The sequence below is a fragment of the Bactrocera tryoni genome, chromosome 3, assembly GCF_016617805.1.
Source record: "Bactrocera tryoni isolate S06 chromosome 3, CSIRO_BtryS06_freeze2, whole genome shotgun sequence".
Lineage (NCBI taxonomy): Eukaryota > Metazoa > Arthropoda > Insecta > Diptera > Tephritidae > Bactrocera > Bactrocera tryoni.
In genome coordinates, this window is record NC_052501.1 from 12,012,553 (window position 1) to 12,068,224 (window position 55,672).

Below are 55,672 nucleotides of genomic sequence, written 5' to 3' on the forward strand. Positions count from 1 at the left end.
AAAAGGTACGACCTCTCCTCTCTCGAAGATAATTCCGTCTACCTTGGAACCAGTATCAACAGCAACAACAAAATCAGCCTCAAAATACAACGCAGAATAACTATTGCCCGTCTTGCTATATGATGCAGACGATGAGCTGTATGAGATATACGAGGACATTGACATAGTTCAGCAAATGAAAAAACAGAGGCTACGCTGTCTAGGTCATGCCGTCCGAATGGATGAAACCACTCCAGCTCTGAAAGTATTCGACACAGTACTCGCTGGGGGAAGCAGAGGAGGACCTGGCTTCATTTGGAATCTCCAAATGGTGTCAAACAGCGAAAAGGAAGAACGACTGTCGCAGTTGTAAACTCGGCGATAACCGCGTAAGCGGTGTCTAGGCCAATAAAGAAGAAGAAGGCAATCAGTTAAAAAGGCTCTTCAAGTGTCAACGGCCACTCGCATCTACAGCTCTAAAATAATTCAATTAATGTATTTGAAGAGTGCATTGTCCTTTGCCGAATGACTACATTCAATATACGATAAAGACAAATACATACATATTTATATCAAGTGCCCCCTTTGTTGATCCATGTTTTCACTTACTAGCCAATGAAGCTTGCCAAGGTTTCACTAAATACATATTGTATTGCCACTCTTCGCCTCAAGTATGTGTACAAAATTACGTCTGCCACAAAGCCACTATTTCTATATTGAACATCAGGCACGGCAAGGAGCAAAGCTTCAGCCAACAGAATGTGTTACCGTGCAACAATAAGTTAAGTATTACCACACATTGTTGCTTATCTTTTTATAACTAGTTCTCCTTTGCAATCTTCAATGCACTCATAAGCAACAATAAGAACATCCTTTACTCGCACCAGAAGCGCATGTTGCTTTCAACAGCGGCAAAGGGAACATCAGCAACTGCACATGGTGCTTGCAATACAACATTCCAAAGTGATTAATCGTGTTGGTTGTGGTCGATTGGGTTTTGGTTTTGGTTTTCCCTATTATTTATCCATTTTCAATGTTGAATAGGCAAGGAAATCGTTTCGGTTATTGTGCGTGTATTTGCTGCTGTCGAAGACCAGAAGTCGATCATTTCGAAAGAATACCACGAAATAATACGATAATTCTACAATTATATGTACTACTGTTGCATTCTTACTTTGTTGACTTGCTGCTGTTGCATTGGTATTGTCCGTAAGAATTTCGATTTCGAATTTTTAACTTTCTGCTTTCATTTTGTAATTAAAAGATTTTCCAATATTAATCAGCATGTGATGATGATTGCGTTTATTGCCAAGTTCAATGAAGTGGTTATGCAATCAAATTGTTGTGGGCATACCCTTTGATGTTATTAGAGAATGATTTTCGAAATAATTAATAAATAATTATTTTGAATAGATTACTTGTTTTGAGTAAGGATTTAGGTATTTTATTTTTATTATTATTTTTGAAGAATTATTGAATTCACATTTTTCTTCTTTTCTTCTTTATTAAGCGATTATGCCAAATTAACTTAAAAATTTGATTTTAGTGAGAATCGGTTCTGTAGTTCACCATTATATCATGTTTCCATCTGATTTGTATTTTCCTCCCCTTCATTGAATATAAATTTAGCACATCTGTGGTGACTTCTTTCGTACATCTTCCACTTTCACAAATTTTCATTTGAAGACAGAAAGTTTTGGTATCAAACTCTATTAGATCTCATTTTATTAATATTTGTGAGATTGGCTTGACTTTGGTCTTGGCTTAGTCTTCATGATGTTGGCACCCCTTGAACATTTCTACTATGAAATTATTCTGAAATGAAAGAGTTGACATTCTGTGCACAAAGCTTGGTAATCGATCGTCTCGACTATGATAAGTGACCAACTCTATAATGTGTTTAGTGGAATGTTCTTCTGAACGGAGGTCATACGAATAATACATTCGCGATTCAGGGCCATAAGGGCTTGCCTTTTGTGTCTGCCTAAAAAGTCTATCTTTAGGAACATAAAAAGAAAACTTCGTTATGAATTGTTCTAAAATTTTAGGGATATATTTAGACACATTGTCAAAATATACAGTAGTGTTTTTGAAGAGAAGATCATAACCGCACACGATTTCCGTTGACGCTAAAAATAAGAACCTAACCTAAAAAAAAAATTATCGGTTGAAAGATATATAATAGAAAAAGATTCTCTCCAAATTTTTATAGTATATCTCAAGGATTGACCGATATTTTCTATAAAAAGTTCAAAATTTGGAACTTTGACCCATATATTCGGTATCTGGGAACTTACATAGTTTTTGCCAGATTTGGCAAATTTTTGGTCATAAAGTGGCCTACTTTAATATCGTAATAATAATAATCAGTATCAAAATAAGAACTTTTAGTTCCAAAAGTAAAAACTTTTCTATACGTATGTAGATATTCAGTGTACATAGAGAATAATGCATTTCAAAACAAAATTATATACATAAGTATTAACATATTCAAATTCAAATTTGCTTTTCATGGAATATAAATTTCCTTCTATAGCAATTAAGCATTCATATAAACCATATCACTAGCATTTATACTTACCGCCAACATATGCTAAGGTATACTCAGTGCGGTATTATATGCAAATTGCAGCAGGTGTAATAAAGCGAACCATTAGAGAGCACACTGGCACATCCATACGTTAGATAACATCAATGCAGTTTTAATTTACTAACAAAACCATTAAGCATCATTATTGAATGATGGGCGAAAGCAGCCTCAGTCATAAATCTGCTGTGATTGAGTTTGACCAACGCCACGCAACACGCACAAAAGCAAAGCAAAAATGTGTAGAAATTTACCGCAAAATCAGCATAAAACCGCAAGAGTGCTCATGCACACACACTCCTACAAACATTTTCACTTACCGGTTTGAAGACCCGCATTGAAGTGCATAAAAGTCAGTCAGTCAATCAAAGCTACTTCAACGGAGCACTCGTCCATGCAACAAAACCACCAAACAGTTAACTACTGTTGGCTCTTGTGCGTAAAAATATTCATTAAATTCAGCTACGACGCATGCCACACGGTAATGCGGTAACTTTCAACAGGTTGTGGCACTGCTGCATGAGTAGTTTTACGCAGTTCCTACACCGACTTACACAAGGCTTACTCTCTTGCTTACATAGAAACGATGCAGTTGATGGCTCATTGACAGAATGCCAGACCGACTGCATTGTAAAAATGCGTTGGCAGTTGCCGTTGTCATTTCTTTTTTCATTTTGTTTATTTCATACATCTTCTTTTCGCTCGCCTTTTTCCCCATTCATAAAATGCTAATTCATGCAATTTATTTGCCATCTGACGCTTACTCACCCCGGCAATGCACGCTTCCACCACAATCGGTAGTGAATTTCAGGTAAAATGTATATAAAAGTATAGATAACCATATTTATTGCTGTGTAGCATGTACGCATGCGCGTCGAACACTTGTTGTACAACTAAATTTCAAGTGCTCAAAAGTGCCACACACATGCGAGTAGCGTATAATTGTTGGCAGCCAAAGCTATTTGCTTCTTTAATAACATAATTAAATTGTTAAAAGAGGCAATTTACAACAGCCGCCACTACATGCATACGCTCATGCGTACATACACAATAGTCTAAACGTGCTTTAGCTGGCGGCCGAGTAGGCGGGCGCCTCTATTATGAAAATAATCTAACTATGCCATTTAATTTATGATTCATAATAGCTTTTAATGATCGAGTTGGGTGATAGGACCGATCAAAACTAATCAAGATTTAATGGAGCTGTCAAATGACTCTTGAACACAATAATGAACTATGCCTTACAGCGATTGTTGATACTCCATGTGTTGATTACTTTACACCCATATGCTTCTAAATTTGCATAAACATTTGCAAGCTTTATAAATTCGAACCTTGAAGTGCTGTTTCAACTGATTTAGGACGTATATACATTTTACATGAGGCTCTGTCAGCGATGAATTTGAACTTTAGGTCGACTTCGGGAGCAAAATTTACTCATAAATTACAGTGGCTCTAGAATGTCTCTAATAGAGGCATCATTTCACTCTAAAATTGTCTTAGCTAATTTTCTGGACATAAATTTTAACTTCAATAACTAACGTGAGAGGATGGAGTCATGTGTAGAAGTTCACGCAAGCGAGGAAAGTTCTCTGAATGCCATTCACTTGGGAGGAGCCAGAAACGATTTTTTTACATATGGCTTAAGCATCTAACAACTTCCGGTTCTAGACCAAGTAACCTCTGTGTAGCCAAAGAACATCTGTTTGAAAGCGAGGAGGCGAAACATCTCCTCTACTGGGTTGTGCGCTGGGTTTGGGACCCGCTCCTTAAAAACAGCCCACCACGAAAAAGCACAAACTGCCTCGGAAGAGACCCCTTTCTGATGACGACCATAGCAAACGCACTAAGGATAACAAGTTAGAGTGAAGGCTAACATCACCGCCGTCGTGACATTTTCTACATGGGAGAAAGCCTCCGTCGCCGAGTACTGTCATTCAGCCCAGTGAATGAACGTCTAGCCACAATCCGCACCAAAGCGAAGTTCTTCAACATATCGCTGATTTGGGCCCACCAAACAACCAATAGCCACCAACTAAATATATAGATCACGTCTCCAGTGTCTTAGATGTGCGCACGCTCCGAAGTACTAATATCGACTCGGACCACTATCTTGTTGCAGCTAATATACCCACCTGTCTCTGTGCAGCAAAAAACGCACGTCAACAAACAAAAGGAAGGTTCGTCGTCGAGATGCTGCAATCACAACAGATAGCCGATCGATTTTATCCTCGACTTGCACTCCTGCTCTCTGAGAGCACTCGTCAACAACTCGGTATAAGGGAACAGTAGACGACATTTCAAGGTTCTTACGTACAGCTGCAATCGAAACCATTGGTTTTCGGAAAATGCAAAAGAACAGCTGGTACGATGAGGAGTGCCGTGTCGCAGCGGAGAGAGCAGCATACTCTTGTAGAACCCCCAGAGGTGATCTAGTAATCAATGCGCAGAGCATACTAAAATTATGGAGGGAACACTTCTCCAACCAGTTGAATGGCAATGAAAGCATAATGCCAGGATTAGGCGAATAGGTAGAAAATTACCCACTGCCTCTGAAATGTAATTTTACGTACAAACCTTTCCCCCGTTAACTTTATCCGAATATATGTATATGTCGATTAATACGTGAAATTTCTTTATAAAATAAATATAGCTGCCATACAAACTGATCGAGCCAAATCAAGTTTCCTTAAAGGAAACGGATCCACTGTACCATATAACACTGCCATGCAAACTGGCTGAAAACTGAGAAACCGAAATGAACGCATTTTCTTGTTTTCTGGTTTATTTTATGCCATATAGTATGCATCAGAATATCTCAACGAATTAAAGGGAACACAGTTTGATCCCGAAAAAATAACTTAATTGTTAAGACGTTATCCTAACTCTCATATATCAACACATAATAATATTCGAGCTGACTTTATATCATATTTATGAACATTTGTGTTAATTTGTGACTTGTCTTTCTTTGTCTTTTATCTTTCTACGTTTTTTCTCTTTTAACAAATCTATAATAACCAAGGAGTAAATTTATGAACATACATATATACAATTAAGTATTCACTAAAACAACCAAAGATTCGTATGTCAGTTGAATAAAAGAGTAATTATTCCACTTGCCCGAGGAGGTGAGAACGCAACATCGCTGTGCAGTGTACGATTATAGCGAAAGAAGTCCATGCTTGACACAAGAAAACAGCAAACAAAAAACTAATGAAATTGCTTCAAACTATACCACACACACGCATACATGCTTACCTACATACGTATACACATGTGGCACACCGGAGCAATCACGCTGAATAACGAAAACTGCTAGCATCTGCAACCAACAAATAACACATTGCTGGCAATCAAATATTTACTGCGCATGCGCACAAACTGGAGGTAAATTTAATCAACGCAAGACACAGAGCACACTCATATGCATATGTACTATACATAAGTATATGTATGTGGCAGCCTGCGGCTCCACAGCAGACGCAATGAATATGGAAGCCAATACGGGACTCGAAACGCAAAGGCAGAAATAGTCGAGGAAAAAAATGCTACAAGACGACCAATTAGCCACACTATCATGTCATAAATTAGAGTTTTATTTGTTGCCGATTGCAGTCCTGATATCAAGCCAAACCACAGGCGAACATCTCTCCTCTTTTATGTTATTCCTTTTCCTCGTTTTTAATTATATTTGCACATGTGTGCATGTGTACGCGCGCTCTGCTGCCTGTGGGGCACGCAATGCTGTCACGCCACTCGGGAAATTGAGTCATAACCAGTTTTATTATTTAAATATGCGCGATGTGTGCGGAATCCTGGTGGCTGAGTTGTCATTGCATTGACATTTCAGTAAGCAAATAATCAATTAAACGGCAAACATGCAGCAATCACACGGACAAACACGCGCCCATGCATACGTGCCAACAGATTTTCACAGCAATGAAGAGGGAAAGAGAGAGAGCAAGAGAGTTGTAAACATGAAAACCTGCAAATCTGCCAACCTACAAAGTCAACGAAAACTTTCTTGCTGCCAACGCAGGAATCTCTCTGCCACCACAAGCAATCGCGCGAAACAACAAGAACAGCGGCAATAACATCAACAACAACAACAGCAAAAATGAATACCAAACCGCGTAAAAAGCCACGAAAACGTTTTTATTGTCCTCAACTTAAAAATATATGTACTTTTGTCTGTTGTTATTATTGTTTTATTCGCTTTGTTTGCCCACCATTCGCCGGCCGGTGGGTGTTCGCCTGTATGTGCGACTATTTGCGCCACGCCAGCTGCTCGCAGTCAGCCAGCAATTGCTAATAAATAGTGGAAATGGCCCGTACAATACAACTTTTGTTATGAGCCTCGTCCGCGCCCTGTCCGTGCGTTGCACGCTCATTGCATCCGCTCGCCATCCAGTTTCGCCATTGCCAGTGTCGCATCGTCAACCGTTGCGCGCAAATATTTGCCTGCAGTAGCTGCAACGTATCCAATATTATGGGTAATCAGCGTTGGCCACTGCAGCAATGGACCGAGAATATGGTGTGGTTTTTGTTGTTGTAATATTATCATGTGCAATGTTTCCGAATACAGTTGGTGCGTTTATACTCGATTTCGGTCGAAAGTTTGTATAGCGCAGAAACATGGTCGATGACGAATCGAGATAAACAAACATTTAGAACATTCGAGAGCAATTTTCTATGCAAGGTCTGTGGAGCCGTCCGCATGAGACATGATTTTGCATTAATAGTGAATGTTGATGAAGATGGAACTACGAACTGTATGAGCTCTATGCCGACATACATATAGTTAAGTGCATAAAATTCCAACGAAAGCGCCGGTAAGGTCATGCCAGTGAAAAACTCCTTCGATTCGAGATGCATGGGTGGAAAACGGAAACAAGGACGCCTTGGAAGGACCAAATGCGTAGCGACCTGGCAGCACTTGGAGTCTATAACTGACGTAACCACGAATAGGTTAGATGCAACTATTGAAGCTTTGTGTTCTCGGTCCAGACCGGCCCACCGACGTTGTGCCAAAGAAGAAGAAAATAACTAAGTATTTTCTTTTGCCACATTTTATCAACCATCTACAAGTATATCCAACCTAAATTTAGTTACTCAAACTATCAGCTGAGTTTTATATTAATTAAATCAAAACTAAGGCTAGGGGGTCATAGCTCGTCCTCATAAATGTACAGGGTTTGTCCGGAAATTAAGTGGAATGAGTCGATTTAAAAAAATGTATTGAACCAATCATTACAATTCTTTAAAAACTTTCAAAATAAGCTTATTCTGCGTCGATGCAGCACTGCCAGCGCGATTTCCAAGCATTGAAGGCGTCACGAAAGGCATTCTCCGGAATAGCCTTGAGAACCGAAGTGCATGCTGCTTGGATCCCCTCTGTCATCTTAAAATGCTTGCCTTTAATCGGCATTTTCAGGCAAGGAAACAAAAAAGTCCAAAAGGTCACATCTGGCCACAAGAAAGGAGGTGTGAGCCGGGGCGTTGTCGTGGTCCAACTTCCAATGCGATGTTTTGTCGGAGCCGATTGACCCTTCATTTGAGTCTCTTGAGGACTTCCACGTAAAACATGGCGTTGACGGTTTGTCCAGGAGGAACAAATTCATGGGGGGCGATGCCTTTCATGTCAAAAAAGACAATGCTCTGAGGAACCCTGCATTTTCGGCTTGTACTGCTCACAGAAACACGTCGAGCGAAAATGTTTGTCCTGACTCTACAGGTGCTCGGAGACAACTGACCAGCCGCTCGTTCGTTAGCTAGGAACGACTTCTACCGAAAACAGTCGGTGTGCGAATGCTCCGAAGTATAGTCGTAGGCGGAAGAAAATCAGTCCTATTGCTTTGCGGACAAACCCTGTATACAAGTATATACCAAAATACATAGTATTCGCATATTCGCCTACTCCGGCAAGTATTCGTTACATCACTAAGTGCACTCGCACAAACAAATTATCAGGAATCACGCTGCTATTATCCTGTTGTTTTAATTGTTGTTGCAGCATTTATGGCTTTTCACTACTGCTGTGCTGCTGCTGCTGTTGTTGTTGTTGTTTTAGCTACTGCTTTGGTTTTTTGCTGCTCTGTTACAATGTGTAGGTGCATTAACTGTTCACCATGCTGTGGCATGCCGCACCGTTTTGCCGTGCAATCCCGAAAAGGCAATTGCTTTCGAATTGCTACAGCTGAATTTTTGTCTGCATATACGTATGTATGTATGTTATTTATTTCCATTGATATTTTTTACGTTTTTTGTTTCCGTTGCGCCGCTGTTAACTTCCCGCCATTGGCGCTGCGAAAATTAAGTAGCCACTTTTTTGTGCACCTTTCGCTCGTTCATTGGTTCGTTAATTGGCTGACGACGTACGATTTCCAATTATTATGCAAACTCACCGCTGTGCAGTGCGATTTTCTCATTTATCAGCCGACTGAAGTAGCGGTCGAGGCTATCGGCGCGTCGCGTCGCTTGTTAGTTGGTGCAATGAATGTGCTAAAATACATATTCACACATACATGCATACTTACAAATGGATGGCACTTATACTAATGCGCTAGTAACTTTAATGTCATACACATACATACATACATATATATGCGCATATCTATGCAGTGCCTCGGCATTTTATCCGTTGCACTAATCTGTGTGTTGTTTTTCTTTTAGTGGTTTTTAATGAGAATCATTCCTGCGGTGCTTACATTTACTACTCAATACGTTCATGCGGCAATTTTTATGGCTTTGCTAACAGGGGTGAGGCATGTTGCAGAATGGCAGTAAATGTTTTCATATATGATAACACAGAAATTTCTTAAATTCTAATGAAGTGGTTTAAGTGGTCGTACAAATAGTGGTGCTTCAGTTGCTAAACGGAGTTTTTGACTATCAAATGCTAATTTGTTTTAGCGCTAGTTTACTATTATTATCATTTTCTTTTAGTGTCGTTTTTTCTTTCTTTACTTTATTTTTCGAGAAAATCAACTTTTTATTATTTTTTGTTCAATCGCGGACAGATTTTTTTAAACCGATACCAAGGAGTAACGAAAAAGCGTCAAAAGATTTGGATTCAGCATGTCTGTTACTCGATTTAATCCTAGATATGTATGTCTAGTTCTTCGTTAAATTAGATCTAAACGGTACTTGGTATTACAATATGATTCCGTAGGATGATTGAGGGTCTTATTAGTCTAAAGGTGTTATGTCCTCTCGCTATTCAGAAAAAACGCGGTTTTTGTGATTCTATTTAATAAACACAAAATGAAAAGTGTCTTTATAGAATTAAAAGAACTTTAATTATAGAGTATTTATTTAGGAAAATGGGTTTAGCCGTTTCAGGAATATTTTTAACACCGAGAAAACTCGTCTACGTTTTGTGAGCCGATTACATTTTAATTTTCTTCGATTTAACTACGGCTGCACCGAACCTATAATACCCTTCACGGGTACATTTCATATACCATTAAAGGTATAAAAGATCTTTATTTTGATTTTTATCCGTCCCAAAGATTTCTTGACTTCGTTGACTTTGAGAACAATCCGTGCCCAATTTCGTCAAATAAAAAAGTTCAACATTCTGATATACCACGCAAAAAAACACAGAAGCTACAAATTTAAGGGGGAATGTTTGTTATCATTCGAAAGAGCTTACCTTCACATTTATTTTTTAAAAATTATTTCTTTCAAATATTGGTCGCGGCTACGTCTCAGAAGGTCCATCCGTTGAGTCCAATTTTCGATGACTCGTTCGAGCATTTCGACTGTGGGATTGTCCGCATAGACTTTAGACTTTACATATCCCCACAGAAAACGTGAAATATTCTGCTCACTGAAGTGTTCTCTAAATAAATCCAGCTTCTTCAGGTTGGTCTTCGTCCAAATGCGGTAACCTTTGCTTGTTTACATACTCATTGGCCCAAAAATGGATCTTCTTGGGGCCCTTAGAGCGAAGCTATTTCATTTGGGAAAGTCGAGCGGCTTCAGTTAAAATCGTTCCATATGTCAGTCCGAGTTGCTGCAAATGACGCTGAATCGACTCTACAAGGTCATCGCATATACCCTTAGCTACGACCGCTATATTTTCTCTACTGCGTGCTGGACGTAGGCTATATGATCAAATATTATCCAATAATGAATGCTGGCTCTCAAAATGGGTAATGGTATTGTGAAAAGTACGCTCAGTAGTACGATTATGTTGACCACAGAACGTGAATTTTCGTAATAAAGTTGAACGATTTGTAACGTTGTATAGGCGTAAGTCCTTTCATAATAAAATGTCAAACAACACTGAACAAAAATAACATAGTGAGTTTTAATAGATCAGTTAGTTTTGAACTACATATAGTATATGTTATAGAGGTCCGATTTTGACTGTTTCCACCAATGAGCAGAGTCTTTGGGAGAAATGGATCTCTGAAAATTTTCAGATGAATAATTTCAGATCCACTCAGTTCAACATGCCGATCATATGTATATTTATATAACTATTTTATATGTTCTTCAATGCAATGTGTGTAACGTTCGAGACAAACTTTATATATCTTTTTCAGGATATAATTATTGTAAAGATAGTTTTAAAACATCAAAAGCTTTGTTGCAAGGAATTGAAAAACATGTATTATTCAATCCGTATAATTTATTCAGATTTTGGTTCATCAGTTCAAAGGTTTTATGTTTAATCTATTAGAAAAGTATTTTTAGGACTTAGGTATAACGCATCTATGCATCCTATCCAATAGACCCCTACTACCTTCGTATAAGCGAACTGTTGTTTTCTGGTGGGTAAACTAAATGATATCTAGATTCTAACAGTTCAGTTTAAAAAAATTACAGTTCACGTTTAGCTTCTGGTTTCAGTTCATTCTGAAGAATCTTGATTAGAAGTAATAGATTCGAAACAGTGGTTTAAGATCAGTTATAAAAATATCAGCGTTTGTGATATACTCATAAAGAGTACATTATATAAAATAATGGCGTTAGGGAGTGGTATTATTCCTACGATTTTATTCAGAAATAATTTTCTCCATTGAGAGAGCTATGCACCCATTTTTGCAAGAATAACTAAGTAATTGGCAAATTGTTATATACAAAACGTCAATTACTTGCCATATCCTCACATATGAATACATATACGAATATAGGTACTAAAACAATACAAGCTATCAAATATGATTTAGGGGTAAAGAATTGCCTATACAAACTAAATTCAACAAAATCCAAGAAAACATGTCGGCTGTTGCAAGAATTACATTTATATATGCATTTTAAATGACGGTTGTAACAGTTAACTTGCCGCAACGCCGTTTAACTCAACTCCGCTGAACTTGACTGCTAACTGCATAAGTGGCATGCACCTACAGAAATGAGGGCGGAATTTTCATAGCCGAGCAAATTCTTGAAACTTACGAGCTAACTTGCATACTGGCAACTGGCTTATAGTTTTATGAACCGCGTATTAACGTATTACTTTTTAATGCTGAAATAGTGCTGGGTAACGTTCTTTCGGGCGGTAAATAAGTGAGAGGCAAGCTGGAGCAGTAAAAGATTTATGTCCCAACTAAGTTATTTATTAGTTAATGCAGGCAGGGTCGAGCAGATGTAGAGGTTTTGCTTGAATTCTAGATATGTATATATTTTTAAATTTATACTGGTAGACTATGATACATTTTCCTAAAATTAAATATAAAAATAAGATCTAGTAAAAAAAAATTAAATATAATATGCACTATCGCGTTATATGAGTAGAATTAAGTTACTAAAACCACTCCTCTGACCGTATTGGGATTTCTTGACCTGATATTGTTTGAGCACGGGTCAAAGTTTGGACACAAGCAAATAAAAATTACGCCACATTTTCAAGATTTTTTGCGATAAAGTCGAATACGCAAGTCAATCATCTGAAAATGTGAGTAGTGTTTATGGTCCTGATACGATAAAAGTTAAGCACGCTCAAGTCTGATTGCCCTAAACATGGCATAAAGAACCGCTCGGAGAACCACACGAGTCAGCACAACTTACGACAACAAATTAATTGGTGAAATTTTAGTTTGAATGAAAAACTGAAAATTACTATGTTAAATGTATAGGAAACTAAAAAAAATAAGCGATCCCTTAGAGTTAAGCCACAGTGCCTGGCTTGAGGCAGGATTTTTTTGTGCCAATCCCTAACATTTGAGGGGGTAAAAGTTAAAAAAAAATACAAAATAACTACATATGTAGTATATGAGAGTTGCGGGTAGTATAGACCCGATTTTATCTATTTTTGCCAATACTACATAATAATAAAATGTTCCCTGAGGTTTAATAAAGTATCTCTCATACCACCACAAATCATATGGAGTACAGTCACACGGTTGTTCGAAAATTTTGATTTTAATTATATAGTGGCTAGGTCAGGTTGTCGCCCAATTTTATCCGTTATAGGCACAAAGTTACATTGTTATCTGTGAAATACCTTCCCTCATTTTCATAGAGAAAGCTCACACGTTCGCCGAGATATGCGGTATCAAGACACTTGAAAGATCGAAAAAATTTATTGAACCTATCGTTACAATTATTTAAAAACTTTCAAAATAGGCTCCTTCTGTGTCGATGCAGCGCTGCCAGAGCTATTTCCATGCACTGAAGGCGTCAGGGAAGGCATTCTCCGAAATAGCCATGAGAGAGAGGTGTATACTGCTTGGATATCCTGTGCCGGCGTGTACCACTCGGAAGATTGCCTCTTTGTCTCGGGATCATACTCAAAGATCCATGACTCGTCACCTGTGATTACGTTATTCAAAAATTGGTGCCTCTTTCATACATGTTCAAATTTTCTTGGCACTGATGTCACCGAAACACACCACTTCTTGTTAATGCAACATCTGGGTAAGCCTGCTTGAACACACACAAGTCGCGCGAAAATGTTTTTCTAACTCTCCAGGTGTTCGGACACAACTGATCAGTCGCTCGTTCGTTAGCTAGGAACGCCCTCTACCGAATTCCGTCGATGCACAGACTTTCCGGACAAACCCTGTATGAGAGCTAAGGGAAGTAATGGCACGATTCAACCCATTTTTGACACATAGAGACATACCTTAATCAGGAAAAGATTATTTCTGAATTTGAATTATATATCACACACATTGACCGATATTTGAGGTCAAAAGTCAGTAATATATTAGAATTACTGTGACATAAGAGTTTTAGGTACTGAATTTGATTGAAATCGGTAGAGAAAGTCTTGAGGTATGTGATTTTACCTAAAAATGAGGTATATCCAACTATCTATTCTACTCTTAAGCAACACGTTGCAAAAGTATAATAGCAATAATACGGAATATGTACGAGTTGGCTGGCTCTTAATACTAACCACTGTTTCCTAAGCTCCGTTGCGCATTCCAGCAAGCTCACTTATGAAAAATCACAATTATTCAACCCTGCAGCATGCAGTAGTTTCCGCTTGCCACAACAATGGACCAGCATATGTGAGCACAAATGTGCATAGAAAGTTGAGAATAATTGCCTCTAAGTAATCGTAATGATAAACCCCTTTTTGTGTGCGCTTTTCGCCTGCTCCCCGGTAGTAAGAGCTAATAACAAAAAGCGTCGTCAATAGCGGCAAACAGCGAACAGTCAAAGAGAGAGCCATATTAAGGCGAAAAATGTGTTCTCGAGCAGTGTCGGCCGTAGAAGCATGCAACATTCACCGAACCAAAAAACAACGCACTATTTACGGATATGTGCTTATGCAAGTGTGCATGTGTATGTGTGTATATTGTTGGAAGTATGTCGAAGCAATCAAAACTGGCATCTGACCGCGACTTTAATGCCCGTTTGAGCCATATTTTCGAGCAGCGCTACAAGCGTACAAACAATTAAAGTCGGCGGCTGAGCAATGCAGCGCATTCAAAGGAATTTCCACAAACAAAAACTTGCAAACAAAAGCATATATACATACATACACACTCATATACACAGGTTGGCATGCAACTGTGGACTCCGACTGTCGATACAGAAAAGTCTGAGCATGCGAGTCAATTGTTGGACTCCACAGCTACAATCCGTAGCGTTGCAGCGTAGCCCGCACTTTAGAGCAACAACAACAACGCGGCATTCAAAGTCAATGCCATTGTCAATTTGTGTTTTTGTAGATACGTGTAATAGCTATTGTTGGCATTCGTTTGTTGTTGTTGTTGTTGCATTGACTTTAGTGGCCGACATTCATTTGAAATGGAGCAAATATCCAACGAACGCCGCACTCCTGCTCTGCGGCCTTTGCGCCTGCGCGTCACAGCGGTCTTTCAGCTTTTCATCTTAGATCGCCCGATAGCTTATTATGCGGATATAGAATATAGCCGCGCTATTGTTATTATTATCATTATTGCTTTTTTCCACATTCTCTTTATGACTTTTGTTACACATAAGCGCATGTTTCTATACACGGAGATAGGTGTATGTGTGTGTAAATGGGTATGTAGGTGTTTTTGTATTCGTAAATGCATTGCGCCATCAAGCGCTCCACCGCGCGTTGGATTTTTATGTGCAGCGCATGCCAGCGCCGCTTATCTTCTTGTTCTTTCGCTTATTCATTCTTGCTTACTTTTGATTCAAAGCAGAAATTTTATTGTTTGTTGTTTGTGTGCGCGTCTGTGTGTGTGTGTTTATGCGCTGCTTGACTTGAAATTGAAAATTGAAAGCTTCCGCGGGACACAATGCAGCTTCTTAATTTCATTTTATTGCCTTCATTTTGATGGCCATGTACATACATATGTACACACAAGCTTTAAACATGTACATATATGCTTGTATGTTTTGTGCGATCCACCGCAGCGATCAGCCAGCCAACTTCGCTAATGCTTTGATTCATCTTTAAGGGCTCCCCAACGTTGTTGTATATTTTTTTTTTTTTTGTTCCATGTCTTTCTGCATAAATAAAGAATACACAAGCGTGGTTGCCGTAATAAAAGTGCCATTTCTGCGTAAAAAATGCTTTAAGCAAAAACTGTGGCGGCAGCAGAAGAAAATAAACGTTCTTTTGTTGTGTTTTGCTTAAATTTATTCTTTGCTTTGGCTTGCGATCGTAAAATTGCTTAATTTTCCATTGTCATCTGACAGGTGACTTTGTTTAAAATGCTTTTTGGTTGCGAAAATCTCACTCGTAAGTGCTAAGTTATGTTAGTCTTTGGCAGTTCGTGAAATATTTATATTCTTATTTAATAAACAAATTTATGGTGATTTCCCGTGGCGATCGGTAGCGAATTGCGTATGAAACTGATTTATGGAGTCGTTAAAAATGCTTCGCATATACTTTTTTAATGTAAACACATCTGAACGGCAAAGAATCCATCTGTATATTTGCTCAAATCCGCAATTAGACTTTTGGTATCATTTCAAATCTGGTTTCGAGACGTTATTTTCCAAGAAACAAAACCGACAGAGCTGATAAACATTCAGGCAACTTCTCTGCTCTCCTTGAATTTTTGATTCCGAACCTCGATCTATCCTGAAAAGATTTTCTCAAGTTGGAAAACCGATAAGGTGACGTTGAACATTAATTGTTTGTACCATTATATTATAATGGGTGATACAAGTAGAGGTAATTTTTTCAATAACCTTTTTTTGACATATCACGCCTGCGTCGTTTCAAGCTGTCATGTTATTTTGGTTCAGTATTATTTGGAATTCCATCAAGGAAAGACTTACGCATGAACAACGTTTACAAATTGTTTAACTTAATTACGTAAATTCCCGTTCTGTAAAAAATGTGTTTCGAGCGCTTCTCCCAACTTAAGGACAACATAATCGGCCTACTGAGCGTACTATTCGCAACACCATCACCCATCTCGAGCCCCAGCATTCATTATTCGACCGAATAGATAACGACCAGCAGAGAGTACACGAAGAATCGATTCGGCGCCGTTCGCAGCAAATCGGACGTCGAGATCTTAAATTAAAAGCATACAAAATACAGCTGGTGCTCGAATTTCGCCAGCGACATCACTTCGTTCTATTGACTTTTGAAAAGTTCCAAGACTATTCGATGTTTTCGAGCCAAATTTTGTTCATCGATGAAGCCCATTTCTGGCTCAATGGGTATGTAAATAAGCATATTGCCGCATATGGGACGAAGACAGAAAAAACAGTTGGGTTTGGTTTGTGGGCCGGTAGAATCCATATTTCTTCAAAAGACATGCCGATGAGAACGTAACCGTCAATGGCGACCGTTATCGGGTCATGATAACCGACTATTGAAACTCGTGATCTCGGCGACATTTGGTTTCAACAAGATGGCGCCAGAGAACACTTCGGTGAGCAGATAATTTCACGTTTTGGGCCGGTCGATTGGCCACCAAGATCATGTGATATCAAATTGTCAGACTTTTTCATGTGGGGATATGTAAAGTCTTAAGTCTATGCGGACAATCATGAGATTAAAGCTTAAAATTTTTAGTCCTCATTCCAACCAGTTTGAACATTTCCCCGTTTTGCTATTATCGACGTGGCAGAAATAAAAATTATTATCGATTCCTTACGATTACATATGTATACGCGACTGTCATCGGATTGAATAGCATGTTTTGGTAGATTTGGAGAACACTCCACTTGTCTTCCTGCACTTCCGAAATAATTTTGCGAAATTATGTCAAGTTGAACGTCGCTGACTGAATACAAATCCCGGTTTATTCCGATTTCTTCACATTTTCCAACATTTGATGACATCTTCTGATATATCATATACTTTTATTTTAATCTATGTATATGTAAATGTATTTTTCAGCGTCCATCCAAGCCCTATTAATTTCTTAGAGAGTAGGATGCAAGAAAAGTGACATTAATCAGCTGTTCTCGAGAAAAAATATAGTTCTCACTGCATTACATACTCTCTAGACGGAAATCACCAAAACATATTTTAACTTTTTTGGGAAAGATAATTCATTATTTATTGCACTCATTATATTTAATTCCAATTAACATAGATAATTTTCGTAAACACATAAATTAAAATCGACAAAACAAAAGCAGGAACCAACAAAGCGCCAATGACAAATTCGACAAAACAAAATCCATAAATATTTCCACAATCGCCACATGCCACATGCAAACGACTCATCGATCAATGTGTCGGCCGAAAGCAAGAGGCGCATTTCCATTATAGAGATTTATTGACGGAGATCTTCAATATAAGCGGCAGTTTTATTTGCATTTTTCACATATTACACGTAATCGAAAAATTCATGTCAACAAAATGTGTATTTGTATCGTTATATGTGTTTATGTGGCAACATGCCCACTGCGTGCCCTCCGACCGAGTGAGTGACAAATGGAAGCAAGTCAAACCCATCATCACTGAAGATCACGCCATCGCGCTAGCATGTATGTGTTTACGTGTGTGGATGATGAGAAGGAAAATTAGTTTGTAGGAAGTAAGAAAAATATGCAAACGATCTTGCTATGCGCTCTAGTTACTTCCTCATCAGTTCAGCGCAGCGAGTGGCTGCCGCGTGGGTGGATGCCCATCGCGATGGATGGATCTGCAGACGAGCGCATTAGCGCGCCATACACACTCACACACTTAGGCTAATGCACAAGTTGTTATGAGTTGGTGGCCTCACAGTCTTCTTGCTGGCTGATTGTTGGCATGGTTCAGTGAATGAAAAGGCGCTCAGCTCCCTCCAGGCACTTTTATTGTGACAGTCAGGGAAGCTGGCGGACAGACAGGTCGTTAAAATGACACACACGCACGCTTACAAGGCAGCGCTGCGTGCAATGAGGCGATGATAGCGTTTCGTGCTGCTCATAAAATTCACCTCCCCCTCACTGGTACCAGTTTTCATACAACTACGCGTGTCTGTGGTCTAGGTTCGCTGTGAGGCCCATGGCCCATTGTTGTCGGTTGTGCCAGCTCGTCTGTGCGGCAAGCAAATGAAATTTGTTTGCGGGGGTGTCTATTCATTCACTTACTTGTCGTTTGTGCTCGCAGACGATCGCATAGCCGCAACGGAGTTAATTCGTTGACATTCATATTTAATAAATTACTAGAATTCTTTACATTAACAGGCAGTGGCGCGTAGTGGCATGTGGCAACATGTGTGTGCTGTGGGGGCGCGCTGTTCTAAATGGGATGCTGTAGCGTGTCAAACAAACATACTTACGTACATCGATATCTGTGTGTCACATATGGTTTTGCTTAGAATGTTTTGTTAGAGGCAAACATGTAGAGTTCTAAGCGCCGAGACAGCCACTTCCATACCCACATATTCATTGTAAACCGCATCCATATGTATGTAAGTTGATTTTCCAGCAATTTTATTTATAAATCGCTTAATTTGTAATTGTAAATTATCTTTTAAGTGGCTTATTTGTACACCCAATGACATTTCACAGTTGTCGAACTTTTGACTTTTGTTGCTTGGGATCTGTAACAGCGCTCAGACGTATGTATTATGTATGTATGTATTAATATTAACATTGTGCAGACCAAAGCTAAGAGTTGTCTAATTTTATGATTACTCAATTATATTAATTTATTTTGTTTTGAAAACGATATTTTATGGAATATCAGTTTAAAATTTTTTTGTTATCAATGAAAAATTAATTGAAAGTGTTATGGGGAAGCCTATAATCCTTTATATGTAGTTTTTCATTTATCTTGAGGAGCAAATTGTAACAAGAGTAGACGCACTACTATCTAATTTTCACTTCAGTAATCAGTATCATATTTACTGTAGTAGTCTAGAAAACCAAAGCTTCAACTCAGGAAAATCTAAGCAGGTGAGGCGTTAAGTATATTTGAAAAATTATAATTACACTCAGTCCTTTTTTTACACGATCTCTTTTTACGCTATTTCACTTTAACGCGGTTATTTTTGCAGCGCAAATTCCTTTTTTTTACGCGAATTTCTCACTTTAACGCGATTGCTTTTTTTCGTTTTTTGCTTGGTCTAAAACTTTCAGCAGAATTGGAAAATTATTTTGTAGCAAATGATACCGATGCCGAACGTGCACGAATTTTTCAAAAAGAATTGAGTCTCTGCATGTTAAGATATAAAGAACTACATCGGAATTTATTGGGTCCAAAAAGAAGCTTTCAAACAAAATTAACTGAATTTATGGTGCAAACTCAGTCGGAGATGCTAAGTCAATCAGAACATCAATCCATAGTTCTTACTATTGATTCTGATACAAATTCTAGTGATATCAGTGCCGGCCATCAAAATAAGCGGCTAAGAATAATTTCCACTACGGATAATGACAGTGATTTAACGGTATTCAACGGTTTTTTCAATAAATCTACCTATTTTCTATTTTCTTCTCTTTTATATATGGTTTTTGTTTTGTATTTTTTATTTTGTTATGAATGAATAAATCATAAGTCTGAAATTTTAAACTTTTTGTATTGTTTTTGAATATTTTTTTGCGCGTATATTTTGTTATACGCGATATTTTTTATATTCGGAACCAATTTGTCAGTTAATATTGGAAAACTAACCATTTTTACGCGCTTTTTTTTACGCGATTAGTGGCAGAACCAATAATCGCGTAAAAAAAGGACTGAGTGTATATTCGGTATAATTTTAACCTCTAAAAGTCGAAATTACTGAATCGATTTATAGAGAATACAAAACCAAATAGCAAAATTCTCAAAAGTTTTAAGACTTCTGTGAAATAAGATTGGGTCATAAGCGAATTGAAGTGAAAGCTTTAAAATAAAACTACCATAGTAAAATAAGCTTGAGAATAATTTTTCTCTTTCGTGAAAAATTCTGATAAATTAATAATCTCTAGACGGACGGAAATGTAACGGTAAAACTTAGCCTCTCTCTTTATTTACCATATTTATAATGATTTGATTTGGGTCAAATATGCACCGTCTTGCTCGATAACTAATTTGCATGCAATTTCATAATGTCTATCTCATGGTTTTATGAAATATTTTGCCTCCCATCGTGGCAAAATGCCAGGGCAATCGATTTTAAAAAAGTCCTTGAGGCAATTTTCACCAGCAAAATCATTCACCATATACGGAGACTTTTAGTAATCACTTGGTGTCACGTTCACACTATAAGGTGTACACATAAAAACCTTCTAACTAAGCTCCAAAGCTTCTGTTGATTCATTATCTATTGTATGGCCTGCCCTCAAGCAAACATTTCCAATCCTATTGGCCAAAGCTGGTCTCTTCTGGGCGATTATTTATTTAAGACGGTCCAAATACTTTAGACGCCAGGAAACCCCCGCCAAAACCCTATTAAAACTGCAGTAATCTGTAATCTATTTTATTTCAGGCTTTTAAATATTCTTAGAATATACATATGAAGTATTTCCTTAAGGGGGTACTCTCATGTGAACGCATACATATTACCACTTTTTAGGAAAATTTTTTTATGCGACAACAAAATTCAATCATTTTAATTTTTTAATATATTTCTATTTGTATTTTGAAATGTGCAAACAAAATGTTTTTTTTTTTCATTTTTTACATTTTTAATATTTTTTTTTTTTAATCAAAGTTGTCCCCAACAAAAAAAGTAGTTCACTGGTCATGGTGATAGCGGCTGTTCATGTTGTCGTTTTTGAAATAAAAAAATCGAATGGATTATTATTCAAAAATTAAATAAACAATTCTAGTAGGGACGATAACTATAAATGAGTAGAAGAACATATGTAAATTTTAAAGCAATCGGTTGAATACTTTTTTTTTAGGACCGTGACAGTTTCAGAAAATGATGATTCCAGAAAAATTCAGACTAGTCATGGCGCCTGGTAGATAGTTGCTTACGACACGTTGGCGACTACATATGAGCTGTAACTTATCAAATACTATGAAATTCGGTCTGAATTTTTCACAGCATGTTTTCTATAGGTTTTACTGTCAAAATAAAAAAAAATCGATTTTTCGAAGTGATTACATGAGAGTACCCCTTAATACTTTTTGAAACTCGATTTTTCCTATCGCATATGAAGCAAACGAGCAGTGCCTCTTTAACTGTTAAATGAATCAGTGCTCACAAGTTCTTGTAGCAAAGGCACACACCACGTGGCTTACCACAGGGGACTTGAAAATTTAATATTTTTTGAACATTTTATATTCTAAAAATGTATTGCATATAAATGCCCTTACCTTCGTTTGATTGTGCATATATGCCAAGACTTTATATAAAGGTGATTCCTTTTTAAGTCTTAAAATGAGTGAAACTTTATTTATTTGATATAACTTCGAAGATAAAGCGTGTTTTGCTTCTAAAATTGCAAAAGTTAACCTCAAAAACGTCTGCTCTGATACTACCGTGAATGGAAAATTCTGTATTAAGCTAAGACACACATCTCTTATAGACGACATATTCAGCGTGTGTCTTTTTGGCGCCTAAAATTATGCTGCAAGCACATTTTTTATAAGACTAACAACGGCATAAGGAACTCCTCTTCGTTTAAAAAATGTGATATAAAAGTGAATATTAAAAAAAAAATGTATTATATTTTATAATTTTTTTATTGAAAGCAATTTGACTTCAACAAACTTCTTTCTTCGACTTAATTAGTACTTTATAATAATTATAATATTTCATATTGTTAGTTTGTTGCTGTTAAGTGATCGAATATCGATATATGTAATCGCAGTTTTATGTTGTTGCAAAAATACTCTTTTGTATATAGGCTCTTATGTATTACTTATATAAATTGTGAATTTTCAAACTTATAGACTTTTACATACATATACAAATAAAATAGACAAAAATCTGAAAAGTTTAGATGTAAAGAAATAAATTAAAATTACAACAAATATGTATGTATATATGAGTATAGAAATTGTTGAAAGCTAGCAAAAATCCTTCGTTAACATAAATAATTACATGAATGTTTGAGTACAATTGCAAGAGCGGAGGAAGTAGACTATAAAAAAATTAACGATAGTTACAAATACAGATTGTAGATATGTATGTAAATACTGCATTATGCTGGTATATTTGCGGTGTTATATTTGCTTTGTTCCGGACTGTGTTGAAATGAAACTTTGTTGCCGGTTGTTGTTGTTGTAGCTTTATTGTCATTTTCGACGTTGTGTTTTGATTCGTTGTTGTAGTTGTAGCAATGTATTGCTGTTCACTTTTGCTGTTGTTTTTTACTTGCAACAAAATGTTGCAAAGATATGTGGCATGCAACAGGTTGTGGCACAAATGAAAAATTATTATGTACTATATATGTATGCAAGATATGCAGAATTCTTTCGCTGAATTTTCCATATTGCTTTTCATTAATTTTTATACTCTCGCAACATGTTGCAACAGAGTAAAATTTTTTTTTGTGGACACACATATATGTAAATATTGGAACGCAGCTCAACGCGATTTAATCATTACTTTTGTTTTGACACAGATTAATTTCATTTATTTGTGTTGTTTTTGTATATGGTATATTTGTATTTAAGCGTAATCACGTGCACTATCCAGTTTTCTCATCTGTATTTTAAGAAAGGTGAGACACGTTTTAATAGACAAAAATCTATGATATAAATAAATAAGATAAGCGAATTAAGCAAATGAGATCAGCAGTTAAAGGAGTATGCACAAAAGTATGTTTATGTATGTTTGTATGTGTTATGAAGGTGTTATGATTTTGCATTTGTAAGTATTATGTATAATATATATTTACATATTTATGTAGTATGTGATATGTTGCTAGATGCTGTGCTTAGTATTTTGAAGTTTTTATGCGCGTTTTGTGTGGTAGCAGCATATACATAAGCGCTTATAACAGTATAGTAATAAATATATATATATGTATATTTTCGGAATTCCAGCATTCGATTGTTCGGCTCACATTATATATATTATATACATGATGGCATGTTATATAATCTAAGCATGCTTTATATATCATTTCAACCGCCATTAATTAAGCACGCAGCGTTTATTAAATTTTCTACTCAACTCTTCGCTTATCCGCTCAATCAAACACTGGAAATTCATCTTTTATGTTTTTATTTGTATTTTTGGTGATTTGTTTTTTGGTTTTTAGTAGAAATCTGAGTCTTTCCAGGTTTTAACAACGCTCACCTCACGCTCATCAGCGTGTGTCCGATATTTCTCGGACACCTCAATCACTTTAACGCTGGTCTGCAGCAGTGGCTTCTCCAGCACTTGTGTGTAGATGAGCGCAGCCGCGATGCCGCCCAGTATGGGGCCAACCCAGTACACCCAGTGTGCGTCCCAATTGTCGACAGCGAAGGCAGTGCCCAAAGTACGTGCCGGATTCATGCTGGCACCGGTATAACGAATGGTGCCCAAGTGACCGAGTGTCACGGAGAGACCGATAGCGAGTGGGGCGGTGTAGCGGGAGTCTGTAATGCAGAGAATATATGTTATATAACTTAAATTCATTATAGTGCTCAGTAAAAGTTGAGTTATTTTCGTATTTGTTGCCAAAATTGAAAAAATAAAATAAAATATGTATAAAAAAAAGTTAATTTAGGGGAGGTACATCTCAGAAGTATTAACACAGTCGAAGACATGGATTGATTGTTGTACCAAGTATCGAAAGTTGATGAGTATAAGCCCTAACCTCAAATTAAAACAAAAAACTGAATCCACCTCACCTGGCTTATGCGCATCACAAGCGCCAAATACGGTTAGCACCAACACTAGACCCAAAAAGAATTCAATACCGAGACCCTGTAGCTCGGTAATATTTGGGGATAGATGTGTGTGACCCAAGCCATTGTAGTACACCTCATCGATGAGGGTCTGAAAAACAGCGTAAGAATCATTTATAATAAAATTAAGCACATATTTACAAGACATATTTTTGTAGCATCAAAAAACGAAGCAAAATATACTCACACGAATGGCTGCCGTGCCGGCGATGGAGCCCAAACATTGGAATATGATGTAGAGCACGGCACGCAAAACGCTTACACGTCCCGCTACTAGCAAACCAACTGTGACGGCAGGATTTACGTGACCACCGCTGATATTGCCAATAACCTGAAAATATTGAAAATTATAAAGATTTATAATTGAGGGGGTGAATATTTAAATGCTAGTTAGAAGTACTATATACTTTTATAGTAAGAGTGTGCATACTTATTTATAATCAGCACTAATATTTACTAACTGCTAATAATATTAAGTAATTATAGTGCTTGTTCATAGACACGCTTTTACTTTGGTTTTGTAAATAAATAAAGGCACACACATGTACATATAATATTTGTACTTGTGATTTTGCAATTCATATAGTTAAACCTTGCAATTCACTCGTCGCTCATTATCACTTAAATACATTTTAATGTCTAAATTCTACTACTACTACTATTACTACTGCTACTGAAAATCGTGGCATTCTAAGTTCTGATTTATGGGGAAATGCAACAAAATTTATCTGAGAAACTAATTTTCCGCCAAATATATTATTTATAATGTATATATATAAATTTATACTACAGGTATATTCGTATATATTTACTTATTCGCGCAGTAATTTTCGTTGTCGCCGAAATGGACCGCAGCTAATTTTGGCGACCGGCGAAGGGAACAAATTACAACAGACATTGAAAATATGTATATAATATATACATATTTACGTATGTACATACTCGTAGTATATGCAGACTTTATGAGAAACAACGTCAAAATATACAAGTTTTTATTTCAATATTTCTAGTCATCAACACTTGCAAGTAAATTTGCAAGAAAAAAGTTGGAACTAAAAAACAAAATTCCTAAATGTATCTCTCCAACAATTTGCATAAAGTTTGATGCCACTAAAAAAGGAATATAGAAATGTGAATTGTATTTTTGAGCTAGATTTTTCAGCGTGAAATCCGAATTCCTTTGTGATTGGTAGACTAAATAAATTTTTTCGAGAGATGAAGTTAGAATTTAAAGAGTTATTTCTCTGTTTTTCGAATTTCGAAATCGAAATATTTAACCTCAAAGTTCGAAATTAAAGTGTTATTTCTCTATTTTGAGAGTTTCGGAATAGAAATATTTGACTTCGAAGTTCGAAGATCTGTAATATGAGGAATATTCTACCGAAAAATTCAGTAGAAATTGCTTCGTAGTTCAAATTTAAGGAGTTATTTCTAAATTTTCGAATTTCGAAATAGAAAGATTAGACTTCGAAGTTCGAAAATTAGTAAACTGGGGAATACTCAACTTGAAAATTCAGTAAAAATTACGAAATTAAAGAGTTATTTCTCTATTTTTCGAAATCGAAATATATGACTTCGAAGTTCGAAGATCAGTAAAACGAGGAATACTCAATTTGAAAATTCAGAAAAATAGCTTTGAAGTTTGAAATTAAAGAGTTATTTTTCGAATTTCGAAGTCGAAATATTTGATTTCGAAGCTAGAAAAATTCGAAATTCAGAAAAATGAAGAATACTCAACTTTAAAATTCTGAGGAAATTGCTTAGAATTAGGATCTTAACTTGCTTTTCGAAAAAATGTTAGGAAAAGAATGTTTAAGAACTATCAGAGTCACTTTTCGCAGTCTAACCACAAAATATATAAAGCCAAGTATGTATTGTCAGTTTTCGAAGTAAAGTAAACAAAAATTAAGCATTTTTTTCAAATGTAAGTACGTTAAAAAAATTATTTCAAGTGAAAAACTTGCAAAAGATTCCAAAAATAGTCTAACTCTTTTCGGACATATTTAGCCATATTATTGTAGTATGTAAGCCCAAAGCGGTAGCACTAACCAAATAAAATAGTCAATTTCAATTATTTATGCTGCTATTCGTAAAACAGAATTTGGAACAAGGAAAACAAGCAAACAACATAGTGTACTTATTTTTACGATGATATGTACTTGTACATACATATATACATACTAAGTAAGTATGTATAGATGTTTTGCCATACATTACAAATTTACTTTCGAGCATAGCTAGGCAGCAAACCATTTAAGGATATGCAAGTGCTTGTCGGCAAAAAAGTTCAGGCAGACCAAATTTGTACAATGTACATCTACTGTTGTTGATATGTTTTTTAATTTTTTGGATGTTTTTTAAATATTTTTTGGATATTTTTAGGAAAAAATAAAACAAACAATCAGCAGTGTCTCTTTATACGCACACACTCCTTAATATTTGCATTAATTGCCGGTTGATTGTCATCATTATTTCTAGGCTTACCGTAATCGCTATGAAAACCGCCAAGCCAAAAGCGAACGCCTTAAACGTGCCATCCTCGGGTTGGGTACACGCCCCGCATGCAAAGAAGTTCAAGAGGAAATTGCCTAAAAGTTACAAAATTGATTTTTAATGAAAACCAAATAGTGTTTAATAAAAATATAATAATAATAATAATCATATAAAAATATTTTATATGTAGAACCATTTACTTTTAATAAAAAAAATATTTAAAATATAAAATATATATATTTTTTTAATAAATAAAATAAAATAAAATAACTATATTAAAATTAAAAAAATTATATTAAAAAAAATATATTTTTTAATAAATAAAATAAAAAAATAATTGTATTAAAAAAATGTATTTTAATTAAAAATTTTTTTAATACATCAGTGTTGATAAAATATTTTTTTTTATTACATTTTATTATATAAAATTAAAATAATCGCAATTTTTAAGATCTTTAAGCCACATTTACCTAAAAATTCCGCTATGAGCGCCTGCCAAAGGCGATGCGTCTTTGACTTCAGCTCATCTATGCCCAGTGAGTATTCAAATTTAGCTGGCATGGCTGGTTATTCGCTTCAACGAAATGCTATTTTGTAGGTAGTTAACTTCCGGCAGTGATTTTCTCTTACTGTAATTAAAAAAATAAATAGATTATATAAAAATTTATGTAAAAAATAAAAATTGAAAAAAATTAAAAAAATAAACAATTTTACATGTTTATGTATTTGTAAACAATTGTTAAACTGATAATAATGTTCTGCATAAGCGCTTCCTAATGAGTCGTTAATATGCATAACTCAAAAAGCGCTACTTAAAATGGCAAACAAACTAATAAAGAAGTGTTGTTCGGCTGTGCTTTCATTATACACTATACACACATACATGCATACATGCAAATAAAAACACACGTTGAGTTTGTTTATAATTTTCTATGCATTGCCTATCACCAAACTTGTATGCACAAACTTTTATTGCCGTGTTAATTACTAAGACGAGACTATTTGACGCCTTCAATACATATTGACATATCGACAGACGAGCGTTTACGGCAACGCTTATAACCAGGCGTGACTTACATTTTGTGGTTCAGCTACCGATATCTAAATAGGCAACTGCCGATCGGCTGAATATTTTATGCAAAACACTGTCCCTGTCAACAATTCGTAGGCGTGTCAATTTTGTCACTTTGTTGGTCCGCTATGATTTGGCGTAGGACAGTCTGCACGACATAAAATCGCACATAAACACTTTTTCGCCCACTTGCCCATTCATATTTATTGCATTCAACGACTTTTGCGGATGTGTCGTCTTCCAACACTCGTGCCAGTTGTGCGAGTTTAGCTGCAGAAATGCATAAATTTCTTTTTGCTTTTGCAAATGTGTCTAAATTTTACAGTTCACTTTGATTTGCATGCACAATTTTCACTCGACAAGGTTGCTGTTCATTGCAGTTGATCGTCGCACATCAAAAGTACAGTTAATAGTAAGTAGCAAAAGTGAATTTCACTGCATACACTGCACTCAGTAGACTTGAAAAGTGATTTTTCTACGAGTAACAATTTTTATGAGTGGCTCGTAAAAATATTAATTTTAAATTGTAAGCATTTTTTTTTGCACCAAAAATTATACAACTTTTTCAAAAGAGTTTGGTTAGGAATGGGCAGTATTGGCGTTTGGATTTTTTTTAAATCAAATATGATAACCCTACTTCAATATAAAGAAAAATGGAAGTATTGTTTAATATTGAGTTTCTTGATAAGTTTGGTTTCGGATTGAAAAATTGTCTCTTTTAAAGAGTTTTCAACAACCTTTTTTAACCTTAGTATCAGAAAAAGTTTCTACTTACAAAAGTCTGGATTTTATCAGAAAATACGTTTAATTTCCTATTTAACTAGATAACAGTATTTCAAAGCTTCGACAAAGACATTACCCGAAATGCAAATCCTCAATGCGGAATCGGCATCTTTTCCCAAACATAGAAGCATCTTAACTCTTTCTCTCAGGCATATCTGCTAGAATTTATAAAAGTTCCAAAAGCTTTCTAGTGTAACGAAAGAGGGTATGGGTACGAGTAGTTACCGCCTATGCAGATATGTACTCTTATAGCGAAACGCAATGAAAGTATGATGAAGTTCACCTGCTAACCGGCGAAACATGAGTGAATAAAAAATAATTTTCTGATGTTATTGATGGATGAAAATTAATTAATATTTAAACAAGAACCACTTAAGACTACCACTCAGAAGGGTCATTCGTTAATAGTAACAAATTGACTACGAAAGTTGGGTATTATTAATAAACATAGTCAATGGCTTCAAAACGTCTAATTCGGGTGAAGTTACTTTCAATCTTTTCTTTCACTTTCAATCGCATAACAGCAAAACACAAATTATATTTATATATCTCCTAGAGTAAGGTTAGAACTAGGTTAGATTCAATGTCTAATCCTCAAGATTGAAATCATCTTGAACTACTAATAAAGTCCTTTATGAAGCTAAAAATTCTGTCATCAGATATTATAAGTCTAATACAAAACTTCTTATCGGTTTTATTGATCGGAACATGTCTGAAAGTATGTCCCAGAAGCCTTGATTTCTCAAAGTAGAACAATCAAGAAGGCGTGTGTTGAGATGTTTCTACTTCGCCTTCTTCCAAATACCTTCTAAAACTGGCAAACGATAAGACTCTCTAGCTTACCGCATGGGTACCGATAGGTCAATGACCGGTTACAACTCTTACAACTAGGGAAAGGCTAACATTACTGACGTTTAATAGCTTATTGGTGATCTCTTGCGACCAAAGTGATCTAATCCATTACTCGTCACCTATCAAAAATTGGAGGTCACTTTCACACATGTTCAAATTGTCTTGGCAAACTTCCTCTCGCCACAATTTCTGGGCGTCAGTGAGCACTTTTGGGACCATCTTCGCGCACACCTTGCGCATATGCAAGTGCTCTTTCAGAATGTCATGAACCACAGATTTTGTCATATATTTTTTATAGCTGGTAAGTAGTAACGCACAATAAACCCCTGCAAACAAAGTTCACAAAGTCTGTTCATTGAATTGTTGCGACAATTTTCCATAATAAAATTACTAACTTTCGAAATATTTTCATGTAAAATTATTCAAAAACTACATATAAATAAAAAAATGAATTACGTGGATCAAAAATCATTTGAACAAAAAATATTATAGTGAGATATTACAGCTCAAACATCTTAAATCAAAACAACTATGTTAAAAGACATTTTAAATGTTTAAATATGTATGCTAAAATGTTGCCAATGACCCATATAATCGTATATACCCACATTTATGTATCAACATTTACTTTTAGTATGCAATACGTGTGTGGCACAACACACAAGATTTGAGTTAATGATCTCAACTAGATTTGAATGCTGCAACAGAGTGAATTATGTCATATATTTTAATTTAAATCAACACATCAGAGGCAATTTTTCTATTTCCACACAAACTTTTTATAAGGCAGGCAACATTTTAGGCGTTACAACAACGCGGCGTCAAAACAAAACAACTTGAATTAGAAACAGAAAAAATGAAATCATCTCAAGAACATTTCATGAGCAACACAACAAAAGTGAATAACAAGAAAACAAGTTTTCCTCGCCGCAAATGTTTGGGTATTTTTAGTTTTTAACACAACTCTCGGTCAATTCTAATGACTTACAGCTCTTACATACTTACATATAAGTAAAATTAATTAACTTTTGTGTTTGTGGTCCGCATTTATACACATTTTATTTTGGTTTCTAGCTTAAATTTTATTCTTGTTGTTGTTTGTTTTTTTTTGTTGACAAAAATTTATAGGCGCAAATGTCAGCTTTATGCCATTTTTCTTTTATTTATCCGCCTCTCTTACTGTCTACCGCACTTTGGCGGCTGTGTATGTACATATGTATTCAAACTATTTACACTCAAAATTAAGCAATAATAAAAAAATATATATAAATAAACAAAAAAGTTAATTTTATAACATCATCAGCTGGAGCTTACCTCACTCATAAGCTTAATTCATTAAATCAATTTAAAGTGAGTATTTGTTTTTGTTGGCATTTTACTAAGTCATTCGCTGGTTTTTGTTCTTTTTGATATGAATGAAACCGAAACTAAAAGCCATAAAAGCGGTTTGCTGCTGATACGCTTAATATATGGGAGAAGTGGAAGTGGCAGTTGTTGTTTTGTTTACACAAATGTTGCTGACACACATCCACCGCATTTGGCGCTATTGTTTTGGGGCGCGCGTACGCATGCGCCAAAAAGGCTATTTTCCCATTTAGGCGTCAAATAAGAATGTTGAGCCAAACTTGTTAAGAGATAATAAAAATAAAATGACTATTATTCTTAATTTATAGGTTGACTAAATTTTGAGCGATCATTTCAATAAAAATAGAACTATTGGTCATAAAGTGTGGTCATTGTGGTTCAATTTGACAATTACATTAAGTCACTGTTTATGACATTAACAAATTATAAAATTATATTATATTAAGCCAGTGTTTATGATATTAACAAATAATTAAAGTAATAAGAATTTTTCGAACCAGTGGATGTAGATTGCCTTTTATATTTCAGATTTAGAGAAGAAAAAAATTTTAATCATCAAATTATCCATCGAAAAAGTTAAAAAAGAACTGTTTGAGAATCATTGTGGTGGCATCAGAGAGATAGTAGAGGATCTCTCTCTTATGGTTCGACTCAACACATTTTGGATAATTTTGGTATAAAGCGGTATGCTAGACTCATACCAAAGAAGACCTTGAAGACCCTTGAGGAGCCTACATTCACTAAGCACATCATTAATGGTAAAAAGCCGTGGATTTATGAATATGACGTTAAAACTGTCCAACAGTCTAGGTAACGGTGCTCCAAAGAGCTACTCATTTTACCAATTTATTGTGAATATACGTTATTCATCCCAAAGAGTTCTAAGGAAAAAATCGTTTGCTAACTAATTTGAAAGTTACTTTTGATTCATTTTGTTATTTAGATGATGATGGTTCTTGGATTGAAATAAAACTGAGTTATTATTCTCGTTATGAAAATGGTTAATAGTCACACTTTAAGTAAAATAATTTATTTGTTGTTGAAAATTATGATTTGTAGCTGCAGATGAAACAAATTGCTGACCTTGACTTAATAAGATAATTAGAACGAACAATTACCTCCACATATGTATGTACAAATTTTTATTATTATTCTTTCTTAGAATGGCGCAAGCTTTTGCGTTTTTACACATGATGTCATGGAATTAAATAAAGTAAGATTCAATTTGTGGGAATTTTAATCTATTAAAGAAACAAAAAATATTATTTATACATATATTGTTACGACTCCAGTTATGTCATTTGGTTCGCGTGAGTAATAGTATGGATATCCAATACAAAGTTAAGGCTATATAGAACTTTGTGTAAAAATTGGGATTGCTAGTTCATTTCCACTATAATAGTTATTTATCGCAGAGAATTTTTCCTGTTTATTGTAGTTATAGTTAACATTTCAATATTGGTCTCAAATTTGTTGAAATTTTCCAAATTCACTGACGATATTTATCGGCGAGTAAATTTCTACAAATATAGATATGTATGTATTAACTAGTATTTCCAATTAAAACAACGCTGAGGTATTCTCAAGTATCACCGACATTTTTACATGATTCATATTGCATTAGAGTAATTGTATTATCATCGATTAAATTATAGTTTCTCACCACTGCAAAGGTGGCAGAGCAAAGTGGAAATGCCATTCAAATATCTCACGTAGACAGTCAATAAAGTAAAAATATGGCAAAAATCCGAGGGTGCATACATATGTCAGATCAAATTTACATTGTTTCACCTTTTCATTGAGTCAGGCTGTCAAAGCGCGCGTAATTGTTGTAATGATCGCAATTACCACTCGTGATTAATTAGCTTCAGCGGAGGCAATACTATAAACTATGAATGAATGCACTCGAGAAAAACACTTTGCGCCGAGGCTCTAAGTGTTATAATTAAGTATATGAGGGTTTATTAAATAAAGTGGTTATTACGAAAAAATTGTAATAAGAAATTCGCGATATCGAATGAATGTGCTAAAAGCGTGTCCATTAGTGGTGTGAAGTTCATGCAGTATTACAGAGAGTCAATATTGCGGATTTTTAGCATTTTTAATTGGTGCGGAAATGTAGTTCAAACGGAAATGAGTGTACATGTTTGTACATAATTATTGTTTATTTACGGAAATTACTTTTAAAATGAAATTAAATAGTTAACATAATTAAATTTAAATATTATGGAAATTAAAAAATAAATTAAATAAATATATTTATAATATAATTATGCGAATAGTAATTAAAATTGTAATTAAGAAATGTTTAAATTGAAAGTAAAATTGAAATAAAAAACTTAAAAGTGATGTGAAAATTAAATTAAAATAAAATTTCTAATTACAACTAGAATTAATATTGTAAGACAAATAAAAATGGAAATTATGTTTAAATATAATGTTAAATTAAAATCAAAATTTTTAGATAAATTAAAAAAAAAAATAATTTAATTTGAAATTTAAACTAAAATTAAAATTATATTTAATTAAAATTAATCAATTTTTAGAAAAATTAAAATTAAAAAATAATTTAATTTGAAATTTAAACTAAAAACTAAAATTATATTTAATAAAAATTATATTAAATGTAAATTAAAATTAATATTCAGAAAAAACGATTAAAATCAAAAGTAAATTTTACATAAATAAAAAATTTTTTAATTTAAAATTAATAAATTTCAAATTGAAATGAATTAGTTTTAAATTAAAATTAAAATTAAAATAAATAATTTAATTAAAAATTACAACTAAAAGTAAAATTATATTTAATTAAAATTATATTAAAAAGTAAATTTAAATTAATATTCAGATAAAACGACTGTAATCAAAAGTAAATTTTAAATTAAAAAAATTTTAATTAATTTGAATTTAAAACTAATGCGGAGATAAAATTAAAATCAAAATTAAATTCAAAATTAAAACTAAAATTAAAACTCAAGTTAAGTTAAAAATAACTAAAAAAAGAAATTCAAACAAATTTTAAATCAAAATTAAAAAATAATTAATATTTAATACACTTTTTTTAAGTGAAGTTAAATTAAAATTAGAATACAATTAATGTTAAATTTACAATTTTCCCTAAATTTCAATTAAAATTAAAATTTAATTGTAATTAATATTGCGATTTGATTTTTAGGGCAAGAGCTAAATTCTCTTCAAATCATACTGACTACCAAGATATCGTCAATAAAATTGCAAAATATTATCTATCCCTTTTCATAAGTTTACAGGCGAAGGAAAAACGTTATAATAGAAACCACTCATATTGAAACAAAATTTGAGTTTTGGTTATAAAATGGTTATATATTGGTTACATCTGACAGCGGAAGCCGAAAATTATGATATACTATATGACGCATTGAATCGTAATCAATAAAAAACTCAATTTCCATTTTTTTGTTGTTGCGTTTTTCTGCATTTTAGATGACGTACTACTATTTAGCTACAAAACATCAAAATTTTCACCGTAAAATTAGAAATCACGGAAAATCTGACAAATCCTTATGATACATTCAATCTCAGTATTGAAAAAACACGAAATTAGTCTACTAGAACCCCGAATTAGCTCTTAGTCTTCTACTAATTGACCTTCGTGGCAGAAAAAAGGTCAATAAACTGCTCTATCCGCTTCAAAATGTTGCAATTTGTTTCACTTTCAACCAAGAGCACATTCACTGCCAGTCGTTTAATAAGTTGAAGCAATTATTTTCGCATTCACTTGCATCCACAATTCTTAGCACTGATCTCATGGCAATTATGACTGTGACTAAATATATTTTTAAAGCATTGTCAGTCTAAATTAATATGTAAATCATTCCATTTTTTGTTATTCAAATTGCATTTTAATATACTTGTTGATACTACATACATATCTACATGACCAAGAGCAATAACTTAAAAAAAAATCGTACAAAACAAAGTGAAATTAAAAACATTGAATGTGCTCAAACATGTACTAAATATAGTATGTATGTATGTGTGTACTACGCAATTTGTTTAAAAATTGCAAACACGCGATCGTAACGCACGAGTAAGTAAATTTGCTAATGAAATTTTGTATTGTATTGTTCAAAAAATGTATCGCAGAATGATAAAAATGTTGCCCCCACAAGTTAATTTGTAACAAGCAATGTAATGCTCATAAAAGTTTGTAAATACATATGTATGTGTATGTAAAAGTAAATACAGAGAATGACATATCGAAGGCCAGACTTGTTTGAGTTTCTTGTTCCCCGCTCAACGTTTTTTGTGGATAAATGTTTCAATTTTTATGATCCACAATTGAATTTGCTTTTCAATATCAATGTTTATTACATACGCTCACAAAAGTATATAAACTATGATATATATGTATGTATACATAAATATATGTATATATGGTATAATGTCATATATACATAGATATATGATATCACAGATATAATATATTTGCGAACAAAAGTAAGAGCTAAAGCAAAAATATCTTCTATACATACATATAAGTAGTTATAAATGTATATATGTACATATATACATATTTCTTTATTCTGTTTATCACTTATGAAGTAAAAAAAAGTAAAAGTATCTACTACAAAGTAATTAAGAACTATGAAGCACAACAAAAGACGTAATCGCAATTGACATTTGTGTCGCGCTTTATGAGTTTAGCTCATTGGGAAGCAGTCGCTCATTTCATATCAATTCAAGTGATGGATGTAAAAACATGGTAAATAAAGGCAAAAAAGTCGCTGCAGATAAATATTTGTTGCTTGAAGCGTAACACAGCAGTTAGATTGAGCGAATATACATACAATACACACGTAATGAAGGCGACGATGAGTTAAGCTGCGCAAGCGCACTTGTTTTATATATGTATATGCACATATTTATGAATTTAGAAAAATGTATTTTGGAGAAAGAGTTTAGCCGTAGCCTATTGAGCACGAGTAGGAGTCGAAGAAAAAGTTGTTTTCGGCCTAATTTAGATAGAGAGTACTCTTATGCCATTACATGTACAAATATGGTTTTAAAGCACTATACAGAGTGTATTAAGAGCTTATTTTTCATCACTTGGGTGGCCAAATGACATATATTTTTTACTACGAGGGAATACCTGACAGATTGTAAAAATTATAAAAAATATTGAAGATACTTTTGATAAATATATCACTGAGGACAAAAAATAGTAACACTTTTTAAAGTTGACTTCGAATTATGTCCACGACGGCTATCAATATCAACTGATGACCAACGCGTGGATAAAATAAAGGAATTGGTGCTTGAGAATCGACGCCTAATAATCAGATTCCCTAACCCCATAATTGGAATACCGGAATGATCAGTGAAAATCATTTTAAAAGAACATTTGGGCCTAAGAAAAGTGAAAGCACGATTGGTTCCAAAATCGCCAAATTTTCAACCAATATCATCCCGAAACCACCGTATTCGCCTGATTTAGCTCCATGTGCCTTTAAGCTTTTCATATTTCGTATTGCATTCAGTTCCGAGGATTGATTATGAACAACGTCTTACTATTTTTTGCCGATTACCCATAAAAAGCTGAGGATATTTGATAATGAAAATTAAACATATTTTTTCAACAATAGTAGGTCTTCTTTTCAAGGGAATCTTCAATGAGAATGAATTGAGCTGCGATGACTACTCAAAGGACACCAAAAAAACTGATAAGTAGTTTTTTGAAATGAATAGAAAGAAGTACCAATAAGAATTAGTATTGTAATAGTAGATGATTGGTAAGTAGCTCATGTCTACAACGAATTTTAAAAGTATACAAACTTATCAATGCTAAAGAGAAAATTTCATCCTCTAAAGTTTAGAGAACTTACGCTGTTACTCTAAGAAATGGCTTTTGAATAAATTAATAAATTAATAAATTAGAAATTATAATTTGCATTTGGTCTCATTAAAATTTGAAAAACTATATTGATTGTCATATTTAAATCTAAGGCCACGCTTTTCGTTTTTTTTTTGCCATTTTGAATCCCCACACAACAATTAATAGCTTTGTTTTGACAATCATCGCAATGTTTATAGGCAATTACAAATCACGTTCAATTATGTATTCATTTATTGAGTAATCGATCAGTCAATCACTTATTTTTGACAGCCGTTAAATGTCAGAAGCTTACTACCAGTACGTTCCAGTACAGTAGGTAACCACATAGGAGTTTAGTGTAAAGTGAAGTATCAAACTAGTTCATAAATATACTAGTTTATATTTAAAAATATTTGATTGAAATGAAATCAATCCGAAAAACATCAGACTTTACCATTTATAGAAAGATTTAATCATATATTATTTTATTTGATTTTACCATATTTATGTGGTATTCACTTTTGAAAACCTGAGTTTATAAAACTAAAAATTTCCATATTTTATATTATATTATTAGTTCATGAATATTATTTAATAGTTCAGATGTTGTTTTTCTTTATAAAGAAGTCATAATTTTTTACCTAGTTTGAACTAGTATAGAACTATTATATTTTTAATAGAAATCTGCCAATAGAATCATCCAATGACAATCCGAAAAACTAACTGCTTCAAAACCACTCCGTAGAGTAGTTTGTATCTGGTTGATTTGTTGGGCGGGTATTTGTTGGTATGTAAATTCAGATTCCTTATATAAATATGTATGTATATATGTATGTATGGTAAATGCGTGTCTATTTATATGGCCGCAAATATGGTTTTATGTGCGTCTAATAGCCTATATAAAATGTTTTATACGCATTTGAAAACTACTTATTGAAATGGCGACACATTTCTAGAGTTACGTAGTATTTTGCTTTTTTTTCTTACAAACATACATATAGCATATGCAAATTTTCTACATTTATAAAAGTCATCAAAACGTGACTAAAATTTCTATGAGTTAGAAAAGAAATAACAGCAAATCACACACTTTATAATTTTTTGTAAGAAAACATACAAAGGAGATTCCAACCTGTTTTCGAAGTTATTTTGAAACTATTTTTTCAAATTATTTAAGAAAAAAAATTCGAATTATCTAATTAGATTATAGAGTTATAGTTAGATTCTAGTAACCGAATCAAGGTATACATATACGCTCTGTTATGTACACAGGTCCCTAAAATGATATATTTTCATGAATTAATCTATTCGAAACTTCTATAATATCCCTGCCACTAAATGTGCATCTTCAACTTTCTTTTTGGTATTTACAAAGGAGTGATTTTCGTTCGTCATAAATCACGATTACATCAAGCTCGCAAATATAGCCTTGAGCTTACCTCAGTCTTTACGTGCTGTTATCATATGTACATACATAACCTTAAATAACTCACTTATAAAAACATAAAAGCAGTATAACCATTAACGCATTGTGACAAATTGGTAGCAAGATTGTCAAAGTTTGGAAATATGTACAAAATTTAATTGTTTATTTTTAAGTGATCGTTCAAATCGTATCGATGTAAGAAATCAATGAGATAAAAATATAAAGGTAATGGAATTAAAAACAAGTAAAAACGAGGTAGAATTACACAAGACTCCTTAAAATAACTTGGTTCCGAAATGTTCAGTTTGTATGGTAGATATATGTTATAGTGGTTCGATCTGAACAATTTCTTAGGAGCTTGGATAATTGTCTTAGATAATAATCCGTGTTAAATTTCGTGAAGATAACTCATGAAATGAAAAGGTTTTCCAAACAAGCACTTGATTCCGATCGAACAGTTTTATGACAGCTATAAGCTAAAGTGATCCGATATCGGCGGTTTCGACAAATGAGCAGCTTCTTGAAAAGGAAAGGTCGTGTGCAAAATTTCAGATCAGATCAGATCAATATTTCAAAAACTGAGGAACCAGTTCGCCTTTATACGGACAGACGGACATGGCTAAGTCAGCTCAGTTCGTCAAGCTGATCATTTATTAATATACTTTACATGATCTTCGATGCTTCCTTCTTGGTGTTACAAACGTCGTGGAAAACTTAATACTTCCTCTGAAATAAAATGATATTTTTACAAAATTGTAATACTTTCAATTAAAAATACATATCCTACTTTCATATATGTTTACATCATTTCCTCTTTCATCAAAATTATTCATACCTATACTTATATAGTATTCATATATTTATCATAGCTTCAAAAGCGAGGAAAAACCTCAACCATTTGTGGTGACATTTCTTTCTTCAATATTAGCGGTTTCTTTAAGCTCATTGCATCGTTCATTTCAGCCAAAAATAAATGTTTTATGTATCTTGTGGCATGCTAATAAAATTAGTGGTTGCTAATAAACATTTTAGCGTATCAACATATGCATATGCATATATCCATTAATATAACATTGTTCATACATATCTGGAATTAAGTTGAACTTTACAAAAAATACCACTTTAAACTGCCGCCACATCAATCCGCAATTCTACGCTTTGAACTTGCTTGCTTATTTATAAACAAATTAGTAGAGGACTGTGAAACTCATTTGTTCTCATTGAGTTCTCATTAACACTTTTACGCCTTGTAGCAACCGACAAACGACAAAGTATTAAGCAATGGATAGTGACACGCGTGACACGTTTCTCCATAGTGATAATGTCTTTATAAGAATTTAAATTTAAATTTATTTATAATGACGCCACACACATGCATACATTTATACATATATGATATGTACATATATATAAATGATAATGAAAATTTTGAATTCAATTTAATATATTGTTTGTTGTCTTTCAGAGAAGATAGAGGCATCACTAACCCTTCAAAATAATTGGAAATCATTATCATTATAAGAATTGACAGCTTCATCCATTTTAAAAGATTTTATGTTTGTCAACGTTTACGAGAGTTATTCATACTATTCGTGAGTGATTGTATATTTGATGTTTTTACTCTTAAGCACAGCTCATTTCTATCTTGCGATTTGTATACTCTCAATTATGTTTGCCACGAAAAAGCCAGGAAGAGGCATCGGAAATGCTACATAGTATAAGTGATCAGCGTGACGAGCTGAGTCAATTTAGCCATGTACGTCTGTTTGTCCGTTCGTTTGGACGAGAAATAGTACCTCAGTTCTTGATATATCTATCTGAAATTTTGCGTAGATCCATTTCTCACAAAAATCTGATTATTTGTCGAAAACGCCGATAAACTAGTCTACTAAAATCAAGTTCTTGAGTTGGATTGTTGCCCAAGACGGTGCTGCGATCGCCATGCCAAACGTTCAAATCGGATCACAAGCTGAACTATCAAATTCAAGTGCTTGTATGAAAAACTTTTTTATTTTTTTATATTTGACAACATATCTTAACAAATTTTTTGGCGTGGATTATTGTTCAACGCAACGCTACAATCTCTGAAGATATTATTCTTCCATATAAACTAACCGATCAAAATCGAGATAAATATATTTTTATACCCATTATGCTATAATATATGCATTTGTGAATGGTATTATAGCTACGTTGTAGAAGAAGTTAACGTTCTTTCCTTCTTTTACTTTCATTGGGGCAATTACTTACGCAACTCACTCACTATTGCACAATATTTACAGTTGTCTCAAAGAAGTGCCTCTGCACCTGACCGCTTTGCAGCTAGAGCAGTAGTAGTCACGCGAAATTTAAAGATAAGCTTTTATATAAAAACACAAGCGCGCACTCGTTCTTGCATATAAATATGTATGGTATATGTGTGTGTGTACAAATATATGGAGGGCCATACAATATGTACCGGCTAACAAGCTCTTAAACTGCACCTATTTGACAATAAAAATCCAATTTGTTCAACCGCAGAGATGTACGTACATATGTATGTAGGCATGTGCACAGATTAGACGTCATGCGAAACGGAAAACCATACCAGAATGATAAGAAACTCTTTAGCAATTGTACAAATACTGAATATTACTTGCAAATATGAATGGTTAAATATTGAATTAGCTTTAATAATAACGTGCGATCTAAAAATACATTTTTGGTGCGAAAATGCCTAGTTAATTAAAACATGACTTGTTTTCGGTTTAAACAACAGTTAGGCCTGTGTAGAAGCACTTGCAAATGGTAAAAAGTGAAGGATATTCTAGTAGGTTGCTATCTAAAAGACCTCAGTTCGTCCGTAAATTATTTTTTTTTCATCATTGTTTTTTTAACTTCCGCTTCAAATGAAGTTAAATCCAGCTATAATTTTTTTTATTTTCAAAAATTATTTACCTTCGTCTTGTAGATTTTGCTTTTTAGAAATTATTTACCTTGGTCTTAATTTGTCCGAAAAATTTGTGAAATATATTTTAAGTTTAGATGAAAAATAATTATGAAGATAATAATCTTTACAAAGCTATGTTTTTATTTTTCAAACAGGCCGGAATTCCCAAACCACCAAATTCTATAAGCATTTTGATAAAAATATACATACATGTATATATTGTATATATAAGGAAATTCTAGAAGCAAATTTTTTGTAAATATGTCTGCCAAAAATCCAAATTTTAGTTTTTTCTTTTTTAAAGGTTTTCACTTTAGATGATCCTGTTAGGAGTTATCTTATCAACGCGAGCTCATCTTTTTTCCGAGTGGTCACCGCAAATGGCGTCGCAATGCCCAAGTTTAAAATAGTTTTTTTTCAAAAATTTCAAAATTTCTTTGTTAATAGTGTATGATTGTAACAATAAAAAATTCTAATAAAACAATTTAATTTCTTGTATGAGAAAAAAATTGTTGAAAAAGGCTGTTTTTTTAACCGAGGAAACCCATGTAACATCTTAAATCAAACGATCAATACCGGTTTCCAACTCATTGGATGTCATTCGGTGATGAAAATCCTGAACTATTTAATTATAATCTTTCTAAATAGTTGCGGATTTGTAGGACTTTTGATTGTAGTTATTTCAACCTTTTTATCAGGCAACAATGTTCAAATTCCGATGCCTTTTTCAAATAAGACAAAGTTTTTTAGAAGTTTTTTGGTTTGGTTTGGTACGGTTTTTTGGTTACTAAAACCATTTTTTTAAAAATAATTTCGCTAAAATAAAATTTATTTCAGCAACAGGCGTTAACGGGTACACATTAAGAATTTTTTACAACTTTTAGTTATTTATTGTTTGTAATAACACATCGCTTTTGTCAATTGCAAACATTGTAAAATTTACAAAAATGCAAAATGTCTATGAACGAATTGAGCAAACGTGATTTTGTCGAAATTAAGACATGTTAAATGTTTGCGAAATTAACGACGTGTTTGCTTTTTATAAAAGCGCAACATTCCTTAGAATTGTTTCGAAGCACTTGAAATATTCTACCAAAAATACCACCGTTGTGCTTTTTATCAGCGTTAAGAGAGATTATCTAGCCAGAAAAGTACTCAAGCAACCACTTCTATGTTATTGCTTGGGATCGGCTAACAACAATTGATATGCATCTGTATTACGCGTGACAAAAATTAATAACTACTAAAATAAAACATTAATTTAGCACTTGAAAAGTCTTCAATGACATTAAAAAAAATTGAAAAAATCAATCTTAAAATTTTGATACAACAATTTGCATGGCAATAAGGAACTGTAGATCGATTAGCGGTTTATTATATGTCAGTATATACAAATATACCATAAAACATAACTGCAACGAAAATTTGTGTGAAAATAATAAAGAAAAGTAAGAAAAAGGAAAAATACTAAAATTTAAATTTTCTTAAATAATAAAAAAAATAATTCTCACTCAATATTTTTGCAGAAATTCCCACAAAATTTCACTCGTTCCACAAATATTTTTTTATCTATTTAAATTAAACTGCTTCAAGCACTTGTCGCAAATTAATTAAAATTTCAAGTTAACGGGATTTGCTTTGTACCTTTGCGACGATTATTGGCTTATTGCAGGCTTCGCAGACAACACACGCACGTCTTCACATAAAGTCTTATTGATATAAAATAAAATCGAATTTTAATACGCCGCTGCTGGAGGATTTATTCAACTAACAACACTTGTTGATCCGAAGTGAGCTGCTTGGCGTTGTGTGCGCTTTAACGTTTAAACAAATACTACACAGCAATGAAAATTCGCACAAGCCAAGCCAACGCGACAGCAACAGCAAAAGCAAAAGCACAACAACAATAAAAACTGAAAGTTAAAACGCTGGCGTCAACGGCGACGTCAGCAGCAGAGGCAGCGGCAGCGGCTATGGCAGCAAATGCCGATAGCAGATGAATAAGGTAATAACAATAACAGCAGCGATGACCACAGCTACTGGCAGCGCCAACAAGTAGCAATAATATGAAACAAACAAGAATAGCAAAAACAATATTTAAACAAAATACATAGGTGGTAGTGACAATGTCACCAACATTGTTTTTATTGTTATTGTTTTGCGAAGCCTCACATCTCCCCAAACCCCTACAAAAATCGTCCTCCTCTTTCCAAAGCCCTCCCTCCACGTTCATAAAAAGTGTATGTAATTAAAAAAGGCATGAAAAACACAATTAAAATTATGAGCAACATACAAACATGTTGTTGTAAAGCACTGTTTACTTTTGTTTTTGCAACTACTGGTGTTGACTGCTATCTTTAACACTTTTACCGCTTACATTTACTATGTGCACTTGTATGTGCTTATCATTTGTTTCTTAGGGCAACACATGCAGCAGTTGTTGTTTTGCCGCTGCTGTGATTGTTATTGTTACTCCAATCTCCCTTGGCTAATCGCGACAGAGCAGGAACTGGAAAGCTACTTTTTGCCTACAAATCTGGGCGAGAATTATGTGTTGTTGTAAATAGTTCTGATTGTGAATTTGAAGGCTAGTTATGTGTAATTCGAAGTATTGTAAAGAGTAATTTCCAATTACCTTGGTTGCTGCTTTCAAGGTCATCCGTACTTCTTTTTTGGCTAGTGTTAGTTTTAGTGGCATTGTACAAGAATTTGTAAGCCGTTGAGTAAATAATTTATTGTTAAATAATTTCTATTAAAAGACATACTACTAAGGAAATGTAGGAGCTACGGCATAAAAACTATACCATTTTATACCCTGTACAGGGTTAAGTTTGCCACGAAATTTGTACCACCCAGAAGGAAACTACGATATATAAAAGGCTTATCAACAAAAACGACGTGAAATAAAACAATAAATTTTTTTGGTAGATAATCGGACAAATGGTCACCGCAGCTTCGTTTGCATATCTCCACCGGTTTACATGAATTTTCGGTGACCCCGTGCAGCACTTGGGCTATAGTGCGCCGAATCTTATCTTCGAGCGTTGCTGGTTGATTTGCGTGAACCTTTGATTTAATATACCCAAAGAGAAATAGTCTAAAGAAGTTAAATGACTGGACTTCCCCGAACAAACGAACGAAATCAAAGTTTGAATCGAAAAATTTTTCATTTGACGGGTTATCATCAGGAAGTTTAGGATTATTGTTTAAGGCAATTCTGCAATCTCTGTAGAAATTGTTTAGATTGAGTTACTAGAGCTTATAGCTGCCATAAAAACTGACCGATGAAAATCAAGTTCATTATAGAAATTTTTTTTAATTCTGTGGGGTATTATATAATGTTTCAATGATTTCCCTCAAATGCAAAATATACATATATAAGGGGTGTTCCAAGTAGAGATATTTCTTTCAATAGCCTAATCAGCCTACTGAGCGTACTATTCGCAACACCATCACCCGTCTTGAGACCCATCATTCATTATTGAATAAGATTCGACCGATCTGGGCGACATTTAGTTTCAACAAGACGGCACCAGTTCTCACTCATCGCATCACTCAATGGATTTATTAAGGGAACACTTAGGTGAGCAGATAATCTCACGTTATGGGTCGGTAGATTAGCCATTAAGGGGGTATTCTCATGTAATCACTTCGAAAAATCGATTTTATTTTTTTTTAACAGTAAAACCTATTGAAAACATGCTGTAAAAAATTCAGACCGAAATTCATAGTATTCGATTAGTTACAGCTCATAGTCGGCGCCATGACAAGTCTACATTTTTCTCGAATCATCATTTTCTCAAACTGTCATGGTACTAAACAAAGTATTCAACCGATTGCTTTAAAATTTACATATTATAGTTATCGTCCCTACCAGAATTGTTTATTTTCGAAAACATTTTCATATATTTTTTAAACGATTTTTAACGAAAAAACAAGATTTTCGTGACTTTTTTTTGAAGTTCGAAATTTTTTTTTATGAAATTGATTATATTTGGTAGGGACGATAGCCGCAGAACTACAAAATAATAATCCATTCGATTTTTTTATTGCAGACAACATGAACAGGCGCTATCACCATGACCAGTGAACTACTTTTTTTTGTTGGGGACTACTTTGATTTAAAAAAAAAAATATATTAAAAATGTAAAAAATGAAAAAATTTTTTTTTGTACATTTCAAAATACAAAAAAAAATATGTATAATATATTAAAAACTTAAAATGATTGAATTTTGTTGTCGCATAAAAAAAATTTCCTAAGAAGTAGTAAAATGTATGCGTTCACATGAGAGTGCCGCCTTAAGATCGTGTGATATCACACCGGAGACTGTTTTCTGCAGGGATATGTAAAGTCCAAAGTCTACGCGGACAATTTTGCTTCGCTTCAGGCCTTGGAACAAAACATAACGTGTGCCATTCCCCAGTTACCAGTCGAAATGCTCGAACGAGTCATCGAAAATTAGACTCAACGGATGGACCAGCTGAGACGTAGCCGCGGCCAACATTTGAAAGATATAGTCTTCAAAAAAAAGCCAAGTAATGTTCTTTTGAATGATAATAAACATTCCGCATTAAATTTGAAGTTTCTGGGGATTTTTTATACCCTGAACAGGGTATATTAAGTTTGCCACGAAGTTTGTAACACCCAGAAGGAAGCGTTGGAGACCCTATAAAATATATATATAAATGATCAGTATGTTGAGCTGAGTCGATTTAGCCGTGTCCGTCTGTCTGTCTGTCTGTCTGTCCGTCTGTCTGTTTATATACGAACTAGTCCCTCAGTTTTAAAGATATCGTTGTGAAATTTTGCAAACGTTATTTTTTCTTCAAGAAGCTGCTCATTTTTCGGAACTGCCGATATCGGACCACTATAACATATAGTTGCCATACAAACCGAACGATCGGAATCAAGTTCTTGTATGGAAAACTTTCGCATTTGACGTGGTATCATCACGAAATTTGACATGGATTACTGCTTAAGGTTGTTCAGATCGGATTACTATAGCATATAGTTTCCATACAATTTGAACACATAGTTACTAAAAGAAATGCACATGTGAAGGGCATATTAGCTACGGCGCTGCCGAAGTTAACGTTTTTTTCTTGTTTTTTAAGTAGGAAAGCTCGAAATGGACTACCCTTTATTTAAAAACTACACGGGCGGAAGAGTGTCTGTCCTTTGATGAAATCACGCCACAAATAATAAATATCTAACATTGTTATAGAGTACGGACTTTATGTAGAACACTGTCAAAGTTTCATGACATTCCAACCAACGGTTCGAAAGTTATAGGTTAACATCATTACTGCTCAAAAAAACGCAAGGTCATTTCATGTCTGAATTTTCACAATTAAAAAACTGATAAGCCAATTAATTGAAAGAATTGTGTTATGAACTATGCTCCAATCCACCAAATTCGCCAGATTTGTCCAACGTCTCTTCCCAAAGTTCCAAAACTGGTCGGTTGAAGAAATATTTCACTCAAATAAGTTGGTAAATATGACAGCAAATATCTACCGTGAAGAAACTCCAAGTTTAACACTATTAAAACGGTATCGTAATATTGAAAGATCGTTACAATGACACCACAAATTCTTCTATTAGTTGCTATGAACAAGGATAGGTGGAATTTCTGTGTTATTGATAATCACATTTCCAGTATTTTCTCTATTTAAAAATGTAGCAAATATACTACTTTAAAATCGATCAACTTTAATACCAGATAAGTAATTTAAATATTCATACATTTTACGAGTACATTTAAGTACACTTAGTCCATAAATTTGGGCATGACTGAACGTATTCAAATTTCAGCGTTTATATCTGCTCATAAATCAAATATTTAAGTTGCGCATTTCGAACGAAGAGAAAAAAATTTATATCTTTATTATAGTTTGTATTGATGTCAACAAACTTTTGGTTGGCACCATTGAGGGAACATTGAATTCCGTGTACAAATTATGGTAAACATGACGCTGATATCTTATCTAACACGGTAAGCGTAAAATATGCATGTTTAAGCACTCAAACTGATTTAATCAACGCAAAATCAAAAAAATATAAATGCAGGAACCTTATCAGCAATATAGAAAGGTGTTTGGATACGTCAAGCCCATATAGATAGTCTGCTCCCTAAATATTTCGTTTCTTATGATCGTCAATTAAAGTGTTTGGGCTTTAATCAATTTTATACCCAACGTCAAAATGTCATTGAGGAATGCAGGGATTCAAGCAAGAGCTTGTTATTTTCCTATAGAGATGTTTTAAAAGTAAGTCTGACAAATGTTTTCTATAGTATTAGAGTAATAAGTATGTATATTAGAAAAGCAGAAAAAAGATAGTAACAGTTTTGTTTTTTATATGCTTTTTGATCTTTTGATCCAAAAACAAACATGGGGCACGTGCATTTTGATTTTATTATGCCCTGTGCAGAGTATATTAAGCATGCCCCGAATTTTGTAACACCCAGAAGAATACGCCCGAGACCCTATAAATATATGAATAAAAGATCAGCGTTACGAGCTGAGACATTTAGCCATATCCATCTGTATGTACGTGAACTAGTTCCTAAGTTTTTGAGATATCGATCTGAAATTTTGTACACATCCTTTTCACCCCAATCCGAACCGTCGATATTGAACCGCTATAGCATATAGCTGCCATACGAACTGAACGATCAAAATTAAAATTATTTGAAGAGGTACATCCGAGGTTAGCTTTTTTCCCTGTTTTACTATTGGGCATAATCATATTTGCCATAAATAAATTCAGGTGCGTCTGTTGAACTCTCCCATAGTTTGATTATTCTTTATTTATTCTTATATGAAATGGAAGGAGCTGCGAAGCTGACTGCGCCCTTGTGTTTGTACTTATCTACATAAAGTTGTAGGCATTCCTTTTGGTTTTATCTTTATTTGTTACTTTTTGTTTTTTGTAAGAGTAAAAGGAATTGATTAAAAAATCATGATTTTTATAACTGTGGAAAGTTTTACTATGCAGTAATTTTTATAACATGTTCTAAAGACTGAAACGATTTAAAATTTTAAATATTTATGAAAAGGGTTGCCCTCGTGATTGGAATGAAATAACATACTCATAGTGCGGAAACTGTAATTATTAATAAAAAAAACTTAAAAATTTTTGATAAAAAAAAAATTAAAAATTTTGAAAACAAGTTAAAAAGTTTTGAAAAAAAAATTTAAAAATTTTGAAAAAAAATCAAAAAAAAATAAAAATGTTTGAAAAAATATTAAAAACTTTTTAAATAAATTAAAAAATTTTGAATAAAAAAATCGTATGCATATAAAGAAATTCTACTTTTGTCGAGCTTAGCCATACAAATGTTATAAGATAACATTTCAACAATGACTACTGTATATAAGCTTCCCATGCTCAGGGACACTTTTAATAAATTTACCAAAAACCCGCTTATCTTCATTATGAAGTCTTTTTTCACAATTACAAAGCTGCGGAATTCTTTTAAATATTGTCTTACAATTTTCATTTCAAACAGAGTAATAAACGATTTTAGATTTTGAAAATAATATTTATTGCAATCATATTACAATGGAGCGTAAATCTCTATTTCAATTCTTATGTATGTATTGACAAGAGTTGCTTATCTCATACGATTAAACATTTTTCATATAATGTAGAGTAATGACAGAAAAACGCTTAGACTAAAAATTTTGTGTTATATATTTAAAAAATTGCACACAGTGCGCTGATTAAAACTTTATTGTGTGTATTGGCATTGCTGCCTAACTTCAGGCGTAAGGTTTGCGTTCACTCTTCTTCACAGCGCAGAAAGTTCGCTTAGCAAAGGCACAAACCGGACTTACGGTACATTTTGAAGACAACACTACTATCACACTGTACTTCAAACTGCACCAGGCAGATGAAGTACAGTAGTAATTCGATATACATATATACTTTGAAAATAGTTGAGCGAATAGGAAGTTTGGTATCAAAATGATTTATTCAAAGCACACTTCCCAATTTAGTGTCATTAAGATATCTTATTCAGTATCCGAAAAAGCGAGTTTAAAGCGAGTTTTTAGCGAACGTGCTAATACAATGCTTTACGTTAATTTTTTTTAGTCAAACTGCGCACGAAGACTAAGTGCTCATTTCAATACCATATATTCTTTTATTAAAAATAGACTACTGAGGAAGTTTTAGTTGAACAATATTCGAGTTATAACGGGTTTTTCATTATGTATGGAACTCGAGTTGGCCGCCACGGGCATGCTTGCAGAAGTTCAGACACTGAACCAAATTTTCAAAGGTTTTCAAGCATAAATCGGCCAATACTGCTTCTTGGCATAGACTAAAGATTTGATGTAGATCAACAGGAAATAGTCTAATAGCGTCAAATCGCACGACCGAGGCAGCCAATAGACTGGGCCATTTCGTGAGATAACACGTTCACCAAATTGGTTTTCATTAGCTGTATGGCTTCTGGAGCCGTCCTGTTAGAATCACATATTGTCCAAGTCCATATCATCCATTTCGGGCCAAAAATATTCTTTTATTCCTAATTCACAGTAACGTGCCGGTCTTGATCATCACGGAATGTGATTTGCTGCCTGACCAATAACGCATATTGTGCTGATTGACAAAGCCATTCAGACAGAAATGAGCCTCATCGCTGCCCGGACTGGACTGCTGTTGAGTTTACAGCCTTTGGCCGGATAAATACCCAGGCTCTTTCCGGTTACGTGAACCCGACTGTGGTGAGAATGTGCACATTAAACCAATTAGAATGTACTAGTGTGCTACCGGAGGAATTATTTGAGCTAAGGCTTAAATTTAAAAAGTTCTTATGATTTCAAATTTGTTTTACAAGATCAATTTATTTGGTTATAAAGCCTTTTTATATGCTTTAGAGTCGTTAAAATTATGCATAAATTTATAAAAATGTTTAAACATTAAAAAAGTATATAAACACTTAACACATTTTTAGTCTTTTTCTTCAAAAAGCATAACATCCTTCTCTTCTTTGGTGCCTTCTTCAGTGTTCTGTTTCTCTTCATCAAAGATTTTAAGATTCTTTACTAAGAACCAGACCCCGCCATCAAAAACAGTGCCAACAAAAATGAATGCACCTGCCGTTAGATTGAGAATGTATCTGAAATGATAGAGTTGGATATATAAATTAATTTGAAAATTATTAAAATACCAAGTAATTAAGTTCATTTCTCGGGAAAAGAAATATTAACCCACCTCATAGCGAGTGGATCATATAGCCAGCAATTGCCTTTGTTGCTGCACGTCTTGCCCCACACCAAGCACATACTATCCAACAGCCAGCCGAAGAATATCGGAGCGGGTATAAAGGACAGCATGCAGGCCAACATCATGCCAAAACCCATGGCAGCGGCTTTATCCTGTTCCGACACACAACGCACCGTGACCAAGAAGTTCGAGGCGCGTCCAGTGGCACCTATGAACTTTAATAGACACATGACTGACAAAAACAGCACGAATTGCTTAAAACAGTTAACGGGACAAGCGCCTGGAGTGGCGTAACCACCGAATGAGGACTGTTGTTCATGAGAAGAGAAGTTTATTTAAGATTATTAGATCACAAATGTGAAAGAAAGACATAAATACTAACACCAGTTCTTCACGTACTTTTGTTATTGCGGTAGCAGGGGATCCATCATTTGTTATCATCTCTGTTGCTGTTAAAGCTTTGATTGTTGTTGCTTCGATCATTGTATTACTGGAGCTTGTGAACAATTCGCTCTCTGTCAAATTCAGAGATTCTAAAAATGAGCGCTTAACATGGTTTGTCGTCGTCGCAGCTCTAGAGATACAGCCGCAATCAGTAAAAGTCTGAAACAAATTTTATATTTGTATAGCTGCTAGAAACAAAATTAAAAGTGCATGTTTTGTAATAAAAAATAATTCAAATACTCACCTTGGCACCGCTATCATCAGTTATTGAACGCCTGCAACCGGCATGGCATGGTGATATATAGGTCATATTATTCTGACCGCAAACCGGTGAAAAGGGCACATAATCGCAGTAACATGCGGAATTACAGGTGGATTCGCTGTTAGGACCACTGAAATTGAATACAGCAGAGCTACGTAAATATAACAATTAAAATTGTAAGCATTTTCCAAACTTACCTCGCTGGTATATTGACAACCATGGACTGTTCATTCCCCGGGCAACCAATATAAGCATAAGCAATACAACCGGCAACGGAAAGCAAACCAACGAGTACATTCCAGGCGGCCATATAACGAGCGCTGGGTTTAAACCTCGATATGACGAAACCGGAAATGAGTACGCCAAGAGCGGAGAAAGCCAAAGCCACGGTGCCGGTGACCATGCTAGTAATATAGAGTAAATAATCATACAAAATAATTGTGAAACATAAATGTGTGTTTCGTTTACCTCGACGTCGCAGCCGATTGTCGATATTGCACCTCAATATATTTCGGCGTAAAAATCCAATAAGGCGTGTAACCGAAATAATAGAAGATCGACGAAATATTATTACATATCAGCGTCTTATTCATGGCGAGGCGTTTGAATGTGACCACCATATCACGTAAAGAAGCCTTGGCTACAACGGGTTCTTCACCTGCATCGGCTTTCGATGCATTTGCCTCTCTCCGTTTGCGTTCCTTTACAAGACGGCGAGCTTTTGCACGTGGCAGTTCTTGTGGTAACATGCTGAATATTAAACCGGATATAAAGAGTGCAGAACCCAGCAGCAGCCAACCCATCCACCAGGCGCCTAACCAACGCGGATCTTTATTATTAATTAATGGTTTCAATTGCGGTGCGATATAGACACGGAGGCAGAATGAGGCCAAAGAGTAGCCTATGGCGGGGCCCAGCATGTGGAAGAAGTACGACAAGCCTATATAGTGAGAAGAATATAGAAGTATAAACTTTATAACATGTTTATGTGATACAAAAAATGTTGCTTTTAAATTGCTATAATATTTTTTCGGCTCCAAAATGGACGATGGAGTTGGTGCGAAAATATACGTTCCACAGTTAGGCATAGGACAGCCTTTTAGGTTGCCGGACCACGTGCTTTACTTCAAGCTGAAGTCTTTGCGAAAAATCGAGGAGCTGGTCTCTAATGCAGCCAAGCAGCAATCAAGGCAGTATTAACTTCCAGGTCACAAAGGCATCGAGGGCAATGAAATAGTGGACGAGATTTCCAAGAATGGTGTAAGGCTAACATCCGAAAACGTGATCAACATTGGGAAACCCATGAATTGTCTATACGACGACCTTGACAAAAGAATGGTGAAGAAAATCAAAACTCGATGGAGCGGGCTACCAGGGTGCGAAACTGCAAAGGTCATAAGCAAAACGGTAGATCGGAAGTACACAGAATTACTATTGGTTTGTTAAAATCCAAAACGACGACTACTCCTCTCGGACTTCGCAAGTAAACTCCATTTGGAGTAAAGAACAGAACTAGTCTATGCGTGGTTTATTGGCCTACCAGATTAACCTAACTTAACCTCTGCTATATTTTGGCCCAGGTTTTACTATCATTATCTTGACATAATTTATATATTTTATGAAAAGTCTTTTAATACAAATTCCGCAACCCGGATCTTAAAAAGTGATCGTGAAAACTTTTAATTATTACTTTACTAACACTATCACAGTATACCAAAAAACATCACTTTGGTCCGAACACGGACATCCCAAGGCCGGTCCGATGCTGTGCACCGATTTTTTACATAATTTGTGCTCCAATAATTCATCACAATAATCCCCGGTCCCCGATTTTCTCTCTATGGGTGCTCTTAACACTATGACACAAAATGATGCAACTGCATGTTTTCGTCAACTACGCGAATAAGACACCTAACTACTCCGATTTTTTACTTGACTCACTTTTTAAGTTCACAATAAATAAACTATTGTTGTCGTTACCTCTCAGAAGAAGGCTATCATAATAACAATATCATAGATTTTGCTCTTATCTCGCTTCATGACACCTCTAAACCCTTAACAAATAATGCATTTTATGCGAATTTCATTTGCACTATAACAACAACTTGACGTACTTACTTAATAGCGCCGGCGTTTTCGACTTCTTCGTATTGTCATCCATGTAGGATATGCCGAGCGTATAGTAAAGTCCACCACCAATGCCAGATACGACTTGCGCTAGAAAAAGTACCGCCTGTGGTGCGAAATTACCCTCTTCGAGTGCACAAGCGGTCTCATTGCTGCGATCGCGACATAACTCCTTGGCGCGTTGCTTTTCCAACACATCCTGAGTGGTATTTTCATTAACAACGCCACCAAATTCGGCTGTAAGTGCGAGGGCGTCTTTGCCGGGGCCATATAGAAAATGCGGCGAGGCATTTAGCACGCAGAATCCGACAAATGTCATAATGCCTGCGCGGATAGTTGAATGCCAAATAAATTAGAATATTTTATCGCCCATTGTTTTTCACTCACCAAATCCGATCCAACGCGGTCGATGCCCTTTGCTGGCGTAGTAACTTAGCATAGCCGATACAGACATTTGAGTGAGGTTATTTCCAATCGAAATTATGCCCGTATTCTTTGAAGGTATCTTGAAGCGTTTTTCAAGTGTGGTCAACGTGCCATTGAAGTAGGCATAAGTCATGGAGAGCACGCAGCCCACTAATCCATAGAGTATTACATATGTTGTTTGATTGGCGAATCTGTTACAAAACCACAACAAAAAATAATAAAAAACAGTACAGTACAGATCGACGTTTTGCTCACCTCTGGAAGAAAGTGCTTTTGAAAAACCAAAAACCACATCTCACATCATCAGTTAGCGGCATATCCCGTTCAACGGCATCGATCTCTCTTTTATTGCTATCACTCGTCTCTTCAGCAGTTTTAGGTTGTTCCTGTGTACACTCTTCCGTTGGAGCTTCCAATCTCGATTCAGTTAGCAAGTTGAGTTCAACAGCACTATCTTTTCGCGTATCGGTTTTCAATTTTTCATCCATAAGTTGCACCATTTTTGCATTATCGGTTGAAGTGTTAGACGCGTGTCGATACACCGGCTGGAACTAACTGAGGCTGTGAATTGGCAGACTACTGTTTTCATATAAAACTTAAATGTCATTTATCAGATTTGATGATATCTCAATTTGTATTATCTTAAATATTGCATTATCTGAATTATTAATTGCGTTGTGCAGTTTCCTGGAGAACGCTTTAAAGTACACAAGGTGCTGTTTTTAATTGTAATAGTTATTAATATGTATGTGTGGATTTAGTTCATATAATAAAATTTTAGACGGCTTGCTAACATTCTGATCTTTATATTAATAGTATGATAGTTTCTGATCATTTTAGGCAACAGAGGCGCATTTAGCTGTCCAAGTGGAATCGTAATTCTGACCCAGTTGTTTCTTTTGTGTGAGATGTGGTGATAGTCGAGTAATATAATTGTTTTTTCGCTCTAACTTGGTACTACTTCGTCAGAGCCCAATTGTGTGGTATATTTAAGTCTTAAGTACGATAGATTGATCCTAGTTGGTTTATGGAAGTCAGTAAAGAGTGAGTAAAGCAAGAGTCCTCCAAATACCCATCTCTGCAACGTTTACATACGTAATCGTTGAACTGGATGATTCAGATTGGCGGAAACACTGGTTTGAAGGGAGCTATAAAGGACTAAGGGCTTTTCTTTGACGAAAAGGTGGCACAATATCGTGGAGATTATAATCATTTTCGAATTTTGCAATTATGCGTTAAATAGCGTCCTCAGAAGAAGACCGTGTTTTGCACGAAGGACTCTTACAGTAGCCACCGGAGAATGTGAATATGCATAATAATCTTTTACATTTTCCAGGCGTTGTACCACAGAGACATTATCAAATGGCAAACCTTAATTAACACTGACAAAATTTTTCACAAATCCATAAACAAACATGACTACTACGAGCTGTTCAAATCACGTCATCCCTATTGTTCGACGCTGTATGTTTCAAGTTACTTTATTCTTTGTTCAAAAACTCTATAGATAGAGCTTGAAAATTCTAGTTAATATAGAATTCGTTATATGTATGATATATTGATAATTGAAAATATGGGCCAAAGGATAAACAACTATATTGAGACAAACCAATCAAAACAGAATAACTATGAGCAGAGCTTACAATTTTTTTTTTTCATTGCTTTAGCATATATGTATATATTCTATTTAGATTTTATTAGTGCTTAGGTGACTATTACAGATATATTTATTATTTTTAAAATCTTAGAAAAAAAGACATAAAAATATACTCGTAAGATTATATTTTGATAAAAATAATACATTTCAAGGGACTGTAGGAACATGATCGGAATACTAACTGTCGCTGTCTTGTGGTAGCATACGCCCACAAAATGGGACTGACAGATCGAGAAGACTGCAGAACATGTCAAGAGTAAGGCAAAAGGGAAACAGTGCAGCATCTACTCTGTACTTGTCCCGAATTTCTTACAGCGTATCTCCTCATGGACCTAGTAACTGAGCTCCATCTGGTATCGCAAAAGCCACAACTGGTCTATGCGTGGCTCATTGACCTACCAGACTAACCTTACCTATTATAATATATTCCACAAATTATAGAGCATATTGTGATGCCGTTAGTATTGACATAAATAAATCGACAGTTTTTCAATTCTTATTTTATTGAGAATGAAGTAAATGTATGTTCAAATGTATATA

The 55,672-nt window shown here is 34.6% G+C and overlaps 2 protein-coding genes across 5 annotated transcripts; both read right to left on the reverse strand.

The window, feature by feature from the left end:
* Nucleotides 1–22,059: 22,059 nt before the first annotated feature.
* LOC120771606 (aquaporin AQPAe.a) lies at nt 22,060–42,810 on the reverse strand. Of its 3 annotated transcripts, none has more exons than XM_040099686.1 (7): nt 42,489–42,809; nt 27,167–27,325; nt 26,688–26,791; nt 24,391–24,534; nt 24,147–24,294; nt 23,608–23,891; nt 22,060–23,010 (listed from the first exon to the last, which is right to left on the reverse strand). In XM_040099686.1, exons 2-7 carry the CDS (start codon nt 27,255–27,257, stop codon nt 22,975–22,977), a joined length of 807 nt encoding a protein of 268 aa, XP_039955620.1. In that variant the 5' UTR covers nt 27,258–27,325; nt 42,489–42,809; the 3' UTR covers nt 22,060–22,974. The 3 variants fall into 3 exon arrangements, with proteins under 3 accessions (XP_039955620.1, XP_039955621.1, XP_039955618.1); XM_040099687.1 differs by having other exon boundaries at nt 22,060–23,053; XM_040099684.1 differs by lacking the exon at nt 22,060–23,010 and having other exon boundaries at nt 23,522–23,891; nt 42,489–42,810.
* Nucleotides 42,811–49,848: 7,038 nt separating this feature from the next.
* On the reverse strand, nt 49,849–54,005 carry LOC120772849 (solute carrier organic anion transporter family member 74D-like). Of its 2 annotated transcripts, XM_040101662.1 has the most exons (9): nt 53,731–54,005; nt 53,437–53,666; nt 53,041–53,373; nt 51,391–51,862; nt 51,120–51,326; nt 50,905–51,052; nt 50,616–50,819; nt 50,205–50,524; nt 49,849–50,109 (listed from the first exon to the last, which is right to left on the reverse strand). In XM_040101662.1, exons 1-9 carry the CDS (start codon nt 53,973–53,975, stop codon nt 49,941–49,943), a joined length of 2,328 nt encoding a protein of 775 aa, XP_039957596.1. In that variant the 5' UTR covers nt 53,976–54,005; the 3' UTR covers nt 49,849–49,940. The 2 variants fall into 2 exon arrangements, with proteins under 2 accessions (XP_039957596.1, XP_039957597.1); XM_040101663.1 differs by lacking the exon at nt 49,849–50,109 and having other exon boundaries at nt 50,335–50,524; nt 50,599–50,819.
* Nucleotides 54,006–55,672: the final 1,667 nt, after the last annotated feature.

Excerpts from the sequence above, each read along its gene's own strand:
- LOC120771606 (XM_040099684.1), bottom strand. The coding sequence starts at position 27,257 with ATGCCAGCTAAATTTGAATACTCACTGGGCATAGATGAGCTGAAGTCA. Across the intron at positions 26,792-27,166 it reads GCTCATAGCGGAATTTTTAG|GCAATTTCCTCTTGAACTTC; the intron begins GTAAATGTGGCT and ends TGTAACTTTTAG. Across the intron at positions 24,535-26,687 it reads CGGTTTTCATAGCGATTACG|GTTATTGGCAATATCAGCGG; the intron begins GTAAGCCTAGAA and ends CAATATTTTCAG.
- LOC120772849 (XM_040101662.1), bottom strand. The coding sequence starts at position 53,975 with ATGGTGCAACTTATGGATGAAAAATTGAAAACCGATACGCGAAAAGAT. Across the intron at positions 51,327-51,390 it reads CAATCGGCTGCGACGTCGAG|CATGGTCACCGGCACCGTGG; the intron begins GTAAACGAAACA and ends CTATATTACTAG. Across the intron at positions 50,110-50,204 it reads TATGATCCACTCGCTATGAG|ATACATTCTCAATCTAACGG; the intron begins GTGGGTTAATAT and ends CTATCATTTCAG.